A 69,422-nucleotide genomic window follows, 5' to 3' on the forward strand; every position below is an offset into this window, starting at 1 on the left:
AGATGGTGTGTGCATCTGGAGTTAAGACCAGTCTGTTGGGCTTGCCAAAATAATAATAATAATAATAATTGAACTCACAGAGACTCTCCTACCTCTGTTTCTGAGTGTTGAGGTTAAAAGTATGCATCACCATACCTGGCAGTTTTCAAAAAAAATTTATTTATTTATTTGACAGAGAAAGAGGAAGAGATAGAGAGAATGGGTGCACCAGGGCCTCCAGCCCCACTTTGGACTTTTGAGACAGAGTTTTTGCTCTGTAGCTCTGGCTGACCTGGAATGACCTTTTATATAGACCAGGCTGGCCACACATTTGTGGGAATCCCCTTCCTCTGATGACTAAGTGCTGGGATTATAGGTGTGCACCCACACAGATGATGATGATGATGATGATTTTGTGTGCATGTGTGTATGGTGTGCATGTATGTGTATGCATGTTCATGTTTGGGGGTGCACATGCATATGTGTATGCATGCATGTGAAGCCCAGATGTTGACATCAGATGTCATTCTCCATCACTCCGCACCCTATTTTTCTTTTTGTTTAATTAAGTTTTTCTTTTTTTTTTTAATTTATTTTTATTTATTTAGTAGAGACAGAGAGAGAGAGAATGGGCCCACCAGGGCCTCTAGCCACTGCAAACAAACTCCAGATGAATGCTCCACCATGTGCATCTGGCTTACGTGGGACCTGGAGAATTGAACCTGGGTCCTTAGGCTTCACAGACAAGCGCCTTAATTGCTAAGCCGTCTCTCCAGCCCAAGTTTTTCTTTTTATTTATTTATTTGAGAGAGAGAGAAAGGCAGAATGGACATGCTCGGGCCTCTAGCCACTGCAAATGAACTCCAGATGCATGTGCCACTTGGTGCCTCTGGCTTAACCTGGGTCTTGGGGAATTAAACCTGGGTCTATTGGCTTTGCAGGCAAGTTCCTTAACCAGTAAGCCATCCCTCCAGCCCCACCCTATTTCTCAAGATAGGTCTGTCCCTGAAGTTACAGTTCACAGGTTCGGCTAGACTGGCTAGCTAGGAAGCCCGGGGATCCGCCTGTCTCCCCACCACCCCCCAGCACTAGGATTGCAGACACACACCACCAGGACCAGTTTTTACACCGGCGCTGGGGAAGCAAACTCAGGGCCTAGGGTCTCATCATGCCACCAGAGCGCATGTGACAGCAAACTCAGGTCCTCTCACTTGTGGGGCAAACACTTTGTCCACCACACCAGCACTCCACCCCCTTATTATTGCGTGTGAGCAGCGTGGATGTGTGTGTGTGTGTGTGTGTGTGTGTGTGTGTGTGTCTGGACGTGTGTGGGTACATGATGTGCATACATGTAGAGGCCAGAGGTCAATATCAAGAGTGTTCCTCAACTGTTTTCCATCTTAGTCTTTGAGACAGGGTCTCTGGCAGACTTGGCTAATCTAGCTAGCTGGCAAGCCCTAGGGATCGTCCTGTCTCTGCCTCCCAGCACTGGGATTACAGGTGCCTGGTCTGGTACTGGGACTCTGAATGCAGGTCCTCAGGCTTGCACAGCGATCACTTTACTCACTGAACCATCTCTTAGCCATTATTATTATTATGTCTGCCAAGAGAACTGGCCCAGGTTGGAGGGAGAACTAACTAGAATGCCCAGACTCCCTGTATCAGGAGAGCCCTCCTGCACAGACAGATGTTAAAATTGGAGGATCTTGCATTGCCATTCTCTCTCTCTCTCTTTGAAAAATTTTTATTTTATTTATTTGAGAGAGAGAGAGGTAGAGAGAGAGGGAGGGACAGAAAGGGCACGCCAGAGCATTCAGCCACTGGAAACGAACTCCAGAAGCATGTGCCACCTTGTGCATCTAGTTTATATGGGTCCTGTGGAATTGAACCTGGGTCCTTTGGCTTTGCAGGAAAGCACCTTATCTGCTAAGCCATCCCTCTAGTCCCATTCTCTCTCCTTCTGTCTGCCTGTTTCTTAAAGAAATAAATTATGAAAAAAAGGAAAGAGGTTTCTTTAAAAAAAAAAAAGCTGGGCTAGAGAGGTATCTTAGTGGTTTAGGAACTTGCCTACAAAGCCAAGGACCCATGTTCTATTCCCCAGGACCCACATAAGCCAGATGCACAAGGTGGTATGTGCATCTGGAGTCCATTTGCAACAGCTGAAGGTCCTGACACCTATTCTCTTTCTATCTCCCCCTCTGTCTGTCTCAAATAAATAAAAATTTAAAAATTAACAAAAAATGAACTGGGGGGTCTGAAAAGATGAACAGATGGGAGGTGGGCAAAGACCTCCTCCTTAGAACGGGAGTCCCCAACCTGCGGCAGAATGACAGCTGCGCACCCCATCAAGAACGTGGCCGCCTACTTATGGATTCCGTAGACATTGGCTGCTGGTTGCTCAGCACTGGCGGCCACCCTGTGGAGCCAGGAGAGGAGCCAGTCCCTGTCTTCACGAGGCCTGTCCCACTGGACTGCCGTTCTCCAGAAGGAAGCCCTAACAGCTTTAACGATCCAGGGTAAGGAGTCTTAGCTTCGGGGCCCGCTGGAGCCCCTGAACAAGGGTTCTCCAGACCTCAACTCTGACTTCTAGGAAGTTTCCAGAACCTCACTGGTGTGGAGGGGGGAATCCCTCCTCTCCTTACAGCTCCACCCCAACCCCAGCCAGACAGGGACAAGCTTTGTCACATAGGTTTGTCACAGGCACACCACCTGGACAGGATTTGCATGAGATTTGCAAAAGTTGGACCTGAAGTCAGATTTTGTTCTCACCTCATCCACCCTGCCTCACCCAGGTGCCCAGCCGTCCATCTCCACAGCACCCCAGGGCCTCTGTTTGCCTTTCCCCTACGTAGGTCCCAAGAGCCATCCAGGGTGACACCAATGGGGGCTTCCGTTGAGCAGGCAAACCCTGGGGACTCCTAGGTGAAGTCCATCCAGCACAAAGAGGCAACTAGAGCCTGGGGACCCCGCACGGATGAGCGATCACTACCCTAGAACCCCCAAAGCAAAGGGCTTGGGGAACCCCAGGGCACTGTGACCTGCCAAGTCCCCGCCCCTCAGTCCTGTCAGACTAGTAACTGTCCTGGTCCTTTGGTGAGTGACTGAGGGTTGTCAGTTCCTCAGCCACTGTGGTGCCGTGAGCTCAGGAACAAAAGCCTTGGCCGCACCCCGCCGAGACTGGCGGAACCCTCTGGGTTGGTAAGGGAGAGCAGGGCTACAAAGCCACTGCAGGAGTGGGAGGGAAAACCATCCATCTAGGGCTGGGGAGATGGCTCAGTGGTTAAAGCAGTTGTCTGCAAAGCCTAACGACCTGGGTTCAGTTCCCCAGTACCCACGTAGAGCCAGATGCACAAAGTGGTGCATACATTTGGAGTTTGTTTGCAGTGGGTTAAGGCCCTGGAGCACCCTCTCTATCCCTCTGCCTCCCCCCCCCCTTGCAAAGAAATAAATAAAATATACATTTTTAAATAGTCACCTAACCACCAGTGGGTGCCAAAGCACTGGGCTAAGTCGCTCACTACAACAGCCCAGCTTGGCCTGAGTCCCCTGTGAGCTGGGTGCACTCGTTCCCATTCTACAGATGAGGCTGTGGAGGCTCAGGGAAGCTCAGGTTTGGGCTGGGGATATGGCTCACAGTCAGAATCCTTGCCTAGCAAGCAGGATACCCCCAGTTCCATTCCCAGCACACAAAACCTTTGCTGTACCGCCTGTGGTAATGCATGCCTTTAATCCCAGCACTCAGGAGGCAGAGGTAGGAGGAGCACTGTGAGTTTGAGGCCACCCTGGGAGTACAGAATGAGTTCCAGGTCAGCCTGGGCTAGAGTGAGACCTCAGGGATGGAGGTACAAACAAACAAACAAAAACAAACTTTGCTGCAAGGTCACACAGCTGGGCAGGGGGAGGCCATCTTCGAAACCAAGCAGCTGTTAAACCTAAGCTCTGAGATCCCATCCTGGGTCCCTTCACCCTACCCAGGACCTGGTGACCGAGTTGATCCCTCTTCAGTTCCTCATGAGCAAAACAGAGATAATGTTAATATCCTATCAGGACTTTTACACTTAAAACAAAAGTGTTAAGGGCAGGCATGGTAGCATACACTTGTGATCTCTGCACTTGGGAAGCTGAGGCAGGAGGATTGTAGTTCAAGGTGTTGATGCCAAAACCACAGCTCTTGGCCCGGGTACACCTTTTATGGAGTATGAGCCTGTAATTCCAGCACTTGGGAGGCAGAGACAGGAGGATGCAGAGGCGAGCTGCTTAGCTAGACTAGCCAAGGGTGAGCTCTGGGTTCAGTGAGAAAGCCTCTCTCAGTATATATGGTGGGAAGTGGTTGAGGAAAACACGTGAGGTCAACCTCTGCCCTCTGCACGTATGCGCACACATGAACATGCTCACACGTACCACAAACACACACTTTCACCTCAGACGGAATGAGAAATAGTTTATTGTGGCCATGTGGTGTGCACGCCTTTAATCCTAGTATTTGGGAGGCAGAGGTGGATCGCCATGAGTTTGAGACCACCCTTAGATTACATAGTGAAATCCAGGTCATCCTGGGCTAGAATGAGACCCTACCTCGAAAAACAAACAAACAAAAATAGTTTATGCTGAAGTCAAATATGAGTGACTATGCCCCAGGAACTATTTAGGTGACCACATTTTCCATGCTCCAATGTGAGAACAGCTCCACGAAGCTACTATTTTTTTATTATTTGCAAGGAGAAAGAGAGGGAATGAATGGACGTGCATGCTAGGGCTTCCAGCTGCTGCAAATAAACTCCAGATGTATGCGCCACTCTGCATCTGGCTTTACATGGTTACCGGGGAAATGAACCTGGGTTGTTAGGCTTTGCAAGTAAGCACCTTAACTGCTGAGCCATCCATCTCTCCAGGTTTCATGAAGCTTTTAGATGAGCCGAAGAAAGAAAGTCAAACCAAGACACTTTTCAAATATGTTGGTGGAAACATCCGGAAGGTTTTTTACAAAAGATCAGAGAAATCTCTGCTCTAGGCCTCAGGTGCGATCTGAAGCCATTCTTAGATGTTTGGTCTTTTGCCTTTCGAAGTAGTGTGGCTCTCGCCCAGGCTGACCTGGAAATCACTATGTAGTCTCTGGGTGGCCTCGAACTCACAGCGATCTACCTCTGCCTTTGGAGTGGTGAACCACCACGCCCGGCTATTCTTAGATTTTGAGTTGGTGGAACATAAGAGGCCTGTACATTCCAAAAGGACTTACCTAACGTCACAAGGATACCAGGCCCCACTGAGAGGAGGAACATACGTAGCTAATTAAGAAGCTGATGCAGCCTACGATAATCTGGCTCTGGACCGGCAACGTTCTGACTCCCTACACTCACTGAGTTCTCATTAGCCTCGAATGCGTCACACGGGCGTAGCTGCTTTCCAGAAACTTCAGTTCACAGAGGCCAGCCCGGGCTGCACACTGAGATCCTGTCCCCACACCCCCCCGCCAAAAAAAAAAAAATTGGGCAGGGCGTGGTGACTCACTCCTTTAATCCCAGCACTTGGGAGGCCGAGGTAGGAGGATCACCATGAGTTCAAGGGCATCCTGAAACTACGTAGTGAATTCACATGAAGGAGTGATTTTTTAATTCATTTTGTAGTCTCAGGGTGGCCTCAAACTCACAGCAATCCTCCTACCTCTGCCTCCCGAGTGCTAGGATTAAAGGCGTGCTCCACCATGCCCGGCTTCAAAAAATGTTTAAAATATATATATAAAACCACACTGGGTGTGGTAGCACATGCCTTTAATCTCAGCACTCGGGAGGCTAAGGTAGAAGGATTGCTGTGAGTTCAAGGCTACCCTGAGACTACATAGTGAATCCCAGGTCAGCCTGAACTACAGAGAAACCCTGCCTTGAAAAACCAATAAATAAATAAATAAACAAATATATTTTTGGTTTATTTTATTTATTTATTTGACAGAGAGAGAGAGAGAGAATGGGTGCACTAGGGGCTCTAGACACTGCAAACAAACTCCAGACACATGTACCACCTTGTGCATCTGGCTTATGTACGTACTGGGGAATAGAACCTAGGTCCTTTGGCTTTGCTGACAAGTGCCTTAACCACTAAGCTATCTCTCATCACTAAAAAGTATTTTTTGTTTGTTTGTTTGTTTGTTTTTGAGGTAGGATCTCACTCTGGCTCAGGCTGACCTGGAATTCACTATGGAGTCTCAGGGTGGCCTCGAACTCTTGGCAATCCTCCTACCTCTGCCTCCTGAGTGCTGGGATTAAAGGCATGTGCCACCACGCCTGGCTAAAAAATACCCTACCTTGAAAAACCCCCCAAAAAAGTATTTTTTTAAACTTTAATTTAATTTATTTCTTTGAGAGAGATAGAGAGAGAAAGAGGCAGAAAGAAGGAGAGACAGAATGGGCACGCCATGGCCTCCAGCCACTGCAAACGAACTCCAGATGTGTGTGCCCCCTTATGCATCTGGCTTATGAGGGTCCTGGGGAGTCGAACCAAGGTCCTTTGGCTTTGCAGGCAAATGTCTTAACCGCTAAGCCATCTCTCCAGCCTCAATATTTTTATTTATTTATTTGCAAGCAGAGAGAGAGAAAGAGAGAGAGAGAATTGGTGTGCCAAGGCCTCCAGCAACTGTAATTGAACCCCAGATGTGTGTGCCACCTTGTGCACATGTGCAAACTTGTGCGTTTGCATCACCTTATGCATCTGGCTTACATGGGATCTGGAGAGTTGAACATGGGTTATTAGGCTTTGCAGGCAAGCACCTTAATTGATAAACCACCTTTCCAGCCTAATATTTATTTTTATTTATTTATATATTCACAAGGACTAGGGGAGGGAGAATGAGAGAGGAAACAGGCTCACCATGGCTTCTCCCTACTGCAAACGAGCTCCAGACGCATGTACCACTTTGTGCATCTGGCTTCACACGGGTACTGGGGAACTGAAGCCCAGGCCCTCGGGCTTAGTGAGCAAGCGCCTTTAACCACTGAGTCATCTCTCCAGCCCAAGTGGTTTTTCTTTTCACCATGCAAATCTGATCAGCTGAGGCTATGGGGAAACTGTCCAGTAAGGGGGGGGTATCCCTGCCCCGAGGATAAAGTCCAGAGACCTCTCTGTTCCCAAGGCTCTGCCCCAGCCCCCCCCTACCTACCCTGGCCCCTCCATCTCCGGGGCCTCTGCTCCAGTTGTTCCCTCAGCCCCCCCCATTCTGCCCAGGCTGAGAGCTCAGGCCAGGATGGTCCTCAGCTATGCTTTCACAGGGCACATCCTTCTGGGACTGGCACATCCTTGTCACACATCAATCTATGCCCCCACTAGAGAAAACACTCCAAGAACACAGACACCCAGGAGGAAAGAAACTACTGCAGTGCAGAAAAAAAGACTGGTCTGACGTGAAAAGTGCTTATGAGGGTGGGGATGTAGCTTAGTTAGCAAAGCGCTTGCCTAGCGTGCATGAAACTGCATCCTGTAACACTCGCTCAGGAGGTGGAGGCAGGAATATCAGAAGTTCAAGGTTATTCTCCACTACACAGCAAATCAAAGCAGGCCTGTGATACATGAAACTCTGTCTCAAAAAAAGAAAAAGTGCAGGCTGATGGTTTAGCAGTTAAGGCACTTGCCTGGTGAAGCCTGAGGACCCATGTGCAACTCTCCGGGTCCCATGTAAGCCAGACGCACAAGGTGATGCAAGTGCACAAGGTGGCACATGCGCACAAGGTGCATTAGCATCTGGAGTTCGATTGCAGTGGCTGGAGGCCCTGGCATAACAATTCTCTCTCTTTCTCCCTCCTGCTCTTCCTCTCTCTCTCTCTCTCATTAAAAATCAAAAAAAAGCCGGGTATGGTGACACACACCTTTAATCCCAGCACTTGGGAGGCCAGTCAAGGTAAGAGAATCACCATGAGTTTGCGGCCACCCTGAGACTACAGAGGGAACTCCATGTCAGCCCGGACTAGAGCGAGACCCTACCTCAAAAAAAAAACCAATAAATAAATAAGAAAAAAGGTCTTATTCTCAAGAGGCATTCATTCAGTCTCAGAGCTAAGGCTTTTGAAAAAAATACTTCATTTGTTTATGAGAAAGAGGAAGACAGAATGGGCACACCAGGACCTCTAGCCACTGCAAATGAACTCTAGACATATGTGTCCCTTGCACACCTGGCTTTATGTGGGTACTGGGGAATCAAACCCGGGTCCTTAGGCTTTGTAGGCAAGTGCCTTAACCACTGAACCATCTCTTCAGCCCAGGAGTAAGGCTTTTAATGTGACATCCCAGGGTTCATGCAGGTCCACTTCTTCCCAAGGGCAGCATTGGAGGATGGGAGCTAGGATTCTCTACGTAGCACAGCGTGGGGAAGCTTACCTGGAAGACCAGGGCCTGGCCTGTGCGTGAGGCAAGCTCACCACACTCACTTGAAATTCCAGGGAGTCTGCTGTCCTGTGGGCCAGGCAGGGGAGGAGGTCACAGGGGAGGCTCATCTTGGCCCTCTGGTTCTTAGAGCCCTGGGCAGCTGTGAACATAAGAAAAACAGCTCATGAGCTGGAGAGATGGCTTGGTGGTTAAGGTGCTTCCCTGCGAAGCCTAAGGACCCAGGTTCGACTTCCCAGATTTCACGTAAGCCAGATGCACAAGGAGATGCATACGCAAGGTCTCACGTGCACACAAGGCGGCGCACGCATCTAGAGTTCAAATGCAGTGCTCTCAAAAAGAGAGAGAGAAGCTGCTTGTGGTATTGAGTTGATTCTCCTTTCCTGTTAGCCCCTTCTGGTCAGGTCCTCTTTCTACCACTCTTGCCCCTCAACCCACTACCCAGTTCAGTGGGACTCCACAGCAAAGAGGAGAGGTGCACACCAGGTCCAGTGACTGCTAAGTCCATGCCTTTTCTTTCCTCCACTTCCCTGGTGGCTCTGGTTGTTGTGTTTTGTCGGCACTAAAAGGCTTATTGTCCCAAGGTCAGCTCACTGGTGGGAGGGATGATGTCAAGTCCAAAGAACGGTGGTTAAGGGAGATAGCTTAGTCAATAAGGTGCTGAATTTTTTTTTTTTTTTTTTTTTTTTTAGGTTTTGTTTTGTTTTTTGAGGTAAGGTCTTGCTTTGGCCCAGGCTGACCTGGAATTCACTATGTAGTCTTAGGGTAGCCTCGAACTCTCAGCGATTCTCCTACCTCTGCCTCCCGAGTGCTGGGATTAAAGGCGCGTGCCACCACCGCCCCGGCTATTTTTAGTATTTTGAGGTAGGGACTTGCTCCAGCCCAGACTGATAATCGATCCTCCTTTTGGGTTCTGGGATTAAAGGCATGCACCACCATAACCTGGCTATGTGCTGAATATGATTTCTGAACCTGAGTTTGATTCCCAGAAACTATGTGAAAGCGCTGGGTGTGGTAGCATGCACCTGTCATTCCAAGAGCCGAGGAGGCAGAAAGAGGTCAATGTCTGGGGCTCCCTGGCCAAACAACTGGACCTACTTGGTGAGCTCCAGGCCAGTGAAAAATGCCTGCCCCCCCCCCAAAAAAAAAGGTGAAGAGAGCCAGGTGTGCTGAGCACACCTTTAATCCCAGCACTGGGGAGGCAGAGGTAGGAGGAAGCCAGCCTGAAACTACGCAGTGCATTCTGGGTCAGCCTGGGCTAGAGTGAGATCCCACCTCGAAAATATTTTTTTTTAATATTTATTTATTTATTTGAGAGTGACAGACACAGAGAGAAAGACAGAGGGAGAGAGTGAGAATGGCGCGCCAGGGCTTCCAGCCTCTGCAAACGAACTCCAGACGCGTGCGCCCCCTTGTGCATCTGGCTAACGTGGGAACTGGGGAACCGAGCCTCGAACCGGGGTCCTTAGGCTTCACAGGCAAGCGCTTAACCGCTAAGCCATCTCTCCAGCCCCCACCTCGAAAATCTAAGAAGAGCAGCCAGAAGATGGACAATGCCTGAGGAAGGACACCCAAGGCTGGCCCCTGACCCCCACATGCATGCGCACACGCATGCACTCCCAACACACACGAACACACACACCAAGGAACAAAGCTGGGGGGCCAGTCACAGCAGCCTGGCAGGTGCCCGTTGGTGCCCCATCTCCCACTGCTCTGTGCTCTCCCACAGCGCGCAGTGCTGTGCCCCGTGCCAAGCACCTGCCCAGCAGGAAATAGAAGGGGACTTTGCTGGAAATCTGCCTTTAATCTTGGCTTCCTGTTTTCTGCCCTAGGGGACTGCCCGGGGCTGAATTTGAAGCTCACAGCAGCTTCTCTAAACTGTCGTTTCAGAGCAAAGGGGCTGGGGGTGGGGAGGGGAAGAGGTGGAGGGAGCCCAGGCCCTCCCCAGCCAGGGAACTGTGGGAGCACAGCCTATTCCCAAAGGTGCTGGGGCTCCAGCCACCTGCCCATCTGGTCCCTTCCACCAAAATGCAGCTAGCCATCCCTCTACCCCACACCCAGCCCCTCTGAGCCTTCCTCTTTCACTGCTCTAGGGGACAGCCCCATCACCCAGGGACAACTGGTCCCTACGTCTGACCTGACAGGCACGTTTGACAGGCAGTTGCAGACTCAGCTTGTCACTTGGGTATTACTTTAGCCTGCCCTCCCAGGGTTCTTCCTCTCAGAGGCACAGTTCACACCAAAGGCCTCACTCCCCATCAGCTCCCCTCGTGGAGAGTTGTGGAGAGCTGTCAAGTACGCTCACCCACTCATTTCTCTATCTGCTGCCTTCACCAAGACCCGCGGCCATCTTTACCAACTGCACCATGCAACAACTTCCTCGGTGTGATGTCCTTTCTCTTCCTCTCTTTTTTTAATATTGAATTTAATTTATTTATTTGAGAGAGAGAGAGAGTCAGGCACAGAGAGAGTGAAGATGGGTGTTTCAGCACGTCTCTCCACTGCAAATTCCAGATGCATGTGCCACTTTGTGCATCTGCTTTACATGGGTACTGGGGAATCGAACCCATGCCGTCAAGTTTTGCAAACAAGTGCTTTTAACTGTTGAGCCATCTCTCTAGCCCTTCTTCCTTTTTCTTTTTATTTATTTATGTATTTGAGGGAGAGAGACAAAGAATGGGCATACCAGAGCCTCTAGCCATTGTAAACCAACTCCAGGCACAGGTGCCACCTTGGGCATCTGGTTTATGTGGGCACTGGAGAACCTAACCTGGGTCCTTAGACTTCGCAGGCAAGTGTCTTAACAGCTGAGTCATCACTCCAGCCCTCTTTCTCTCTTTTTCTTCCTTCCTTCCTTATTTCCTTCCTTCCTTTCTGTCTTTCCTTCCTTCTCTTTCCTTTTCCTGTCTTTTTTTAATTTGTAATTTTTTAGGTGTTTTTTTTCAAGGTAGGGTTTCACTCTAGCTCAGGCTGACCTGGAATTCACTCTGTAGTCTCAGGCTGGCCTCGAACTCTTGGCAATCCTCCTACCTCTGCCTCCCAAGTGCTGGGATTAAAGGTGTTAAAGGCGTGCACCACCATGTCTGGCTTTATTTATTTTTTGGTTTTGACTTTGAACTCTTGATCTTCCTGTCTCTACCTCCAGAGTGGTGGAATTACAGGCCTGTGTTACCACACTGAGTGATTGATTTTTTATTTTTATTTTTTTGTAAGACAGGGTCTTGCTAGGTTGCCCCAGCTGGTCTTGAATTCTCAGCAATCCTCCTGCCTCAGCCTCCTAAGTGTTGGGATTACAAGCACTCACCACAATTCCCAGTTTATGACAGTGATCAAACTCAGTGTCTGGTACATGCTCAGCAAGCATTCTACCAGACTAAGCTACATCCCAGTCCTAATTAATAATGCTATTTTTCCCTCACTGGGCTTTTGACCTTTACTGCTTAAAACCTTTCAATGGCCCCCAATTGCTAATGTAATGCAATGCAAAGTCAAAATTCATCTCTGGGGCTGGAGAGATAGCTTAGTAGTTAAGGTGCTTGCTTGCAAAGCATAAGGACCCAGATTCAATTCCCCAGTAACCGCATAAGCAAGATGCACAAGGTAGCACATGTCTGGAGTTCATTTGCAATGGCTAGAGGCCCTGTAATGCCCATTCTCTCTATAGCTATCGGCCTCTTTCTCTCTCTCAAATAAAAAAATAAAATATAAAAAAAAAATTCATCTCTGAGGCTGGGTCTGGTGGTGCACACCTTTAACCCCAGCACTCAGGAGGCAGAGGTAGGATTGCCATGAGTTCAAGGCCACCCTAAGACTACGCAGTGCATTCCAGGTCAGCCTGGGCTAGAGCAAGACTCTACATGGGGAAAAAATGCACTTCTGGTCCTTTCTCTCATCTGACTACCCCCTGCTTGCTTTCTAGTCTCATCACCTTAGCCTTCTGACTGTTCCTTGAACCTGAAGCCCTTCTGCGCCTCACAGGCCTGCCTCAACCATCCTGTCCCCTCCGCCACAACACTCTCCCCTCCGCCAACAGTGGCTCAGCTTCCTGGGGTCTGGAAAACGAGATCTCTGAAATCCATCTCCCTAGCCCTCGCCTGTCCATTGGAAGTTCATGGCCATCAGACCACAGCCACTGATCCACCTGCTTATTTATTTTCCCTCTTGGACAAGAACCCTGGTGTTCCCGCTCGTCTCTGCCAGCAGGTGCTCTGTATTTGTCGAGTGAATGAACTATGAACTTGGACGTTAACTGGCTTTGCATGATTTGGTTCAGGTTTTCATCCCCAGTGCTTGGGATTCAAAGAGGTTAAAAAATTTAATTTATTTTATTTAATTTCTTTTAATCGAGGCAGGGTCTTGCTCTAGCCCAGGCTGAGCTGGAATTCACTGTGTAGTCTCAGGGTGGCCTCGAATTCACAGCGATCCTCCTACCTCTGCCTCCCAAGTGCTGGGATTAAAGGCGTGCACCACCACGCCCAGCTAAAATACGTTTATTTATCCATTTACAAGTAGAGAGAGACAGAGAGAATGGGTAGACCAGGGCCTCGAGTCCCCCATCCCCTCCAACCCCACCCCTGCAAATAAACTCCAGACACATGTGTCCTTGTGCATCTGACTTCACGTGGGCACTGGGAAACCAAATCCACTTGCCAGGCTCCACAGACAGGTGCCCCAACTTCCAGCCTCCATTTTTTTTTTTTTTTTTTTACTTTGCTGAAAATAAGTAGAGCCAGGATTCAAATACAGATTTATTTGACTCCAAAGTTCATTCTCTGGGCGCTAGCATAGCCAGGGGGAAATTAAGTATGTTTGGGACAAAGGAAGATAAATAGGTAATAAAACAAGCAGAGAGCTGGAGACATGGCTCAGCAGTTAAGGCACTTGTCTGCAAGGCTTAAGGACCCAAGTTCAATTCCCCAGGACCCATGTAAGCCAGATGCACAAGGTAGCGCATGTGCCTGGAGTTTGTTTGCAATGGCTGGAGGCCCTGGCGTGCCCATTCTCTCTTGCTGGCTCTTTCTCTCTCTCTAATAAATAAAATTTTAAAATATTTTTAAAAACAAGCAAGAATTCAAGTACTTTTCGCACATTCGACCCACTAAGTGAGACAGGATACTCACTCTGTAGTCCCAGGATGACCTCAAAATCACAGGGATACCTACCTCTGCGGAGTGCTGACACCACACGGGTTCCAGAAGTCTTTATTTTTTTAATTTTATTTAATTTATTAATTTTTATTTTTCTTAAAAGCGGGGTTTATTTATTTTTTATTTATTTATTTACTTATTTATTTGTAAGCAGACAGAGATAGAGAGAAGAGAGACTGACAAACAGAATGGGCATGCCAGGGCCTCTAGCCACTGCAGACGAACTCCAGATGCACATGCCCCTTCTACATCTGGCTATGTGGGTCCTGGGGAATTGAACCCATGTCCTTTGGCTTTGCAGGCAAATGCCTTAACCGCTAAGCCATCTCTCCAGCCCTAGAAGTCTTTGCTTAAGAGAAAGAGAAGCAGGGAAAAAAGAGAGAGGCAGATAGAGAATGGGCACACCAGGGCCTCCAGCCACTGCAAACAAACTCCAGACGTATGCAACACCTTGTGCATCTGGCTTATGTGGGTCCTAGGGAATTGAACCTAGGTCCTTTGGCTTTGCTGGCAAGCACCTTAACCACTAAGCCATTTCTCGAGCCCTCTGGCTGAGGCAGGTTCCCCTCACCCCCACCCTACACCGTATCATTGTTCCATCTTGACTTCAGAGGAAAGAAAGCGAGGCCAGTGCGGCCAGCAACCTTCCACCCCACCCCCACCTGTTACCCCAGGCCCATTATCTTGTTGAATCTGCGCCATCTCTCATAAGGGAAGTATGCTCCCAGCCTGATCTTTACAGAAGAGGAAATTGAGCTCGGAGACCTTGGGTAATGAGCTCAAAGCTGCACAGCGAGTGTCACAGTCAAGATTTAACCCTGAGCCGAGCATGGTGGCACACATCTTTAATCCCAGCACTGGGTGGCAGAGGTAGGAGGATCGCCGTGAGTTTGAGGTCACCCTGAGACTCCATAGTGAATTCCAGGTCAGCCTGGGCCGGAGTAAGATCCTACCTTGAAGAACCAAAAAATAAAAATTAAAAAAAATGAAAGATTTAACCCTGAACTACGAACCCCAAATCCCTAGGTTTGGTTTTTTGTTTTGTTTTCTCTCCACTGATACTAACCCTATCTCTGAGATCAACAGGATGTCTCCACAGAGAGCATCCCCATAGGACTGGCTGCTTGTTGGGAAGTGGTCCTGGACATGCTTGGTCAGTGGATCAACCTGTAGATGGAGACGGGGGTGGGGCATGATATGCACAGCCCATGGCCCGGGCATTCAAAGTTCTTTGTAAAGTGTACCTCTGTCTCCTGCGGTGCATTTTATGATCTCTCATTTGTCAGCCCCTCCATACTTGTTTTGCATTCCAGGATTATGCCAGCAACCTCACTTCTGAGGTTCCCCACCAGCACCACTACCTAAACAGGTCCTTCCCTTTAATCCTAGTCCCTAGGGAGGATTTGGACACCTAGCACCTCCACAAGGGTCTCTGGTGCCCCTCCCTCACTGTGCCCCATCTCACATTTGAACACACTGCCTGTTCCCGTAGCCCGGGGACGATCCTGATACCTCATTAACCATGGTATATAATAATGGCCCATGTTTATTGAGCACGCACCGCAGTGGCTGCGTACTAAGCACTTTCAGCCTATTAACTCATTTCCTCCCCACAAGACTTTAAGAAATGGGTGTTTTGTTTTTTTCCCTTTTACCAAAAGTAGATACAATAACACTGAACGGTTAGGTAACTTGCCCAGGGCCACACAGCCTCAACTGCTTTATTGTCTCCAGGCTGAAAATAAGGTCCAAAAAAGTCCCGTAAGGTTCTTTGGGTCTCTTGGTGGCCCTGTATCTTACAGAACCCATCTCCCACCACACCCCCCTACCCACACTGCAAGCTGCAGCCTACTGAGTTATTTATAGTCCTCAGAAGCCACCAAGCTCTCTCACTCCTTGCTGCCTTCTGTGTACTGTTCCCTCTGTCTGGGCCCCAGCAACCCATGGGCCCTCCCTCCTTTCCTGCTTCCTGTGGACCTTGTACAGCTCCGATCTACTTTTGAAAAAAATTTGTATTTATTTGTATGTGTGTGTGCACACAACAGGGTCCCTTGCCTCAATCCAATGCCTGCTTTACATGGGTAGCTAGGGAACTGAACCCAGGGCAGACAAAATTTGCAAGCAAGAGCCTCTAACTGTAGAGTTCTCTCTCCAACCCCCCCCCCCCTTTAGAGGCATTCTGGCCCAGACTGACCTGAAACTCTCTATGCAGCCCAGGCTGGCCTCAAACTCATGGGAATCCTCCGACCTCAGCCTCCCAAGTGCTGGGATTAAAGATGTGCATTACTGTACCCAGCTCACTTCTACACTTTTTTTTTTCTTTTAATTTTTAGTTATTTGTTTGAGACAGGGAGGGAGAGAGAAAGAGACACAGAGAGAGAGAGAATGGGCGCACCAGGGCCTCCAGCCATTGCAAACTCCAGACACATGCGCCACCTTGTGCAGCTGGCTTATGTGGGTTGTGAGGAATTGAACCTGGGTCCTTTGGATTTGCAGGCAAGCACCTTAACTGCTAAACCATCTCTCCAGCCCACTTCTCCATATCAGTTATTTGCGATGACCCATTGGCCTAGCAGTCTTCATTCCCCCAACTGAGAAACTGATATTAAAGTAGGTCTTACAAAGTGAACTCAGATTGGGGTGTGGTGCACACCGCCTTTGATCCCAGCACTGGGAGGGTCCCTGTGAGTTCCAGGCCAGCCTGGACTACAGAGTGAATTCCAGGTCAGCGTGGGCTAAAGACCCTGCTTTCAAAAGAAGGAAAAGCCAGGTTAGGCACTCGCCTGCGAAGCCTAAGGACCCAGGTTCAATTCCCCAGTACCTATGTAAGCCAGATGCACAAAGTGGCACGTAGATCTGGAGTTCATTTGCACAGCCAATCTCTCTCTCTGAAATAAATAAATAAATAAATAAATAAATAAATAAATAAATAAATAAATAAATAAATATCAAATATTTTTATTTTAAAATACAATAGAGCTGGGCGTGGTGGCATACACTCCTTTAATCCCAGCACTCTGGAGGCAGGCAGAGGTAGGAGGATCACCGTGAGTTCGAGGCCACCCTGAGACTCCATAGTGAATTCCAGGTCAGCCTAGGCTAGAGCGAGACCCTACCTCAAAAAAAAAAGAAAAAAGAAAAAAGTGGATTGGAACAGGGCCTGTTGTACTGTCAGGACCACGAAATATTTGTGATTGAATGAATGCATGCATGCTTACTGCCGAAAAGGAGGCGAACCAAGGAGAAGGGTCTAGGCCCGGCCTCCACGCTAGCAGGGAAGCATCATCCAGAGAAGGCGGGGAGCTGGTCCCTTCCTAGCCGGTGGCCTTGTCTGGGAGGGACCTTCGCGGCGCTTTCGTACAGGCCGGCCAGTGGGGGCAGAGCGTGGCGCGGACACACCCCCCTCGCCGTTCCCTCCAGCTTCCAGCAGGGGGCGCCGCGTCGCTGGCCCACGCCCCAGCCGAGCTCCGGGCCAGGCCCCGCTCGCGCAGGCGCGCTGCAGCGGGCGGAGGATCCGGGCCGAGCTTCCTCTCTGCAGGCCTGCGAGCTTCCTCCCGGCGGGGCCCCGGGGAGCGCCCAGGTTGAGCGCCGCCGCCGCCGCCGAGCCCCGCCGTCACCAGCCCCCCCCCCACTCCGCCTCCCTCGCCGCCGCCCCCGAGCCTCGCTTCCGGGGGAGGAGGGCCCGGCGGAGAGCGATCGGGACGAGCTCCGGCCGCCGCGGCACCGTCGGGGCCGTCGGTCCGTCCGTCCCGCCTCGAGCCAGCCTCTGGCCGCCGAACCTAGAGCCCCGGGGGGAGAGGTGGAGGGTGGCCGGGGGGGGGGGCGTCCGGGGCGGCTCCCGACGGCCGGCGCGACGTTCCAAAAAATCCCACCTCGGTGGCGGGGTTCGGAAGCGGAACTCTGCCCGGGCCGCGCCGGCTACATTGTTTCCTCCCCTCCGGCTCCCTCCCGCCCCCTTCCCCCGCCTTTTCTTCCCCTCCCCGGCCCGGGCCGCGCGCGCCCGGCCCCCCGCCCGCCCGCCTGCCTGTCTGTCCGTCCGACCGTCCTTCCTCTCCCCCCCACACACACCCCCTCTCTCTGTTCGCATCCACCCCTCTTTGTACCGCGCCCCCTGGGGACCCCTGCGCCCCTCCCCTCCCGCTTGGCCACATGGACCGTCCTGCAGGCCGCTGATGCCGCCCGCGGTGAGGTGGCCCGGACCGCAGTGCCCCCACCCTCGAAAGAGAGAGGTGAGTTGTTGGGTTGCTCCGGAAGAGGTGTGTGTGTGTGTGTGTGTGTAGAGGTGTGGGGGGGTGTCCGAGTGTCCCCCACCCCCGAGACAGAAGGTCACTTGTGCAGCCTCTGTGGCCTCCCGTTGTCGCGTCCACTCCCATCCCTCCCCCACCTCCTTCCTCCACGGGTTCGAATTCTCCCGGGAGTCACTGTCAGCATCCTACTGGGAGGGAGCCACGAGGGAAGAGAAGTACTGCCGTGCAGCTTGCGACTTGTCTCAGGTCACCTGAGGTTTCCCCCACCGCCACCCCCAACACACACACACACACACACACACACACACACACACACTTCACTCCCACCCTCCCTGCGCCCCCCCCCCCCCGCCCCAAGTGTGTAGCAGCAAAGTGAGACATGGCTGGAGCCTGCAGGAAGAGGGTCAGAATGGGCTGGACGCCTGGGAGTTTGCCCTTTCCCTGCCCAGGGCCTCTCGGCATATACTCTGCCTGGCCTGCTAGGTTCTTGCGACAACCCCCCTTCCACGGTCCTGCTCTGAAGTCCTACTGGTCCTGGGCAGCCCAGGGCGAGGCCATCTCCCTAAGAGCCCTGCTAACAGCCCAGGTCTTGAGACTCTGAGCCTGTCACCCTGAGCCTCCCTAAACGCCAGGCCTAAGGCAAGCAACCTCTGACCCGTGGGTGGGGAAACTGGGCAGGGCTTCTGTGCTGGGTGGGGTTGACACTGGACATTAGCACCATGCCCCTCGCCTCTTGGCACCCTGTTCAGCCCATTTTCCCAGACTCCTCGGGGCCTAGGCCAGGTATTAGGAAGGGGTGTGTCCAGCTACTGGATCTTTGCCTGTCATCTAGCGGCTCACTTTCCTCCCCATTTTGTACACCAGAAGCTCAAAGCTACACCAAAGCCTTTGGTGGAGGCAGTTCAGCCAGTTTTCATCCCCAGCTCTACATGGCTTGACTGCTGTTGGGTGGGGGTGGAGACATGGCAGACATGGCACCCACCAGGGATGCAGTCAGCCCCCAGCCTGACCCAGAAGAGACCTTAGGGGGTGAGCACGTGTTCCTCTTGCAGAGGGCTTCCGGCCCCACTTCTGCCTAGGTTTGGGCTCAGTCAGCATTGGCCTGCCCCTGCGACTGACTGCCTCATGGTGCCTGGGCCTGGGGCCTACTTGTGGGGAGCATGGTGAGTTTGTGGGGCACTTGTGTGGTAATGCAGAGGTGGTCCTGACCCCGCCTTGCCCACTAGTTTCCCAGTTGGTTCAGGAGCAAGCCAAGTTCATCATAATGTGAGCGGGCAAGATGGGAGCCCCTGTCTCCACTGTCCGTTCCTACAGCCTTGGCATAAGAGCATCAGCAGACTGAGGACCCCCCCCACAGGGCCCATTTCAAGCTCCTTCTACCCTGGGCGTCCCCAGTGTCTTTCTTCGTGTGGCCACCACGGGCTGCAGGCAGCGGGATCCTCTTGAGCCGTGCCTGGTCCCCCTTAGAGACATGGGCAGGCTTGTTCTGCTCAGGCCCCAGCCCTTGTTTTCTCCTGTTGCTCTGACATGCATCACGAAGGGGGCCTTGATGCCTGTGCTCACATAGCCCCACACCCAGCCTGTACTTCCTGTCCAGCCTCAGGGGCTCAGGCAGGGGCTGGGCCTGACATGGCTGGATGCTTCTTAGCAACTGTGATCTGTCAGGGTGTGGCCAGGGTCCCTAGGCTTTTGCAGAAAGGAGCCCAGCTCAGGCCAGCACCTGTGTGGAGCTGTGATGGTTTTCATTTGGCCAGCTTGCACTTTCCTCCCTCCTTCCTCCCCGCCAGGGACCAGGAAAGAGCAGAAGCGGATGCCTTTCCCCTCTGCAGGAGCGTGGTCCCCAAGAGACTTAGCCATGTGGAGTCACCCACAGCAAGTGTTGGGGAGTGGACAGAATTGAGCTTCCTCTAGGCCAATACAGGCAGGGGCAGAAGCTGGGGACCATGGTGTGATTAAACTTCCCTAAGCAGACTCCCCCCCCCCCCATGTGACCTGAGGGCAGGATCACCTGAGTCTATTTTCGGGCTCTTTTGAGTGATTTCAAAGCCTCGACATATAGCCCTCAAAGAATAGGTCAGAGAAAGAGGGTGGGAAGAGATGTGGGAAATGCTCTAGACACCTAGGCCAAAGCTGGGGACAGGTGGGAACCAGGGAAGCCAGTCTGAGTTCATATGAAAAGTATGTGTGGTGGTGCACACTTTAATCCCAGCACTCGAGAGGCAGAGGCGGGAGGATCACTGTGAGTTCAAGGCCAACCTGAGAGACTGCATAGTGAACTCCAGGTCACCCTGGACTACAGCGAGACCCTACTTCAAAAAAAAAATGTTATTTACTATTTTTCTTAATTAATTTTTAAGAAGTAGTGAGGGTTCTATGTGGTGACATGTACCTGTAATCACAGCACTAAGAAGGTTCACGAGGTCAGTCCCAAGTTCAAGGCCAGTTTGTGTTCCATACTGAGCTTTGGTCTCAAAAAAAAGAAAGAAAGAAAGAAAGAAAGAAAGAAAACAAAACGAAACTGAGTAAATTTAGAAAACAACACTCACCCCCATATTTCTCTAGCAGCAAGTACTTACTGTTAGCATGTTAGAGCCGCTTTCCTGGTTCTCTTCCCTCATCACTGTTGGCATTTGAATGTGCATGCCATGACACCTTTTCCATTCAATGCTGTGTCCCTGAATATCTTCCGTGACACTACTGAGCTAGGTAACTAACTGCCTCCACGAGGCTGCACGCTATTCCCGGGAGCTCTTGTCACAACAACGTCACCCATACTGTCTCCCTGAGTATGCAGTGTTTTCCATCTGTTGCTGTTTTGGGCTGTTACTACAAGCCCCACAAGCAGCCAGGAGAGAGCAGGCAGCTTGGCATCAACCCACATGGGTTCCAGGCCTCTCCATACCACTGCCCTGCGGGTCCTGTGAGCATCCTCTGCTCAGTAGCCAGGACGGTGGTGTGGGCCTCAGAGGATGGCGGGAATAAGGAACCCAGGAGCTAGAAAGTGCCTGACACGGACCCCTCTTCTCACCCTCTGTGAGTGGAGGTTGGTGTGACTGTGTCTGCATGGGAGGAAAACCTCTGAGCTGTGGCCGGCCCCCCCGCGAGGGACTGACTTCTCACCCAGTGGTGCCTGGGGTGGAGGGAGTGGTCTTTTGCCCCAGCCCCTTTGAAACCTTCTGGCCCTGTGTTCTGGGCCACCACACTTGTGCTGTGACCTGCTGCGCCCCATTGTCCCATCACTGTGCGACTGGCTGACCCGGAGTATGAGGCTGGCTGTCAGTTGTTGTCTTGGTCATGACCCTACCCATTCCCCTTCCCAGCTTCGGAGCGAAAGAGGCTTCCTCTGTTGCCGCTGGCTTTTCCTTTGGAGACACGGTAGCCCATGCTGACCTTGAGCTAGAAATCCTCCTGCCTCAGTCTCCAGAGCATTAGGATTACTGGTATGCTTCCCCACAGCCAGCCTGCAAAGGCCGCTCCGGAGAGCCCAGCCACCTCTTGCCTCCCAGATCCCGCAAGGCTGGCCCAGCCCGCATGTCCCAGTGGAAATAGCATGGTGCCCTGACTGAGTCAGAGCTATGTAGGCCAGCCTCGACTTCCCATCTTTCCCAGTGACCAGAGAAGGGAAGAAAGGGGTGGTGATAGGGAAGATTCTAGAGCCCCCTCCTCCACTGGAGAGTTAGAAGGGAGCGGGACTGCCCGTGAGCTAGCATGCTGGCATCCTCTTCCTTGCCAGCTGCTCTCCTGGGTGGACCTCCGTGGCCTGCCTTACTGTTCCTTGTGCTGTTTCCATGCAGCTCGGGGTGACCCGGAGTACCCTCCGGGGAAGAACCCAGTCTCTGCTTGGCATTTTGAGATCAAGAGACCATCTCCCCAGGTGACCCAAGTGTGGCCCAAAATTCACCTCGACAAGGGGTCCTCCCAAAGGTGGCCCTAGTATGGCAGAGGACCAACCCTCAGAATGGGCCTTGTAGCCGCCAGACTTTGCCTCTCTGTGTCTTCCGCCTCCCTGGTCTGGGTGGAGGGGAAGTAGGCATTACAACTGCCCTCCTGTCCCATGGCTTCAGTGTGGTGAGGTCACAGGGTGGGGTCCTCCCCAAGATGCTGGCCTGGCTGGGGCAAGCCCTTTGGGTGTTTCTGAGTTTCCCCCGCCCTTGGTTAGGGACAGGATGGGTGGAGGATCAGGCCTGCTCCCTAAGCCCAACGGGGAGCACTGCCTCCCTCCTCCTCCTCTCCGGGTCCCTTCATCCAAGGGCTGGAAATAGAATCCGCTAAGTAATGATTAAAGTCAAATTCAGACCTAAAAATAAAGAGCTGGAGAAAGAAGAGCTTGTGTGCTCCCTGCATGGCTGAGGGGCTACGCTAACAGGGAGGTTGGCTCTGGGGCGCTAAGCAAGCCCTACTCCCCAAAGTCAGGAGTGCTCCAGGATCTGGGGTGTGCTCTCTTACTGGCATGGTGCAGCCTGTGGCACTCGTTTCGGTTGAGGAGTGCATGGATGGAGGCAATCCCATTGTTCCCTTGGGGAAAATTGAGGTCCAGAATGCAAAGGGGTTTGCCCTCTACTAGCTGGGACCTCGCGGAGCTCAGGTCCCAGAAGGGGCCACACGGCCCCGCCCACCTTGCGCTGGTTCAGTTTCTCTTCCTGGTTCCGAGGCGACCTGATGAGGGCCCCTCTAGTAGCATAGTAGAGCACTGTGCGGGCGCGCACCCTCCAAACCGCAGCTTCCCGCCGCCGACCCTCCCCTTCCGAGGCCTGGGACCAGCTGGAGAGCTGCTGGGCGCCCCCCATCCCCACCCCACCCTGAGCTCTGCCCCCTGTTGGAGCTCTGCTTGTGGGCGGGTGAAACCTGGGTCATCTGACCCGTACGCCCTGACTGTCGCTTTTCAGCCCTGCCCAGCCTGGCACCTGGTCCTCGCCCAGCCTCGGGCATAGCAGCCTGTACTGTGTAGGCTGCAAAGAGACGGATCTCTGTCGCTGGCCGCCAAGGAGGCTGAGCTCAGGGGCCTCACACGAAAGACTTGTGGTTCCACTTCCTGCAAGGCTGGTGGGAGCTCAGCAGCTGGGGATCTGCCTGGGTTGGAGCAGCGTGGAGGACTTCCTGGAGGGAGAGGAAGGGCCATGGAAAGCACTTGAGGAGGCTCGGTGGGATAGGACAGCCCAGGGTTTTTGGAGCATCTGCCTGGCTCAAGGGCTTCCGGCTTCTCTGGCTGCTTTCCGTCCTTCATGAGGCCGTGACGTCTCAGGTCAAAGCCAGGCTCTGCAGACAATCTGAAGGGGAGCGTAGATGTACCAGGTCCCTAGAGGGCCGAGCTGTGGGCGAGCACATCGTGGGGCCACCTGTCTGGTTCCAGCTCTGCCAGGGGAAGTTGGAGGGAAGGCCTCACCCATGTTCTAACCACTGAGCTTTAGTCCCTAGGGCAGTGGCCCTCCGTAAGCTTCCTCCCCTGTTCAGCAGGGCTCACAGCCACTTGTCTGTGGGTTTTGTTTTTGTTCTTAGGATTAAGTCACTAATGCAAGACCTCACACTCAGTTGGGTCAGCCGGCTGTCCCCTGCATGTGTTTGTTTCTGCAATCCGTCCTGTGGGGGGAGTGTGTAGACGTCCTTCAGGCTGCTGTCTGTCGCTGTGCCTTTCAGTGTCCTGGAAGTTCTCTGAAATGGAGAGATCGGACTCTGCCAGCCCAAGTTCTAGGCAGCTAGCTAGCCCATGGTCAGCCTCCATCTCCCCTCCTGTGTCAAGGCTAAAAGACTTTTGGGGTGTGGAAGAGATAGATAGATACTCCACAACTTGGAAGGGCTGTTGGAGGCTGGTGAGGGAGGCCGCATATAAATGCAGGAAAATGAAGTTGGAAAGGCCCTCGCCTGCACTAAGTGGTGGGGGACGGAGACCTGGGTTAGGGCCTTGGAGAGACCCCCCAGAGGCCCAGTGCATGTAGGTAATTAGGCTCCTGAGCGGTAATTAGGAGCCTTTCTGGGCCAGGAGTAGCCGCCTCAAGCCACGGGGTGCCCTTGGGAAGAAGCTCCCCGTCAGCCTCTTAACTCACCCCCACCACTCCCAAACCGCTAGACAGGATTTCCGGTCCCACTGAGCCCATGGGTTTCTGTAATTTTTTTTTTTTTTTAACATTTGCAGTCATTAAGCTTGCCCCTCCCCTTAGGTCAGAGGTGCTAAAGGCCGAGAGAGCCAGGGAGTGAAGGAAGGGCACCATGCCCTGGAGCCCAAGCCAGACATCTTTCAAATCCCTCCTTCGTGGAGTTTGGGCTTTCAGACCTCTTGGGGCTTCTGAGCATTGAGGTCGCTGGTGGTGGTGGTGTGTCTCTCCACCTTGCTAGGGTTAGGGGCTCCTGCCAGCCCCACTACCTGCTGTGTGGCTGGGTGACAGTGCTGTTAGCCGGAGTGCCCTCTGCAGAGCCAGGGGTGGGACTGACTCCGTTGTTGTCAAACCAGCCTAACTACTGGCTGGCTGCCTCCCTGAAGGTGCTGTGCCCTCTGCAGCAGGTGTGCCCAAGTTGGAAACTTTACCTCTGCCCCTGCCTGTATCCTGACCTGTATGCAACTTCCCCGCCCTGAGCCTTTGTCAGCCTTAATTAAATCCCTGAGCACCTCAGTTTGAAATCTTAATCTTTGCTTGTTATTGGCACCCCTCTCCCAGTTACCCGCCCTGAGGTCCTTCCAGCTACAGTTCCCCTCCTCCTCCTTGCAGGCTCTGCTGGGTGGCCCTCGCTGTCTCCCTCTCTTTAGTGTGTCTCTCTCTCTCTCTCTCTCCCCCGTGTGTGTGTGTGTGTGTGTGTGTGTGTTATTTTATTTCAAGGAAGGGTCTCCCTCTAGCCCAGGCTGACCTGGAATTCACCATGTAGTCTCAGGGTGGCCTCGAACTCATGGCGATCCTCCTACCTCTGCTGGAATTAAAGGTGTGTGCCATCATGCCCAGCTCTTTAGTCAGTTTTTTTTGTAGTGCTGGGGGTGGAACTCAGGTCTGAGGGCATGCTATGCATGTGTTCTACCATTAAGCTATCCGCCCAGTCACCCATTTTTTAAGGCATGGGCATACTCGGACACAGTTGACCACCTTGCAGTCAGGATGACAGGAGCCTGCCGTGTATTTGGTTGGGAGTCTTCAGCGCTCCAACACTGGCTGGGCAGAGAGAATTGACTAATGAGTGGGTGATCTTGGACATACCCCAACTCCTAGGGCCTCCTGGGCCTTTCCTTCTGCCCATCCTGGCCACCAAACATGGCACTGGGCATATAGGAAGGCTCTTGAAACACTGGCACAGAGAAGACAGGAGACCTTCCTGCTTCCTCCAGTGGTTGCCACACCTCCCAGAGGGTCCAGCTGGGTCCTGGGGCGGGAGCAGAGTCCCTGTGGGCCATGGCCCCAAGTCCCCCCCCCAGGCCTCTGGTACACTTCCCTTTTCAGTGGGTATTTTTAGCTGCATGTAAACAGTTACCGACGGCTCCCACGCCCCATTAAGCACTGGCGTTTCGGTGAGGAGGCAGGGTAGGAGTCTCCTGACCTATCCTGGCCCTCTGCACGTGTCTGGCTTTGGGGGTCTCCTTCATGCCCCCTCTCAGTCAGCCTGGGCTCCCAAGAAAGGCCTGCCTGAGGCTGCAGCCGCTGACCTCAGTGCTTGGGCACAATGCCCAGCCTGTTCCCAGGACCCCGGCACAAGGGATGCTGGGAGCAGCGAGCGTTCGGGGGCAGGAAGTCAGAGTGAAGCATTGGTCCTGCCACATCCCAAGCCCCTGCCCTATAGCCCTGTGGGGGTAGGGTGACAGCTGTTGTCCCTTTGGGGTTAAATATAGTCCTACCCATTATGGGACCTAGTGTGGTTCAGCCAGCCTCCTTCCCTCTTTCCTTTGTTTGCTCATTCATTCAGCACTCACTCACTGAGCAGCCGCTTTGAGCTCAGCCCGTGCTAGAGATGCCAACGGGAGTCAGAGCTCACTGTCCTGTGCAGAGCTCCCCTTCCACCCTCAACCACAGGCCACCGCCAGGGAGGTCCTTCGCTGGAGAACTGGGACATGAGAGATGTGAGGCCCTGGAGGCCAGGCCGGCTACCGTAGCTGGGGACCAAGCAAGGACCACTAGCGGAGGTGGCTTTCAGAAAGGGCTGCATTTTGACAGACCCGGTGGTTCGTGCCTGTAACCCCAGCGCTGGGCGGATGAGATGGGAGGATTACTTGAAGTTTTGGGTCTAGCTTCTGTTATTTCCCTGTGGCTTTCCAAAAATAATCTAGGCATATTTGTGTTTAGGAATGTGTTTATCTTCTTTAAAAATACAGTTTTCTAGCCAGGCATGGTGGCACATGCCTTTAATCCCAGCACCCAGGAGGCAGAGGTAGGAGGATCGCCCATGAGTCCAAGGCCACACCCCGGGACTACATAGTGAATTCCAGGTCAGCCTGGGCTAGAGTGAGACACGACCTAGAAAAAACAAAATAAAACAAAAATACAGTTTGCTAATCAGGTTTGCTGGTACATACTTGTAATCTCAGCATTCATAAGGGTGAAACAGGAGGATCTCAGGTTTGAAACCACCCTGGACAATATAGCAAGAGCCTGTCTCAAAAAAAAAAAACTATCCACAGGGACTAGGAATGGTTAATGGCACCTGCTTGCAAAGCCTGCCTGTTGAGTTCACTTGCCCTACCACCAACATAAAGCCAGAGGTGTGCTCTGTTATAGCAGCAGGAGGCCCTGACATGCCTACACACACACACACAAACACCCACCCACAACTTGTGGTATGTCTGTTTTTGTGTGGGTTTTTTTATTTTTTTTTACCACCATTGGTTTTTAGACTTTCAAATCTACCAAAAAGTAGAAATAATATATAATATACTGTAGATCCTTTGCCCAGCCAAGTTTACCTGTTTTTAGCAGCTTGCCACATTTTTTAAAAATTGTATTTGAGCCAGGCGTGGTGGCGCATGCCTTTAATCCCAGCACTCAGGAGGCAGAGGTAGGAGGATTGCCATGAGTTCGAGGCCACCTTGAGAATACAGAGTGAATTCCAGGTCAGCCTGGACTAGAGTGAAGTCCTGCCTCATAAAACCAAAGGGAAAAAAATTTTAAGTTTAAAAAAAAATTGTATTTAAGCCAGGTGTGGTGGCACACACCTTTAATCTCAGCACTTGGGAGGAAGAGGTAGGATCGCCATGAGTTTGAGGCTACCCTGAAACCACATAGTGAATTCCAGGTCAGCCTGGGCCAGAGCAAGGCGTTACCTTGAAAACTAAAAAAAATAAAAATAAGTAAATAAAAAATCGTATTTATTTGTATATGGATGTGTGTGCACACGTGCTAACATCAAGATCTCTTGCCACTGCAAACAAACTGCAGACACATGCAACACTTTCAAAAAAATATGTTTTATTTAAGCCGGGCATAGTGGTGCATGCCTTTAATCCCAGCACTCGGGAGGCAGAGGTAGGAGGATCGCCGTGAGTTTGAGGCCACCCTGAGAGTACATAGTTAATTCCAGGCCAGCCTGTACCAAAGTGAGGCCCTTCGGGAAAAAAAAAAAAGTATATAAACATATATATATATATATATATATATATATATAATTAGAGCGAGAGAGAGAATGGGCACACCAGGGCCTCTAGCCACTGCAAACGAACTCTAAGCACATGCTGCACTTTGTGCATCTGGTTTTATGTGGGTGCTGGAGAATGGAACCTGGGTCCTTAGGCATTGCAGGCAAGCACCTTAACCACGAAGCCATCTCTCCAGCCCAATCAGCACTTGTGCATCCGGCTTTTTACTGGGGAATTAAATCTGGCCAGCAGAGTTTGCAAACAAGTGCCGTTAACCATTGACTCTCCAGACCCCATATTTACTTTATCTCTGCTTTTTTCATTTTCTTCCCTTCCTCCCTCCCTTCCTCCCTTTTTGGCATTGCTGGGGTTTAAACACAGGGCCGTGGGTGTGGTAAACAAGTTGCTTTACCGGAATCTTTTATTTGGGCTAGAGAGATGGCTCAGCAGTTAAAAGTGCTTGCTTGAAAAACCTGATGGCTTGGGTTCAATTCCCCAGAACCCATGTAAAGCCAAATGCATCTAAGTGGCATATGTATCTAGAGTTTGTTACAGTGGCAGTGGGCCATGGCATAGGCATGCCCATGCCCACTCCCCCACCACACGCAAATAAATAGTGCAATTTTTACACCGGTCATGGTGGTGCACACCTTTAATCCCAGCACTCAGGAGGCAGAGGTAAGAGGATCTTCATGAGTTTAAGGCCACCTTGAGACTTCATAATGAATTCAAGGTCAGCCTGGAATAGAATGAAACCCTATCATGAAAAATTTTTTTAAAAATTTAAAAAATTTTTTTAATTTAAAAAATAATACAATTTTTGGGCTGGAGAGATGACTTAGTGGTTAAAGTACTTGCCTGCAAAGCCAAAGGACCCCAGTTCGACTCCCCAGGACCCACATAAGCTAGATGCACAAGGGGTCACATACATCTGGATTTTGTTTGCAGTGGCTGGAGGCCCTGGCACACCCATTCTCTCTCTCTCTCTCTCTCTCTCTCTACACCTGCCTATTTCTGTATATATCTCTCTCAAATAAATAAATAAAAATAAATCTTAAAATAAAAGGAATTTAAAATATTTATTTAAACTTGATCTATCCTTTATTGTTATTTTTTAATCTTTTTAATTTTTATTTATTTACTTGAGAGGGAGAATGAGGCAGAGGAAGAGAGAGAGAGAGGGCACACCAGGGCCTGTAGCCACTGTAGACAGACTCCAGATGCATGCACCACCACCTTATGCGTCTGGCTTACGTGGGTACTGGGGAATCAAACTGAGGTCCTTTGGCTTTGCAGGCAAGCACCTTAACTACTAAGCCATCTCTCCAGCCCTGCTATTCCTTAAAAAAAAATTTTTTTTTTGTTTATTTGAGAGAAAGAGAGGTAAATAGAATTGGCATGCCAGGGCCTCCAGCCACTGTTAATGAACTCCAGGCGCATACGCCATCTTGTGCATCTGGCTTAAGTGGATCCTGGGGAATTGAACCTGAATCTTTAGCTTTGTAGGCAAGCACCTTAACCACTAAGCCATCTCTCCAGTTCTATTTATGAACGAGAGAGGATGGGCGCACCAGGACCTCTAGGTGCTTGTGCCACCGTGTGCATCTGGCTTTATGTGGGCATCTGAAATCGAACCTGGGTCCTTAGGCTTCACAGGCAGGCCTCCTAACCACTGAGCAGTCTCTACATCCCACAAATATTTTCTTTAGAAAAATCTCTTGTCTATAATCATGTGCTCCTTACGCACATACAATTTTTTTTTTTTTTTGCTTGGTTTGCTTGACTGCTAGTTGCAAGCATCATATGTTTTATTCTGGAGAATTTAGTCTTTTATGATGGTGGTGGTGATGTTGGTTTGTTCGTAGAGAGGGTCACTCTGTAGCCTACGCTGACCTCGGAGTAGGCTTTTCTGTCTGTGTCTTGACGCCACTAATAGTACTGGAGTAGTCTGTGCAGCTGGATTTCATTTTAGGCTTGTGTCCAACAGAAGCAGTCCCCCTCTGCACCCCAAATCTGTCCACAAGTACCTTGAATGGAGGGAGAGAGGGTAGGGAGGAGAGCAGAGTGCAAGTGTCTGGGAACAGCAGGTAGGTAAAGGGGACAGCAAGGAACTTAGAAGCCAGCACGACTCAAAAAGCTCAAGTGACTTTCCCGAGGTCACACCGCAAGGTGATGGTGGTGCCAGGTTCAGGATGCAGAGCCCCTGGTTCCCAGGACCCATTTCTGCACTGCCTCCCTCGAGTAGCTTGATCCTAATTCCAGGTGACTCCGCAAAGGACCCTCCTCCATTCTAGCCAAGTAGCCTCTATATAGTATCAGGGTGGCCTCGAACTCACAGTGATCCTCTTACCTCTGCCTCCCGAGTGCTGGGATTAAAGGCGTGCGCCACCACGCCCGGCTCCAAGTAGCCTCTTATAGCCACTCTGGCGGCCAGCCTCAGAGCCAGCCATTTCGGCTATAAGCAAAAGCCCCTGCTGGCCACTGTGGGGACGCTGCTCAGCTGTCCTGGCCTGGTGACCAGAAGATGGTCATGGCAGGCCTCAGAGCAGCTTTGGGAGCTGTGGCCTCTCACTGATCCATTATGCAGATGAGGAAACTGGGTTCCAGCAGCTCCTCCAGCGGAGTAAAAATGGTAGGCCCTTCGCAGATCCCTGTGGCTTTCACAGCCTGCCTCTCCAGTCAGTCTGCCCAGACCACTCCTGGCCTGGCCCTTCCTCTGACCACATACATGCACCTCACGGCTGCTCCTTTCCTGACCCTGCCCACCCAAAGGGACAGCAGCTCCTACAGGCACAGTGTGTGGTGGCCTTGAGGGCACAGGCCACCAGGGGTTGGGAAGGCGTGGTTGGCCAAGCAGCTCAAGAGTTTGACTAGAGGTAGAGAACTCACTGGAGCTGTGACCTCTCAGGCAAAGCTGCCCAGCACTCTGGGTCTCACTCAGGGTCTTCATCTGTAAAATGGGGGTGATAAGAGTCCCTCTGTCTCTCAGAGTCACTAGGATTGGATGAGCTGGCACTGAGTAAGTGCTCAGAAAACAGCCTGTTATTATGTTTATTATTATCATCAAGGCAGTGGGGAGGTGGGGGTGGCAGCTGCAGGCCGGGAAGGAGTGTTTGCACACTGACAGCTGGAAGGGTGACTGGCAGCGCCCAGCCTCCACGCCCTCCTGCGGTGGCAGCCATGAGTGTTAAGTTGGGCGAGGAAGAGGAGGTGTGGGCAGATGGAGAAGCTGGCAAGGTCTTCAGGCTAGAAGGACCTGAAGGTTGGGGTCTGAGCCAACCATAGCGGTATCCCAGCTCAAGCTTGGACTGTGTGGCCTTGGGCAAGTTATTCAGTCTATTGAGCCTCAGTTTTCACATCTATAAAACAGCATAAGGAGCGCTTACCACTCTCCCATTGCAGTCCATGGGGCTCAGGGGAAGGTTTCAATGTCATGCTGGCTTAGTCACAGAACTGGGGACAGCCCCGGGGTAAGGGGAGTTCCCTAGGTTCCTAGTGCATCCCCCCGCCCCCCCCGCAAGGGCCTCAGTTCCCTGTCTAGACAAGAGTGCTGGAGGAGAAAAGACTGTGTCCTGCAGGGAAGAGGAGGCATGACCCGCTCTTCCAGGTGTGTGGTTCCTCTGCCCTCCTTGCATGGGAGGCCTGTGAGACCCAGGACGATGCAGTCACTCATCCTGAGTTGAACACTGGTCGAGCCAGGTTCAAAGCCTCGTGTGCTTAGAGCCAGGACTGCCACCCGGAAGGAGTGGTCACTTCCCCTGCTTCTGCTGGGTTCCAGGATCACGGGCTCCCTGCCCAAGCACCCCTGTCCCGTCGTCCTCAGACTCCAACTCTGGCTTCTCACATGGGCATAGAAAGCCCCCTGCCAACTTGCAAGGCCCATGCCAGGCCTACTGAAACCCTTCTCATACAGCGTGTAGATGAGGGTGCTCACAGTGGCTCATGACCCCCCCCAGTGAGCAGCCTGCCTCTTCCTTCTGCACCCCCAGTTTTCTCCCAGGCTGGTTCCCGTCTCCTGCCCAACATGCTGATCTTCTCTGGGGCACCTTTGTGTCAGCCTCTGCCCCCGCCCTTAGTGTGTCGCCCAGGCTGGCCTCTCACTGGCCAATTCTGCTTCAATTCCGAGTGCTGGCGTCACAGACGTGTGCCAGCACACCTGGTTTGTGCGGTGCCAGGGGAGGAGCCCGGGTCTTCGTACACGCTAGGGCAGCTCTCTACTCGCTGAGCCACGCCTCCAGCCTCTACCTTGTGTTTGTAATGGGTTTCTCTTTAAATTAACTCCACCTGCCTGATTGCTGGTGCATGTAAACTGGTTTCTAAAACATTTATTTATTGATTGATTGATTGATTGAGAGAGAGAGATTGACAGAGAAAAAGGCAGAGGGGGTGGGGATATAGACGCGCCAGGACCTCCTGCCACTGTAAATGAACTCCAGAAGCACGCGCCGCTTTGTGCATCTGGCTTTACATGGGTCCTGCGGAATCAAACTCAGGCTGACACTTTGCAAGCAAACCGTTAACCGCTGAGCTTTCTTTCTCTCCAGTCCATGAACTCACTTTTTTTTTTCCGTGGTGCTAGGACTTGAACCCTGGTCCATGTGAATTCTAGGCAAGTGCTCTACTTCCACCAGGGTCCCACCCCAGTTCTCAGCCTCTGCCTTTCTTTCTTTCTTTTTTTTTTTCCCAAGGTAGAGTCTCACTCTAGCCCAGGCTGACCTGGAATTCACTATGCAGTCTCAGGGTGGCCTCGAACTCACAGTGATCCTCCTACCTCTTCCTCCTGAGCACTGGGATTAAAGGCATACGCCGCCAAATCTGGCCCCACCTCTGTCTTGCTAAGCCCTTCAGTCTTCAGGGCTCAGCTCCCATGCTTCCTGCACACACACACACACACACGCACGCACGCACGCACGCACACACGCGCGCGCACACCAACAGGTATACCGAAAGGCCTTTATCGTACCAGTACACAGCTAGACTTCACCGATCCCATCAGATGGACCTAGCAACACTTATGGGAGGGTCTCTTTTCTAATGCAGTGTGACTACGGAAGGGCTTTTGGCCCTGTCTCCACCTTGGTTTCTTTACCAGAAAGGAGCAGCAGGAGGCTTGGGGAAATAGCTCAGTGGGCAAGAGCACTTGCTGTGTATGCATGCGGACCTGAGTTAAATTCCAAGCACCAGTGTAAAAAAGTTGGGTGTGAGCCAGGCGTGGTGGTGCACGCCTTTTATCCCAGCACTGGGGAGGCGGAGGTAGGAGGATCGCCGCGAGTTCGAGGCCACCCTGAGACTCCATAGTGAATTCCAGGTCAGCCTGGGCTAGAGCGAGACTCAACCTTGAAAAGCCAAAATTTAAAATAAAAAAAATGTTAGGTGTGGCTCCATGTACCTGAAAGTTCAGTCCTGAGGGGTGCAGACACAGGAGGGTAACTGAGACTGGCTCATTAGCCAGTCTAATCAGAAAATGGTCACTGGGCATGGTGACAGGTAGGAGGATCGCTGTGAGTCAGAGGCCAGCCTGAGCCTGAGACTACATAGTAAATTCCAGGTCAGCCTGGGCTAGAGTGAGCCCCTACCTCAAGAAAACCAATAAATAAATAAAAGGTACAAGCTCCAGGTTCAGTGAGACAGTCAAGGAACTAAGGTGGAAATGCAATAAAAGACGACAGCCAGCGTCTGCCTTGTGCTTGGGCACATATGCTCACGGGCACACATATCTCACACACACACAAAGGGAACAGTAACTCTTGCCCCTCCACACTCTTCCAAGGTTGGCCAAGGGCTTTGGGGCTGTGTTTGGATAGGTGCTGGCAGTAAGGCCTATGCGCAGACAGTCTCACTGTTCTGGGCCGTGGGCTTGGCTGAGAGAGTGCTTTGGGGACCCTCACCCTTATTGACGTGCACCAGTCATAAGAATATAGCCAGTGGAGCCAGGCGTGGTGGCGCATGCCTTTAATCCCAGCACTCGGGAGGCAGAGGTAGGAGGATCGCCATGAGTTCAAGGCCACCCTGAGACTACATAGTGAATTCCAGGCCAGCCTGGACTAGAGTGTAACCCTACCTCAAAAAAAAAAAAAGAATATGGTCAGTGAGCTGTTACCTAGAGACCCCTTCCACAACCGACACCCTGACGTCCTCTAACACCTCTTCCCGTCTCCCCCTCCCGCATGTCACCCTGTCAGCCCAGATCAGTTTGGCTAGACTTTGAACTTGATGCAAACGGAGTCCCTAGTGCATCTGACTGTGCCTGTCTTCTGGCCGCTGTTGCGTGGCTGCGGTGGCCGTGCTCGGTCCCCTTCGTGACTGCTTCACTCGTGGCTGCCTGAGTAGATCCCGGCCCCAGGTTCACTGCGAAGCTCGCTGCCTGAGGCACCTGCCCCTCTCCTGGTGGGATGAATGGGCCATCTTCTCCTGGGTGTGGGTGTGTTCTGAGAAGTTGGCTCAGGCATTTGGCTGTAGAGACTGGGGCAAGCTTTTGTAGAGGGGCCTGTGAGGCCTCCAGAACACAAGGGACTTTCCCCGGGCCACACCATAGCTTCCCAGCCCTTCCCCTGCTAAACTGGTGAGCTTTACCAGGCTTGGAGCTCGTGGGCAGGCAGCTGTAAGTGCTGTGACCATCTAAGCCTCCGTTGCTCTCCTTGGTCATTCTGAGGAATCTATAAGGGTGCCCAGAGACTAGTCCCGTGTTCCTCCCTGAGACTGGAGAGAACAACCTTGACTCCACACCCCGCCTCCTGGAAGCTTTGGCACCTGCACACACCCATGGGAGAAGGAGCTGATGGGATCCCACTTGTGGGAAGGGGTCATCTCTTCTTAGCTCCTCCTCCTCAGCCTTACTCTTCTCCCCACAGCTCTAATGGTACCAAGTGACAGGTTGGCCTTCCTGTAACACGGGGACGCCAGATCTTCTGAGACGATGTCGGCAATACAGGTACAAACACGGGAGGTGGGGTGTAAGGCAGTTCCATGTCCCCACCATCGCCAGGGGAAAAGGAATTGGGGCTCAAGCTAGCCTACTCCCCTTTTCCAGCTCTCTGTCCCAGCCCAAGCTCTCAGTTTAGTCGCATGAATTCATTCCATCGTCCTGTCAGACACAGCTGGAAGGGACCCAGAGTTCTTAGGAGAAGAGCACTACAGCCAGATAAGAGGCTGCTGTTGGGCTGGAGAGATGGCTTAGCGTTAAGCGCTTGCCTGTGAAGCCTAAGAACCCCGGTTCGAGGCTCGATTCCCCAGGACCCAAGTTAGCCAGATGCACAAGGGGGCGCACGTGTCTGGAGTTCGTTTGCAGTGGCTGGAGGCCCTGACATGCCCATTCTCTCTCTCTTTCTCTGTCACTTTCAAATAAATAAATAAAAATAATTAAAAAAAAAAAGAGGCTGCTGTCTCAAGGGCATGCAGGCCGAGGTGGGTAGAGAGGGCCCAGTCTGCACCCACTCACCTATTCGCTACCTTGCAGGCCGCCTGGCCATCCGGTACAGAATGTATTGCCAAGTACAACTTCCATGGCACCGCTGAGCAGGACCTTCCCTTCTGCAAAGGAGACGTGCTCACCATTGTGGCCGTCACCAAGGTACTGGGGTTTCACACCACCTCCCACCTCTTGGGATTCTTTTTGGGTTTGGCTCCCCTTACAGGGGAGAGTGAACCTGAGGCTTTATCTGAGCTACCCTCTCCCCAGGACCCCAACTGGTACAAAGCCAAGAACAAGGTGGGCCGTGAAGGTATCATCCCAGCTAACTACGTCCAGAAGCGGGAGGGCGTGAAGGCAGGCACCAAACTCAGCCTCATGCCGTGAGTTCCAGGGCTGGTCTTGGTTTGTGAGGAGGAAAAGAAATTGTCCTCCCAGAAAAGCATCGAGGAAGGCAGGGGGCCAGAGTAAGGGACCGGCGTATACTTAGGCGAGGGCTTCCTCGCCACCTCACGGTCAGGGATAGCTAAGAGGGCAAAAGGAAAAAGGGGCGGGAAGTAACTGAGGGCCTCAAGTGCCGCCTGGCTGAGGCGGTGGGGGTCACGGGAAGGTGCTGAGCAGAGGGGACCCCTCCAGAATGCAGAGCACGGGGGAGGCTGGAGGCTCCAGGGTCGGTCCCCTTGGTCCATTATGACCCCTGGCCCTGCCGCCCCTCAGCTGGTTCCATGGAAAGATCACGCGGGAGCAGGCCGAGCGGCTTCTGTACCCGCCGGAGACAGGCTTGTTCCTGGTGCGGGAGAGCACCAACTACCCCGGAGACTACACGCTGTGCGTGAGCTGCGAAGGCAAGGTGGAGCACTACCGCATCATGTACCACGCCAGCAAGCTGAGCATCGACGAGGAGGTGTACTTCGAGAATCTCATGCAGCTGGTGGAGGTGAGCGGGGAGAGCACCCACGAGACCTCCCTCCGCACACTTCCTGAATCGCCACCTAAAGACATTGGGCACAAACCCGAGACTGTGACCACCCCAGTCCTAACTCACCCAGCAGCGGGGGGAGCTGGACGTGTTGGGCAGCTTCTGTGAGCCCCTTCGGTTTCTCACCCCCTCAGCGGAGAACCTGCTGCGTGCCAGGGCTGATCTCTGCCCCACAGTGTCCCCCCCAAAGAGGGTGGCATTTTCCCATTTTGTACTTCAGGATATGAAGGTGCAGAGCAGTTTAGGTCCGGTCCCCCACCACCACCCAGCTGTACATTAGAGGTGCCAGAATTAGAATCTGAGCCTGTCTGATCCTCTTCCCTGCCACTGAGCACCCCATATCCAGGTGAGCTCGTATAAACACGAGCTCTGCGCCTTGGTGGTCAGGCCCCCTGACTCTTGTGCCCGCAGGTTCCTCAGCTTCCAAGGTCAGCTCTGGCAAGGCCACCTCTGGCGTCCAGTAGCTGCAGGTAGCGTCCCAGTGCCTCTCAGCTTACTCTCGTCTCCCTCCCGCCGCCGCTGGCTTGGCATGGACTCTGGCAAGGGAAGGCAGGGATCCTGAGTACGCCCAGCTAGTAACTGGTGTCAGGAATGGGCCAGGTTTCCACTCCCAACCTGGAGATGCTGGAGAAGCCCAGAGTGGTAGTGACAACCAGGTTTCTGGGAGCTGGGTGTGTGTCTTGGCATGGAAAGTGGGCAGACGTTCCTGCCCTCTGGGAAAGGGGGTGCCTTCCCCACACAAAGCAGTTCCAAGCCAGGTGGGCCAGCCTCTGTTGCCCTCTGGTGGTCAGACCTGAGCGGTGCATGTGAGCCCCTGAGGTAGGGCCCTGTTCATCTGGCTCTGAGCCCTGCCCTGCCCCCCCGCAGCACTACACCACAGATGCAGACGGACTGTGCACTCGCCTCATCAAACCAAAGGTCATGGAGGGCACGGTGGCAGCCCAGGACGAGTTCTACCGCAGTGAGTGCACCCTGCCCCTGGACCTCTCGCCCACCCAGGGCAGTCCAGCCTGCCTTGCCTCTGTCGTCCCCGGGGAGGGGGAGGTACCCCAGCTAGCTGCTCATTCACTGACCCTCTCTAGGTGGCTGGGCGCTAAATATGAAGGAGCTGAAACTGTTGCAGACCATCGGGAAAGGGGAGTTTGGAGGTGAGCTGGAGGAGCCCCGGAAAGGGGTTGGGGCTACAGGGAATCCAGGGACGAGCCTTCTCTTCTCCCCCCAGATGTGATGCTGGGTGATTACCGGGGGAACAGAGTGGCCGTCAAGTGCATTAAGAATGACGCCACCGCCCAGGCCTTCCTAGCCGAAGCCTCTGTCATGACGTGAGTGACGCAGGGTTGACTGGGTGGGGTGGAGGTGGCCGGGCGGACTCTGACCGACCCGTCCCGCCCTGTCCCGTCCCCTCCCAGGCAACTTCGGCACAGCAACCTGGTGCAGCTGCTGGGCGTGATTGTGGAGGAGAAGGGCGGGCTCTACATCGTCACTGAGTACATGGCTAAGGTGCGCACCTGCCCCGCTCATCTCCCACCGTGCCCCAGCTGAGCTTTCGAAGTCCTCAGTCCCAGCCTGCCATGTGTGGACTGGCTAGATGGGTCATGCCACCTCTCCGAGCCTCTTGTTTCCTCGCCTGTTTGATAACAGTGCAGACGTCCCCCCAAGACTGTAGGAGTTCAGAGATCATGAATGCTGAGCACAGAGTCCCTGGATGTCAGGCCCCGCCCTGATCCCCCATCTCCCACTCACCCCTTTCTGCCTGTCCGCAGGGGAGCCTAGTGGACTATCTGCGGTCACGGGGTCGCTCGGTGCTAGGCGGAGACTGTCTCCTCAAGTTCTCACTGTGAGTGACGTGTCAGCCCAGGGCGGGGGGGGAGGTCTTGAGGGAGACCCCCAGCTCCACCGTGGTGGGGTTCTCGATCTGAGGAACATGTGGCTAACCTGCCCCCAGAGACGTTTGTGAGGCCATGGAATATCTGGAGAGTAATAACTTCGTGCATCGGGACTTGGCTGCCCGGAATGTGTTGGTGTCTGAGGACAACGTGGCCAAGGTCAGCGACTTTGGCCTCACCAAGGAGGCCTCCAGCACCCAGGACACTGGCAAACTGCCAGTCAAGTGGACAGCACCTGAAGCCCTGAGAGAGAAGGTGGGGCAGGCCTTCCCTTGAGCAGTGGGTTCTGGGTCACCCGCCACTCACATCTCTCCTTCCTGATGCCCATTCTCCCATCCTCATGGCAGAAATTCTCCACCAAGTCTGATGTGTGGAGTTTTGGAATCCTTCTCTGGGAAATATATTCCTTTGGGCGAGTGCCTTACCCAAGAATTGTGAGTATGACTGAGGCTGAGGGTACTTGTGGCGGGGGGAGGGGGGTTGTCTCCTCAATACGGGGCCTGGAAGCCTGGGCCTGTCCTGACAGAAGTGTCCAAGCCACTTCTGGCCTGGCCGGGGCTGAGGCAGGACTGAGTGGGATTCTTAGAGAGGGGGGCTGGGTAGGGTCCTCTAGTGTGAGGCCTGCATTAACTCCACTACCCACCTGCCCGCAGCCCCTGAAGGACGTTGTCCCTCGGGTGGAGAAGGGCTATAAGATGGATGCCCCCGATGGCTGCCCCCCCGCAGTCTACGAGGTCATGAAGAACTGCTGGCACCTGGACGCTGCCACGCGGCCCACCTTCCTGCAGCTTCGAGAGCAGCTTGAGCACATCAAAACCCACGAGCTGCACCTGTGACCTCCGCCTCCGCCTCCGCCCCGGGGCCACGGCCGCAGGGACTGGGCCTGGATGCTCACGGACCTAGTGCCCCGCTGCTTGCTGGGCCTGAACTTGAACTGAGCCCCAGTGGGCTGGCGGGCCTCTTTCCTCTGACCCGCCTGTCCCTTCTGGCCCCTCTGGAGATCCTGCCTAAGCCTGGCACCTCCCCTCATGGACCTACCTATAGGGCTTGGGGTGCCCACTGGAGGGGCCAAGAAGAGATGAGGCTGAGGAGCTGGAGGCAGTGCCCCCACCACAGCCAGCCTTCCCCTGGCCTTCCATCGCTCGCCTTCTTAAGAGTTTTATTCCTTTCCTTTTTGGGGATTTTTTTTTCTGTGTGTTTATTTTTTATTATTTTTCAAGACAAGGAGAAAGAAAGTACCCAGCAAATGGGCATTTTACAAGAAGTACGAATCTTATTTTTCCTGTCCTGCCCCTGAGGGTGGGGGGAGGACCGGCCCCTCTCTAGGGACCCATCACCCCAGCCTGTTCCCCATCCCATGTTCCGTGTCCCGTGTCGCCTCGGTCGCCCGTGTTTGCGCTTGACCATGTTGCACTGTTTGCATGCGCCCGAGGCAGGCATCTGTCGGGGGCTCCTATTTCATGTGCTGCGGCCGCCGCTCACCCACCGCCTTGTGAGATGGAATTGTAATAAACCGCTCCATGAGGACACCGCCACCAGGCCTTGGCGCTTCCTCCGCCGAGCCTGCCTGTCTGCCTAGTCCGTCCTCCCATGCCATCTTGTCCATCCCCCTGTCTCTGTGAGTGGGCTGGGGGAGCATGGCCAGGAGATGTAGCCGCCTTTGTGTCTATTGCACGAGCGAGTGTCCTGTGTCTGCCCGGGGGAGTACTCAGCCACCCGCCCCTCGCTGCCACCTTGGCCTGGCGCTGGGGCCATCCTGAGATCTGAAGCCCATCTTGGGGATGCTGTCTAGGGGTTCCAGCTGCCTCTTCTGCTATATAGTCCAAGCCTGCAGCATAAGGAGTGCTAGAGCCCAGGCCTGGCCAGCTGGGAAGGGGCCCCCTGGCAGAAGCCTAGATAAACGTGCCGCAGAAGATGCTGGCCTGGAGGGTGATGGGGAAGGGTGGGTGCTTGTCCAAGCCTGTGTTGATCTCACATCTCACCTCACATGTGACAGCTTTGCCCGTCCCCAGCCCCGCTGTGTGTTAAGCCCTGTACCATAGTAGACTTTACCGAAGGGGAGGGCGTCCGCCCCATGGGATGCACAGGAGAGTGAGGACCGGCCCTGGACCTTTCTCTCCTTGGGTTGTCCAGGGGCACCAGAACCCTGGCGGAGGAGGAGCGAGGATTCATTCCTGAGACACATGGGAAGGTCCTCTTGTCCTATCATGACCCTGGCTGTCCTCTTCCAACCCGTAGTGACAGACTGGGGCGGTTCTGGCTTGAAGCATGTCTTATGTCTGTCCCTACCCCACTGTGTTCTAGCCTCCTCCCAGAGTAACAGCGACTGTCTACCAGCCGCTCTGTGCACGCAGGCCAGACTCCCGTTTCTGAGCGTAGACCGTTCATCAACGAATAACCCAATACCTGCCCTGTGCAGGCTATGCTGGACAGGTTAGGCAGGGAGCAACCCGACCCTGTGGAGCTTAGGACAGAGGAGATAACCAGAGCCAGTGATCAGCTGATGGTGCTGTAAAGGGAACTCCTAACACGGGAATCTTGTCTGTAGATCAAGGAGCACTTCCTGGAAGAAGCAGGAATGAGCCACAGCTTAGGTGGGGTTAGGGCCCCAGGAAGAAGAGGCTCCATACTGGGGGGGGGGGGGGGGTTATGACTGAAGAGGGTGCTTGCTGAGGCTAAAGTGAGAGGAGGACTCTTATCAAACTAAGAGCTGTGGGAAGCCAGGCGTGGTGGTGCACGCTTTTGATCACAGCAGAGGTAGGAGGATTGGCACGAGTTCAAGGCCACCCTGAAACTACGTGGTGAATTCCAGGTCAAGCTGGGCTACAGCAAGACCCAACCTTGGGGAAAAAAAAGGGGGGTGCAGGGCTGTGGGAAACCAATGAAGGTTTGGAACAGGGGAGTGGCATGTCAGATAATGCAGTTGTACAACCACCACCCCGAGTCTGAGTGAAATAAGAGTTTAAGGAGAGCGGCTGGTGGGAACTAGAAAGATGTAAAGAGTAATAATGTCAGAGGCACTTGGAGGTGGGGTCACTGTGAGGGTGCAGGGAGGAGTCCTGCAGCCCCAGCAGGTGGGTGTCAGATCAGCAGTAGTCACAGGTTGTGTTGGCACACTCAGTTGTAAGTGTGCGGTTGAAATTGCCAAGAGGTAGCCGGGAGTGGTGGCGCATGCCTTTAATTCCAGCACTCAGGAGGCAAGAGGTAGGAGGATCACCACGAGCTCGAGGCCACCTGAAACGATATAGTGAATTGCTGCAGGTCAGCCTAGGCTAGAATGAGACCCTGCCTGAGGTGGGAAGTTATTGGAATCCAGGCCAGAGAAGAAAAATTGAGAATTGTCAGCAGATGGATTGAATTGAAACCCTAGACATGAATGAAGCCTGCCTGTGAGAACACAGTGAAAGGGGGAAGGACCGGCTCTTGAGCTCCTGCCGTTGTAAAGATCATGAAGAGATTCACATATTTACAAACCTGGCCTGGCCTTCATAAGGCAGGAGGATCTTGAGTTCAGGGTTCAAGGCTAGCCTGGGTTACATAGTGAGAGATCTCAAAAAAAAAAAAGTTGGGAGGGAGAGATGGCTTAGCAGTTAAGGCACTTGCCTGCGAAGCCTAAGGATCCATGTTCGACTCCCCCGGATCCCACGTAAGCCAGAGGCACAAGATGGCACATACGTGCAAGGTGGCACATGTGTCTGGAGTTCGATTAAAGTGGCCGGAGGCCCTGGCATGCCAATTATGTCTTACTCTTGCTTTCACTGTTATAAAAAAAAAAATACCTTTAATTCCAGCACTCAGGAGACAGGTAGGAGGATCGCCATGAGTTTGAGGCCACCCTGAGACTACCTAGCGAATTCCAGGTCAGCCTGGGCTAGAGTGAGATCCTACCTCAAAGAAAAAGCAAAAAAAGTTAACCACACAAGGTGAGGTGCAGATGGTCAGCCTGAGAATGGGAAGCAGGAGAGGGTGGTATTACAGAGGCCTAAGAGGGATTGGAGGGGGATAGAGCTGCCAGGGTCCCTGCCTCCCCAGAAAACAAGTGGAGACTGAGTGGACCCATGGTTTTAATCCAGGGGAGGTTGGCAATTCTGGTTGGCTGGGCTAATTTTAGATTGCAATACCTGGAGGAGGGCACTGGCAACCAAGAAAGTTGGCTGTTTTTGCGAAATGTAGCAGTGATGCAGAGGGCGAGATACTGGGAATAAGTGGGAGGTTTACTTTCTTGTTTGTTTCAAGGCAGGATCTTGCTCTAGCCCAGGCTGACCTGGAATTCACTATGTAGTCTCAGGGTGGCCTCGAACTCATGGCAATCCTCTTACCTCTGCCTCCTGAGTGCTGGGATTACAGGTGTATGCCACCATGCCCAGCTTCTTTTTTCAAATTTTGAATTATTTATGAGAGAAAGGATGAATGGGTATGCCAGAGCCTCCAGCCACTGCATGTGAACTCCAGATGCATGTGCATCTGGGTTACATGGGTACTGGGGAATCGAACCCAGGTCCTTAGATTTCGTAGGCAAGCGTCTTAACCGCTAAGCCATCTCTCCAGACTGGAGGTTTATTATTTTTATTTCTATTTATTTGAGAGCGACAGAGAGAGAAAGAGTGAGAGAGAGAGAGAATGGGAGCACCAGGGCTTTCAGCCACGGCAAACGAACTCCAGACGTGTGCGCCCCCGTGTGCATCTGGCTAACGTGGGTCCTGGGGAATTGAGCCTCAAACCAGGGTCCTTAGGCTTCACTGGTGAGCACTTAACCGCTAAGCCATCTCTCCAGCCCAGGTTTATTATTTTTGTAATTCTTTTCTTTACATCTTTTTAAAAAGTATTTTTATTTGTTTATTTCAGATATATATATAGAGAGAATGGCCTCCAAGCCACTGCAAACAAACTCCAGATGCATGTGCCACCTTGGGCATCTGGCTTATGTGGGCCCTGGGGAATTGAGCCCGGGTCCTTTGGCTTTGCAGGGAAGCACCTTAACCGCTAAGCCATCCCTCCAGCCCTATTTTTGTAAATTTCTTATGAGAGAAAGAATTAGCACGCCAGGGCCTCTAACCACTGCACTCAAACTCCAGACACATGCGCACTTTGTGATCTTGTGCATCTGGCTTATGTGGGTCCTGGGGAGTTGAACCTGGGTCCTTAGGCTTTGCAGGGTTTTATTTTTTTCATTTATTTATTTGGTTTTTCGAGGTAGGGTTTCACTGTAGCTCAGGCTGACCTGGAATTCACTATGTAGTCTCAGGGTGGCCTCGAACTCAACGATCCTCCTACCTCTGCCTCCCAAGTGCTGGGATTAAAGGTGTGCGCCACCACACCCCGCTTGGGAGGTTTACTTTTAAGAGGACAGAGGCTTGAGCAGTTTTCACTGCCCAAGGGGAGAACATTGACACTCAGGCTTGTCCAAATCTTGAGGGGGAAGCAGAAACCAACAAGAGGAAGGTATGTTTGAAACGGGTGGTGAAGCCTTCCTTGGAGCAAGAGGTGGGGAGTCCAGAGCATAGGGAGTTGGTCACTGAAACTGCAGAGAAGAAAAAGACACAATGGTGTCCTGATGAATGTTTAATAACCAATTTGAAGCTGGGCATGCACACCTGTAATCCTAATACTTGGGAGATGGAGACTGGAGGATCAGGAGTTTGAGGCCATCCTCAGCCACATAGTGAATTTGATATGAGCCCAGCCTACATGAGCTCCAATCTCAAAACACAAACAAATTAAAATACATATTTAAAAGATGAGGGTGATTTATAGCTCTTGCTGATTTCTAAAGGGTAAATAATGTCTGGCCCATTTCAGACTACCATTCTGAAGGCAGAGTGGGTAGGGATTTTATTTTTATTTATTCGAGACAGTGAAGGGGGGGAGTGAGAATGGGTGTGTCAGGCCTCTAGCCACTGCAAATGAACTCCAGACACATATGCCACCATGTGCATCTGATTTACATGGGACCTGGAGAATCGAACTGGGGCATCCCAGGCATGCGCCTCAATAACTAAGCCATCTCTCCAGCTCTGGGTAGGGATTTTAACCATCAGCTTTCATTAGCCAGCCCCGGCCAACTAGGGTTCAGAAGCCTGCAGCATGGAGGAGCAAGCCCAGCTGATGGGCCCCTGAGGCCCAAGTAGCTAGGCAATCCAGTCTCTTCTACCTGAGGCCTGTACATCCCTTCACTTCTCTCCTATTCTGCCTCTAGTCTCCATATCTTCTGTATTCTCCCCTCCCATTCCCTCCTCTTCTTTCCCCTCTCCTTTCTGTTTCTAATATATATATATATATATATATATATATATATATATATATATATATAAATTTTTTTTTTTGAGAGAAACAGGTAGATAGAGGGAGAGATAATGGGTGCACCAGGACCTCCAGTCACTGCAGACGAACTCGACACATGCACCAGCTAGTACATCTGGCTTATGTGGGTCCTAGGGAATCGAGCCTGGGTCCTTTGGCTTTGCAGGCAAGTGCCTTAACTGCTAAGCCATCTCTCCAGCCCCAGTTTTTACTTTTTGAAAAAAAAATTTTTTTCAGTGTGAGACAATGCTGGGAGCTAAACCCAAGACCTCATAAATGCTAGACAAGTGCTCTACCACTGAGCTATGTACCCTCCCAGACCAATTTGCACTTCTTAATGAATTCTCTATGTCACTGAGGACCTTCCTCCTGAATGCTGAGACTACAGGTTTGCAGGTACTCACTAGGACCCCTGGTTTATGTGTTGTTGGAGTAAACCCAGGGCTTCGTACGGGGTAGACAGGCGCTCTTCCAACTGAGCCGCATCCCCATCTGAATCAGTGATTTTTTTAAAACATTTTTATTTATTTATTTGTAGGCAGAGAAAGGGAAAGAGAGAAAGACAGAATAGGCACGCCAGAGCCTCCAGCCACTGTAGATGAACTAAATTGCACTTTGTGCAACTGGCTTTACATGGGTACTGGAAAATTGAACATAGACTGACAGGCTTTGCAAGGACGTGCTTTTAACTGCTGAGCCATCTCCCCAGCTTTCTCCTATTTATATAATCCAAGACACCCCGCCCATGAAATGGTGCCACCCGCATTTAGGGTGGCCTTTCCTACTTCATTGAACCTAATCTAGAAACTCCCCCATAGACAAGTGTAGAAATTTACTTCCATGGTCTTTGTAAATCACATGAAGCTGACAAGACTAACCATCACACCAGCCCCAGTTTTAGCTTTTTATTTCTCCTTGTCTCTCCCCTTACCCAGCCAAGTCTGCACTGGACTGATGGCTCATTGTAGATGAGCAAGGCATAGCTCTTGGGTGGGGGTGGTGGGGCTGGAGAGATGGCTTGGCAGTTAGCCTCATGCCAGCAAAGCCAAAGGACCCAGGTTCAATTCCCTAGGACCCATGTAAGCCAGATGCAGAAAGTGGCACATGCATCTGGAGTTTGCAGTGGCTGGATGACCTGGAGCACCCATTCTCTCTCTCCCTCTCTGCCTCTTTCTCTCTCTCTCAAATAAATAAATAAAGATAAAATATTGCCAGGCATGATGGTGCATGCCTTTAATCCCAGAACTGGGGAGGCAAAGGGAGGAGGATCACCTTGAGTTCAAGGCCACCCTGAGACTACATAGTGAATTCCAGGTCAGCCTGAGCTAGAGTGAGACCCTACCTCAAAAAAAAAAAAAACTTTTTTTTTTTTTTCTGGTTTTTCGAGGTAGGGTCTCGCTCTAGCCCAGGCTGACCTGGAATTCACTATGTAATCCCAGAGTGGCCTCAAACTCACGGCAATCCTCCTACCTCCGCCTCCTGAGTGCTGGGACTTTAACAACATTTTTAAGAACTGGGGAGATGTTATAGTAGATCCGGGGCTACCCTGAGTGCCTGAGTTTGGTCCCCAGACCCTACACAAAGAGCCGGAAGCCGCAGTAGGTCTCTGTAATTCAAACATGCTCATGGTGAAAGAGGAGTCAGAGGCACAAGCAGGAGAACTTTCCAGAAGTTTTTAGCAATCGCACACGGTAGAACAAGACTGTTTTCCTCCACCCTGCATGTGCTCATGCTCACACGTACATCATGCAAACATGAATTATTTTATAAGGAACACTTTTTAAAAATATTTTTATTTTTCTGGCTTTTCGAGGAAGGGTCTCACTCCAGTCCAGGCTGACCTGGAATTCACTATGGAGTCTCAGGGTGCCCTCGAACTCACGGTGATCCTCCTGCCTCTGCCTCCCGAGTGCTGGGATTAAAGGCGTGCACCACCACGCCCGGCTCAAAGTATTTATATTTTTATTTTGGTTTTCTGAGGTAGGGTCTCACGATAGCCCAGGCTGACCTGGAATTCATATGTACCCTCAGGGTAGCCTTGAACTCACAGCGATCCTCCTACCTCTGCCTCCTGAGTGCTGGGATTAAAGGCGTGCGCCACCACGCCCGGCTTCTATTTATTAATATGAAAGCAGAGAGAGAGAATGAGAATGGGTGCACCCAGGGTCTCTTGCCTCTGCAAATAAACTCCAAAAGCATGCATCACCCTGGGTATCTGGTTTTACATGGGTACTAGAAAATCAAATCCAGGCCATCTGACTTTCAAACAAGCACCTTAAACTGCTGAGCCATCTCTCTAGCCCAAGAAATATTTTTAATTTATTTTTGATTTTTTATTTGAGAGAACACCAGGGCCTCTACCCACTGCAAACAAACTCCAGAGACATGCATAACCGCGTGCATCCGTCTTTATGTGGGTACTGGAGAATTGAACCTGGCTTCTTAGGCTTTGCAGGCAAGCACCTCAACCACTGAGCCATCTCTTCAGCCCTGACATTTTTAAATTTTAAAGAGTTAAACAAAAAAGTAGGCTGGATCAGGCGTGGTGATGCATGCCTTTAATCCCATCAGTTGGGAGGGAGGCAGAGGTAGGAGGATTGATGTGATTTTGAGGTCAACCTGGACTAGAGTGAGATCCTACCTCAAAAAAAAAAAAAAAAAGTAGGTTGGGGGGATGGAAAGCTGGCTTAGCAGTTACGGCACTTGCCTGCACCGCCAAAGGACCCAGGTTCCTTTCCCCAGAACCCATGTAAACCAGATGCACAAGGTTCACATAGTCTGGAGGCTCTGATGCACCCATTCCCTCTCTCCTTTCTCTCTCTCTCTCTGCTTCTTCCTCTCCCAAATAAATAAATAATAAAATAATTTTTTAAAAAAGTAGGTTGGGGGCTGGAGAGATGGCTTAGCGGTTAAGCGCTTGCCTGTGAAGCCTAAGGACCCCGGTTCGAGGCTCGGTTCCCCAGGTCCCACGTTAGCCAGATGCACAAGGGGGCGCACGCGTCTGGAGTTCGTTTGCAGAGGCTGGAAGCCCTGGCGCGCCCATTCTCTCTCTCTCCCTCTATCTGTCTTTCTCTCTGTGTCTGTCACTCTCAAATAAATAAATAAATAAATATTAAAAAAAAAAAAGTAGGTTGGGCTGTAGCTCAGAGGTAGAGCTTATGTTCAACACACAAAAGTTCCTGGGTTGGATCCCTAATACCACAAACATATAAAAAGTAGTAGAGAGGAGCCCAGCATGGTGACGCACACCTTTAATCACTCAGGAGGCAGAGGTATGAGGATCTCCATGAGCTCAAGGCCACCCTGAGACTACATAGTGAATTCCAGGTCAGCCTGAGCTACAGTGAGATCCTACCTCAAACGCCCTCCCCGCCACCCCCCCGGCAAAAAAAGGAGAGGAAATGGAGCTGGGATGCAGCTCAGCTGTAGAGTGCTTGCCTAGCATTCATGAAGCCCTGGAGTTGTCCCCAGCACTGCATAAACCAGGCCTGGTGCATGCCTGTAATCCCAGCACTTGGGAGGTGGAGGCAGGAGGATCGACTATGTAGTGAATTCATGGACAGCCTGGGCTACACGAGACCCTGTCTCAAAACGAAAAGAAAGTTAAGAGGGCTAGGAGACAGCTTGCCACGCAGCTCTGAGGACAGCCGGGAACTGCGGCAGGCTTCTGTAAACCCACAGCTCCTACAGCAAGAAGGGAGAGACGGGGGCTGGGGAAGATGGCCCAGGGGTTAAGGCATTTACCTGCAAAGCCTAGCAACCAGGGTTTGATTCCCCAGTACCCACATAAAACCAGATGCACAAGTGGCACATGCATCTGGAGTTCCTTTGCAGTGGCTGGAGATCCTGGTGTGCCCATCCTCTCTGCCTCCCTCTTCGCTAGATCTCTCCCTCTCTCTCTCTCTCTCTGTTTGCAAATAAATAAAAATATTTTTATTTTTTGTTTATTTTTATTTATTTGAGAGTGACAGAGAAAGAAAGAAAGAGGCAGATAGAGAGAGAGAGAAAATGGGCACACCAGGGCCTCTAGCCACTGCAAACGAACTCCAGACATGTGCGCCCCCTTGTGCATCTGGCTAATGTGAGTCCTGGGGAATCGAACCTCGAACCAGGGTTCTTAGGCTTCACAGGCAAGCGCTTAACTGCTAAGCCATCTCTCCAGCCCATATAAAATTTTTTTTAATTTATTTATTTGAGAGCGACAGACACAGAGAGAAAGACAGATAGAGGGAGAGAGAGAGAATGGGCGCGCCAGGGCTTCCAGCCTCTGCAAATGAACTCCAGACGTGTGCGCCCCCTTGTGCATCTGGCTAACATGGGACCTGGGGAACCGAGCCTTGAACCAGGATCCTTAGGCTTCATAGGCAAGCGCTTAACCACTAAGCCATATCTCCAGCTCTAAAAATATTTTTAAAATGAGTAAACCAGGTAGCTCCTGCCTTTAATCCCAGCACTTGGGAGGCAGAGATAGGAGGATCACCGTGAGTTCAAGGCCACCCTGAGATTACATAGTGAAGTCCAGGATAGCTAGGGCTAGAGTAAGACCCTACCTTGAAAAACAAAAACAAAAAAGAAGAAAAGAAGGGAGAAAAGCCCGGCATGGTAGTGCACAGCTTTAATCCCAGCACTTGGGAAGCAGAGGTAGGAGTATCACCATGAGTTCAGGACCACTCTGAGACTACATAGTGAATTCCAGGTCGGCCTGGGCTAGAGTGAAACCCTGCTTTGAAAAAATTTTAAAAAGCGTGGTGGTGGGGGGGTCGAAGATAAAGAATGTCCTGGAAGCTGGCAAACAGAGTGCTGAACCACGGTAAGAGACCCTCCCTCAAAAATGAAGTGGAATGGGCTGGAGAGATGGCTTAGCAGATAAGCTAAGCACCAAAGTTCAATTCCCCAGGACCCACATAAAGCCAGATGCACAAGGTGGTGCATGTGTCTGGACTTTGTTTGCAGTGGCTAGAGGCCCTGGCATGCCTATCCTCTCTCTCTCTCTCTCTCTCTCTCTGCCTTTTCCTCTCTCAAATAAATAAGTAAAATATTTTTTAAAAAATGACCAAATGAGCCGGGCGTGGTGGCGTACACCTTTAATCCCAGCACTCGGGAGGTAGAGGTAGAAGGATTGCCGTGAGTTCGAGGCCACCCTGAGACTCCATAGTGAATTCCAGGTCAGCCTGGGCTAGAGTGAGCCCCTACCTCCAAAAAAACAAAAACTGACCAAATGAAACAGCCGGGTGTGGTGGCACATGCCTTTAATCCCAGCACTTGGGAGGCAGAGGTAGGAGGATCGCCGTGAGTTTAAGGCCATCCTGAGACTACACAGTGAATTCCAGGTCAGCCTGAGCTAGAGTGAGACACTTCCTTGGAAAACAAAAACAAAACAAAACAAAAAGACCAAATGACCAAAAACTGAGGTGGAAGGCGAGAATCAACCAGAAAAGTTGTCCTCTGACCCCACACAAGCACTGTGGCACATGCGCACACAGACACACACAAAGTTAGAGTATAATGAACCCACATTCTTACCATCTTCCTTCAACGTGGGTGAGTTCAAGGTCAGTCCTGTGGTATCTGTACCACTTCTCCCCAGGCTCTGAAATATTTTGGAGCAAATCCCAGACGTTACATGAATTCATCCATAAAACTTTAGTGTGTTTCTTCCAAAGACAAAAGGCTTAAAAACCATAACCACAATACCATATCACTCCTAAAATTTTAATTATAGTTCCTCAATATATTCAAGTACCCATTGTTCAAATGTTCCCGGTTGTCTCACTTGTTTCCAGTTGGATTGAAATTAAGCTCCAAATAAGATTTATTTTATTTATTCTCTCTCTGTTTTGTTTGTGGGGTGTTCTTTTCCTTTCCTTTTTTTTCGAGTTAGGGTCTCGCTCTAGCCCAGACTGACTTGGAACTCACTATGTAGTCTCAGGGTGGCCTTGAACTCACAGCAATCCTCCTACCTCTGCCTCCCGAGTGCTGGGATGAAAGATGTGTGCCACCATGCCTGGCTCTGTAGGGTTTTCTTTTGTGTGTGAGAGAGAGACAAAGTCTCACTGTGTAGCTCAGGATGGTCCAAGTCTGGTGCAGACTGGCTCTGAACTTGCAGCAATCCTCTTACCTCGGCCTCCCACCTGCAGGAATTACAGGTGTGAGCTGCCAGAACTAGCCAAATCTTGCATTTATTTGTTTTGTCTGTCTGTTCTCTTCTTCATTTGTTTATTGGTTGATTGAGACAGGGTCTTGCTATTTTGTCCTGGCCAGGTTGGGTCTAGCTATGTGTTAACCCGGCGGACCTCAACTCACAGCAGTCCTCCTGCCTCAGCCTTCTGAGTGATTAGATGTCAGGCATTCAAGGACACCAGGGTGCTGGCAAGATGAACTGTTGAGTATACAAGTGAGCAGAGTGTCACAGATGAGTGCAAAGGAGGCAAGGCTGGGGAGAGAGGTGGGGTGGATGGCCGCAGTGAGATGTCCATGTGCCGTTAAGAGGCAGAATGGGCTGGAGAGATGGCTTAGCAGTTAAGGCACTCGCCTGTGAAGGCTAAAGACCCATGTTCAAGTCTCCAGATCCCATGTAAGCTAGACACACAAAAGTGAGGCAAGCACAAGGTCTCACATGCCCACTAGGTGGCACAAGCGTATGGAGTTTGATGGCAGTGGCTGAGGCCCTGGTGCCCCAATTCTCTCTCTCAAAAAAAAAAAAAAAAGCCGGCGTGGTGGCACACACCTTTAACCCCAGTGCTTGGGAGGCAGAGGCAGAGGGATTGCTGTGAGTTCAAGGCCACCCTGAGAATACAGAATGAATTCCAGGTCAGCCAGGGGCTAGAGTGAGACCCTACCTCAAAAAAAAAAAAAAAAAAGGCAGAGGGCTGGAGAAATGGCTTAATGGTTAAGGTGTTTGCCTGAGAAGCCAAAGGACCCAGGTTTGGTTCCCCAGGACCCCCGTAAGCCAGATGTATAAGGGGGCACATGTGTCTGGAGTTTGTTTGCAGTGGCTGGAGGCTCTTGTGTGCCCATTCTCTCTTCCTGTCTCTCTTCTCTCTATCTCACTCTCTCTCGCTGCTTGCAAATAAACAAATAATTTTTTTAAAAAAAGATGCAAAATGCAGAGGGATGTCCTCCCAGCAGGGGGGAGAGGCTAGGGCTGCTGTCTGTGCCCGAGCAGCCCAGCCACCAGCTGCTGGAGGTGACAGACCAAGAACATGGCTGAAGCCCAGGAGCAGGGGCAGAGCTCAGGTTGGCCCAGGGCCCAGAGGCCAGACACCTCTTCAGGGAGGAGATGAGAGACAGGGTGGAGCAGGAGATGAGGTCTGAAAAGAACAGGATATGTACATGTGTTGGGGAAGGGGGGTGGGGACAGAGCCAAAAACCAGTCCTGGGAGTCTCGTCAGGTCCCCAGTATCACCTTGCCTGGCCCAGGCCCCGAAGCCCCTCCCTAGCCTGGCAGCCACGATCCAACCCTGGCACCGGTGGTCACAGCTCCTTCACAATGCTCTGGGCTCCGGGTCCATCTCGCTCACTCAGCCTTCTCCTCCTGCTCCTGGCCTCCCACAGGGCTGAAGGGGGCCCTCCTCCTCTCCGCAGGTTTGAGTACAAGCTCAGCTTCAAGGGAGCAAGGCTGGCGCTGCCTGGGGCTGGAATACCTTTCTGGAGTCTCCATGGAGGTGAGGGGCAGAGGTGCTTGGGTTGTCTCAGAGTGCTGCCAGGGCTGCCAATTGGGTCCACGGTGCCCGCCTCGGTGCGGGGGGCATGGGGGGATCCGTCAGTCCGCTCCCAGGCTCATCTCTTGCGTTAGTCACCACAACTACACTCTATTCAGCCATCTCCATTTCTCTTCTGTCCCTCCTCTGTCCCAGGGCTTCTCTCTTCCCTTGCATTTGTTTGCACAGCTCACCCCTTCCTCTGCCTCCTAAATCTGTGAACACGCGCACGCACGCTATGTTCAGACACAGAAACAAGGCACCTTGAACCAGCGCCTCTTGCTGGCTCCCTCCCGTGGGCTGTGCTTGTCTGTGAACACCAGGGCAGGGACGGTCACGTCCAGCCCTTCCCTGTCTGTGTCTCGGAGGGGGAAGTGGGCATGACAGCGCCTTGACCCACGGGTCATTGTCCAGGGTCTTCAAAGCCCACCCCTACGGTCTGTTTTCTGATCACTCTTGCTCACAAAAGAGTCTGAACCACACAATAGGCTGCCGCTTAATTGGGCGCAAGCAGAGTTAGGGTGGGACATGAAATGAGTCTAGGAATGTGGCTTATTTCCAAAATGTGGGATGAGGCTTGCCAAGCCATGAATTTGGTTCAGTCTCCTTGCTGGCAAAACAGACAGAAAGATTATAAGTTATATATTTCTGTTTGAGATGTAAGTTTTCAGAAATCGCATGAGGCCTGATAAGCCCTCCAGGAGGATAGGTGCGGTCAGCAAGCCCTCCTTCACAGAGGCCCAGCAGGTGAACGAAGGAGTGGACCAGCTCTTAGAGCACGCTGGGCGTTGTCCCAGGGCCAACAAGTACCAGGGCCATTAAGCAAGACCCTGTCTCAGCTGCTCTGGGCCTTGCTACATATGGAGTGTCACAGAGCATGTGGGGGAGCAGAGGGACATCTTAAGATGTAGCCTATTCATTCATTCGTTCTATATTTATTTACTTATTCTATTTTGTTGTTGTTGTTTGTTTTCCAAGGTAGGGTCTTGCTCTCACCCAGGCTGATCTAGAATTCACTGTGTAGTCTCAGGGTGGCCTCGAACTCACGGTGATCTTCTTACCTCTGCCACTCAAGTGCTGGGATTAAGGCGTGCGCCACCCCACCCAGCTTATTTATTTTTTAAATAATTTTATTTATTTACTTACAAGCAAAGAGAGGTAGAAGAGAGAGAGAGAATGGGTAAGTCAGGGCCTCCAGATGCAGGTGCCACTTTGTGCATCTGGCTCTACGTGGGTACTGGGGCATTGAACTCAGGTCATTGGGCTCTGCAGGTCTAAGAACCTTAACCACTGAGCAATCTCTCCAGCCCTTATTTATTTATTTATGAGCCAGAAGGAGGCAGACAGAGAATGCCTGTGGCAGGGCCTCTTGCCACTGCAAATGAACTCAGGATACATGTGCCACATAGTGCATCTGGCTTTATGTGGGGACTGGGGAATCGAACCCAGGCCACTGGGCTTTGCAAGCAAGTACCTTTAACCATTGAGCCATCTCCCCAGACCTCATCCTTTCTTTTATTACAGTGCTCCTCTGTGCCCAGCACAGATCCCTAGGGCTGAGTCAGGTTCCCAGCCTGCAGTGAGTTTCAGACACTCCACAGGGGTTGGATGCATAAACATAGTATAGTAGGTTGATAAGCCTTGCCTCCTATAAATCTTTCAGGGCTGGGTATGGTGGTACATGCCTATGATGCTGGCACTCAGGAATCTGAGGCAGGGGGATTGAGAGCTTGAGGCCAGCCTGGACTACATAGCAAAAAGCTATCTTAATCTTAAAAAAAAAAAAAAAAAAGCCAGGCGTGGTGGTACATGCCTTTAATCCCAGCACTGGGGAGGCAGAGGTAGGAGGATCACCATGAGTTCAAGGCTACCCTGAAAATACATAGTGAATTCCAGGTCAGCCTGGGCCAGAGTGAGACCCTACCTCAACCCCCCCGCCCCCCAAAAAGTTGTGTGACCAAAAAAAATAAATAAATAAAGTTGGGCTGGAGAAATGGGCTAGCGGTTAAGGCGCTTGCCTACAAAGCCAAAGGGCCCAAGTTCAATTCCCAGGACCCACGTAAGCTGGATACACAAGGGACACATGCATCTGGAGCTTGTCTGCAGTGGCTAAAGGCCCTGGCATGCCCATTCTCTGTCTCTCTTCTCCCTCTCTCTCTCTCTCTTTGCTTACAATTAACTAACTAACTAAATAAAAAATACTTATTTAAAGAAATGTTGGTGCCGGGTATGGTGGTGCACGCCTTTAATCCCAGCACTTGGGAGGCAGAGGTAGGAGGATCACCATCAGTTCAGGGCCACCCTGAGACTACATAGTGAATTCCAGGTCAGCCTGGGCTAGAGGGAGACCCTGCCTCAAAAAACTGAAAGAAAAAAACAAATTAATTAAAAAAAAAAAAAGGCCAGTCTGTTGGACTTGTTGGTCTGGGGCTGTAGCTCAGTCGGTAGAGTGCTTGTGTAGCATAAAGCCCTGGGTTCGAGCCCCCAGCAGTGTATCAAGTGGGCATGGGATGCATGCCGGTAATCCAAGTGCCAGAGGTGAAGACAGGAGCTCAAGCCATTCTAGGTTATATAGTGAGTGCCAAGGCCAACCCGGGCTACACGAGACCCTGGGGGAGGGGCTTCCCGTGGTGTCAGCTTCCAGGGCTCCTGGAACGTGGGGCCCTGCAGCGTCCTCACCCCACCACTGGCCTTTACAGAGCAAACAGGCCGGATTACCAGCCTCCAGGAAAGTCATGGCAGGGTCTGGGCCCTGGGCCAGGTTCCAGGCTGGCAGAACAGAGTGAGGACCCAGTGGAAGGGGGGCCTGTGATTCCCCCAGAGCCTGAAACATCTGTCTCGGTTTCAGTCCTTGTCCCCCCCACACCCACTACATAGAGTTCCTTCCCACCCACCAGCACCCTCATAATCCTTCACCCTGTACTCTCCTCGCCCTGTGGCCTTCAGTCCCTCTGCCTCATGTCTTCCTCACCCGGGCCAGCCCCAGGTCCCTCTGTTCCCCCTTTTGGCCACACTGGGATGTCCTCCAAGCCTTGGTCATGAGTCTCCAATGGTTGGTGTTGCAGTCCGGTTCGCATTGCTGGTAGAAATCACCCAACCAAGAGCAACTTCTGGGAAAAAGAGATTTATTTTGGCTTACAGGCTCAAGGGGAAGCGCCACGATGGCAGGGGAAAACGATGGCATGAGCAGAGGTGGACATCACCCCCTGGCCAACATAAAGTGGATCACAGCAACAGGAGGGTGTGCCAAACACTGGCAAGGGGAAACTGGCTTTAATACCCATAAGCCCGCCTCCAACAATACACACCCTCCAGGAGGCATTAATTCCCAAATATCCATCAGCTGGGAACCTAGCATTCACAACACCTATGTTTATGGGGGACACCTGAATCAAACCACCACAGTTGGTCTCTCTCAGGCGCAAATTCTCTCCTGAGAGCTGTGGCCGCAGATTTCTTCTTTTGCATTTCAGAACTGAATTCTGATCCACAGAATTCCTTAGCCCTTCCCGGTGCGTTTGTCTCAGTTTCCCTATCTGCCGAGTAGATTTCTGGCGAGGCTGACATGAGAAGTCAGTGGATGCTGCCCCCATGGCAGGTCTTAGTGTCGTTTCCTCTCCCTTAAGGGAGCCAACTTTGGTCCATGAGACAGAGAGATCGGTGGGAAGGGGGGAAGATCCAATGGACCATGAGCTGCTCTGCTCCACCCAGATGCCATCCCAGGCCTGGAGGAGGTGCAGCTGGTGCCGTCCATGAGGAACCGCAGAGGTGCTGTATGGAGCAAGGTCCCTGTCCCCTTCCCTGCGTGGGAGGTGGAGGTGCAGATGAGGGTGACTGGACCAGGTCGCCGGGGAGCCCAGGGCATGGTGAGTGGTCCTCACTCAAGTCTGTCAGAGGAGCCCTGATGGGCCCCCGGGTGCCAATGCTCCCCAAAGACCACTGAGCTGAGGGGCTGGGCACCTGCAGGCTGTGTGGTACACCCGGAACAGCGGCCGTGTCGGCCCCGTGCTGGAGGGGCCGGCCTCATGGGACGGCGTTGGGATCTTCTTCAACTCCTCAGCCCAGGATGGCCAGGCAAGCAGCAGCCTCCTACCCTCCCCCAGCTGACCGTGCCCTCGCCCTCCTCCCTGGACCAGACACTCAAGTTCAAGGTGATTGCCACCTTCCATGCAGAACAGCCCTGTCGTTCGTGTGCTGGCCAGCAACGGACACGACTCCCAGGAGCCGTTTGGGTAAGTGCCTGTGAGGACCCAGCACACCCCCGTTCCTGGGCTGGAGGGCTCAGTGGTCACTCCCCTGGACTACTGTCCAAGAAAGCCCATCCCTCCCGGAGCTACTGCCCCTGTTGGCCTCACTCTGAGCCCAAGCTGCCTCCTGCGACCTTTACACCTGTGCCTCAGGGCCAGAGAGTCCCTGCCTCTCTGGGGAGTAGCCCTACGGGTTCTCAAGTCGTTCGAGAATGACCCAGGCTGGGACTGCGCTGAGGGCTGGTAACCGTGGGTTGTAGCCGGGCGCGGTGGCGCATGCCTTTAATCCCAGCACTCGGGAGGCAGAGCTAGGAGGATCGCCGCGAGTTCGAGGCCGCCCTGAGAGTACGTGGTAAGCGTGGGTTGTTACAAGCTGAGGACGCTGAGGCCTAGAGAGGTGAATTGACCTGCCAAGGTCACACAGCAATGCCTGAAGAGAGTCCACGCCCTTCCTTGGCAATAGAGGCAAGTTGTCCCTTTCTCCCAGATGACGTGGCCTCTCTCTGTGGTCTTCTGTCCTTCCGCCTCTCCGTGGCTGGGCCGGTTTGTCAATGTGTCTCAGCAAACATCCCTCAGCCATTACAATTAGGATAATTGCTGACATTTATGGAGCTGGGCTCACTGCATGGCAGGCACGGAGCCCGGGCACTTGATGTTCATTGTCTCGTGAACTCTCGTAACACTGTTATGAGATAGTTGCAATTATTATGCTCATTTTAAAGACTGCAACACTTGGGCTTGGGAAGGGTGAGGGAACTTGCCCAAGGTCACATCGCCAAGCGCTGGCTGCTCGGGATGGGGTTTCTCCGGCTCTGTGCCGCCTCCCTCACGGCTGAGGGCGACAGCAACAGATGCCACGGTGTGAGATGCCCACTGTCTGAGTGTCCTTTGGGCCACAAGAACTCAGGCTCAAACCTCTGCTTCTGATTTCTTGGGCTTTCTGTGCCACCCTAACGGAAGGCAGGCAAGACAGCTTGTCTTTGGTTTTCAGGCTGCGTCTCATGCTGCCACACTTTGAGCTCTGGAGGGAGAGGAAAGGGACAAGCTGCCCTTAGAGGCATGGGAGCACTTGGAATTTGGGGGAAGGACAGGGCAAGAGGGGCAGTGAGCTGAGGGAGTGAATTGGGGGGGGTGGTAAAAGTTGGGAAACCAAAATAAGTAACTAAATAAAAAGCCAGGCATGATAGCACATGTGTCTAATCCCAGCACTCGGAAGGCAGAGGTAGGAGGATGGCTATGAGTTCAAGGCCAGCCTGGGACTGCAGAGAAATCCAGGTTAGCCTGGGCTACAGTGACACCCTACCTCAAAAAAAAAAAAAAAAAAGTTAGGAAACCATGGTTGGTCAGGCCTCTGTCACTCTGGGAAAGAGCCACAGAGAGGCCTCTGGCTCCTGTGAACTCCAAGTCCCAACACTCTACCAGGCAGCAAATTTTCCGATTCCTTTTCTTTCCAAAGAAGCAAATTACAGCAAATGACACTCCAACACTCAGGAGGCAGAGGTAGGAGGATCTCCATGAGTTCAAGGCTGCTCTGAGACTACATAGTGAATTCCAGGTCAGCCTGGACCAGAGAGAGACCCTACCCCAAAAAGAGAGAGAGAGAGAGAGAGAGAGAGAGAGAGAGAGAGAGAGAGAGAGAGAGAGAGAGTGAGTCTCCAGCTAGACAACAGAGACATTCCCAGGCCAGCTCACCCAGTGCGGATGGGGGTGGCACCACAGGTCTGGACAGAGTGGCTTCTAGGACTGTCCCCCTGGGCCAGGTCTTGGGTCCTATGTGGCCTAGGAGCATCCCAAGTGTCCACAGGGATAGAAGCAGTCAGCTGCTGGGCTCCTGCCACTGGGACTTTCGGAACCGGCCGTACCCTTTCCGAGCACGGATCATCTACTGGGGACAGCGGCTGCGTGTGAGTCACCCTGCCGCTTTCGTGGGGCCTCTGGTGGGGACACAAGGCTGCCATGTGGAGTCCTCAGGACCCCAACAGTTCTGTACATGGGCTTCCTGGCATGCACACACCAGTCCTGTGGGAGCCCTGGCACCTCCAGGTCAACACCTACATAGGGTCTCCCACCCATCACAAAATCCTAATGCCACCAGAACATGTCCACAAGCCTCACATGAGACCCACATGCAGGTCGCCTTCATGCCATTTTTATCTCAAGCCCTGCAGCTCTGCCCTCCTTTAGGACCAGGGAGCCAGTGAGTCAGACGGGGGACAGTCCCCCTGCTGAGGCAGGAGCTCACTCCCGCCGTGTCTCTCAGGTGTTCTTGAGTGATGGCCTTACTCCCAGTGACCCTGACACGCTCTGTATTGATGTGGGACCCCTGATTTTGGCCCCTGGAGGTTTCTTTGGGGTCTCGGCAGCCACCAGCAGCCTGGCAGGTAAGGATCACACCGAGCAGGTAAGAGAACAGGGCAGCGTTTGATGGCACATCCTTGGCACAGCTTCTAACCAGCTGTTGCAGTCAGGCTCCCATTGCCGGCAGAAATCACCAGGCCAAGAGCAGCTTTTGGGGGGGAGAAAGGGGGTTTATTTTGGCTTACAGATTCAAGGGGAAGCTCCATGATGGCAGGAAAATGATGGCATGAGCAGAGGGTGGACATCACCCCCTGGCAAACATCAGGCAGACAACAGGAACAGGAGAGTGTGCCAAACACTGTCAAGGGGAAACTGGCTATAACACCCATAAGCCCACCCCCCAACAATACACCACCTCCAGGAGACATTAATTCCCAAAGCTCCATCGGCTGGGAACCCAGCATTCAGAACACCTAAGTTTACGGGGATACCTGGATCAAACCACCAGACAATCCTTGGTTTGAGGTGACCATATCCTCACCATATGGCCTGAGCAAGTCAGACATCCTCTCTGGGCTTCTTGCTCAGGAGGTCACATCAGCCATGCAGCCGTGCAGGGTTATTGAAAGTCTCATGTGGGTGTCTGGGAGTGTAGCTCAGTTGGTAGAGCGCTTAACTGGCACACACAAAGCCCTGGGTTCAATTCCCCAGTGCCACATAAAACAGTGTGGTGGTACAGCCCCAGCACTAAAGAGGTGGCGGTCATCCTTGGCTACATAGCAAGTTTGAAGCTAGCCTGGGCTTCATAAAAAGAAAGAATCCAGGCATGCTGGCACTCATCTTTAACCCCAGTCCTTGGGAGGCAGAGTTAGGAGGATCACCATGAATTTGAGTCCAGCACAAGACTACATATTGAATTCCAGGTCAGCTTGGGCTAGAGGTGAGTCCTTACCTCAAAAAACAAAAACCAGGGCTAGAGAGATTGCTTAGTGGTTAAGGCACCTGCCTGCGAAGCCTAAGTATCTATATTCAACTCTCCAGATCCCACGTAAGCCAGACGCACAAAGGTGAGGCAAGCGCAAGGTTGCACATGGCCACTAGGTGGCGCAAGCGCCTGGAGTGGCTGAAACCCTGGTGTGCCAATTCTCTCTCTTCCTCTGTCTCGCTCTCTAAAATAAATTTAAAAAGAAAAAAAAAAAAAAAAGAAAGGAGGGGCAGCACATGGCTCAGCAGTTAAGGTGCTTGCTTGCAAAGTCTGACAATCCAAGTTCAGTTCCCGGGAACCCTCGTAAAACCAGATGCACAGAGTGGTACATACACCTACAGTTTGTTTTCAGCGGCAAGAGGCTCTGTCATGCCCATTCACTCTCTCTTCCCTTGCAAATAAATAAAAAAAAGTTTTAAAAAAATAAAGAAGAAGCTGGGTGTGGTGGCGCACGCCTTTAATCCCAGCACTCGGGAGGCAGAGGTAGGAGGATCACTGTGAGTTCGAGGCCACCCTGAGACTCCATAGTGAATTCCAGGTCAGCCTGGGGTGGAGTGAGACCCTACCTCGAAAAACCAAAACAATAAATAAATAATAATAATAATAAAAATAAAATAAAGAAGAAGAACTGGTCAGGCATGGTAGCACATGACTTTAATCCCAGCAGTTGGGAAGCAGAGGTAGGAGGATCACTGGGAGTTTGAGGCCACCCTGAGACTACAGTTAATTCTAGGTCATCCTAGGCCAGAGTGAAACCCTACCTCAAAAAACCAAAAAAAAAAAAAAGAAGAAGGAGAAGAAGAAGAGGAAGAGAAAGAAGAAAGGGAGGGGGAAAGAGGAGGGAGAAGAAATAAAGAAAAGAAAAAAGAGCCAGGTGTGGTGGCACATGCCTTTAATCTCAGCACTCAGGAGGCAGAGGTAGGAGGGATCGTCATGAGTTCGAGACCACCCCTGAGACTACATAGTGAATTCCAGGTCAGCCTGGACCAGAGTGATACCCTACCTCAAAAAAAAAAAAAAAACCAGGAAGGAAGGAGGGGCAAAAGAGCAAAAAAGTAAAGAAAATCTTAAATGAGATGAAACATAAGAAGACTTTATTCCGCTGACAGCCCCATAAATGACCCTTGCTGGACGCTGTGAGGCAGGTGGAAAGGACATTGAGAAGTACAGCAGAGGCGTGGATACAGTGAGAGCCCACGGAGGGTCTCCTAGCTGGAAGGCAGGTGCAACCAGTGTAGACTCCTTGAAGGTCAGAATTTGGACTTTAGGGCTGAAGAGATGGCTTAACAACAATAGGCGCTAGCTTACAAAGCCTAAGGACCTAGGTTCGATTCTCCAGGTCCCATGGAAGCCAGATGCACAAGGTGGCACTTGCATCTGGAGTTTGTTTGCAGTGGCTGGAGCTTCTGGCATACCCATTTTCTCTCTCTCAAATAAAAATAATTTGGTCTTTAGACTGGGTGCCGGAGAGCCATGGAAGGTTTCTGAGAGAGCGGTGGGACCAGAGCCACGCTGGGGAAGCAGCCCTTGTGTGCTTGCTGAGCCCTGCAGACCTGCCGTGTCGCATGGGCTCTGCATGGCTCAAGCCCTTGGAAATTTCAAGTCTTCAAGTTTCCGGCTCACGGGGAAGCAGTGGTGGGGGAGGGCTCTGACTAACTGTGTGTGGTTCAACGGTCATAGATCACACACCTTTGTCTGCCCTTCACACCTTTTCTTTTTTTACACAAGTTTTAAAATTTAAAAAAATATATTTTTTTGTTCATTTTTTATTTATTTATTTGAGAGTGACAGACACAGAGAGAAAGACAGATAGAGGGAGAGAGAGAGAATGGGCGTGCCAGGGCTTCCAGCCTCTGCAAACGAACTCCAGACGCGTGCGCCCCCTTGTGCATCTGGCTAATGTGGGACCTGGGGAACCGAGCCTGGAACCGGGGTCCTTAGGCTTCACAGGCAAGCGCTTAACCACTAAGCCATCTCTCCAGCCCAAAATTTTTATTTATTTACTAGTCAGGAAGAGAGGGAGAAGGACAGAGAGAGAATGGGCATGCATGCCAGGGCTTCTGCCCACTGCAAACGAACTCCAGATTCATGTGCCCCCCTCCCTTGTGCATCTGGCTTACATGGGTTCTGGGGAGTCGAAGTTGGGTCCTTTGGCTGTGCAGGCAAGCGCCTTAACGGCTAAGCCATCCCTCCAGCCCCCTTCACACCTTTTCTATGAAGCAAAAGGTCAGATTCATTGAGGTCTCTTGCCCACCCCTGGTGGAACCTGGCAGTGAGGCTAGAGCAACGGGTGTCCTGATGGAAGGAAGGAGGGCGCTAACCTCCCTTCACTTTGCCCCTCTTCCAGATAATCATGACGTCCTGTCCTTCCTGACCTTCAGTCTGAGGGAACCAAATCCAGAGGTGATGGCAGCCCTCACCACTTTGGGAGTCAGTCCAGGGACCCTGCACTCCTCAGATGCCTCCACCCACATCAGGACACCCTCAGACCTCCCGCTTCAGCCCTCAGTCCCACCTGCCCTCTGAACTCTGCTCCGGGCCAGACTCTCTCCTTTAGCCATGTTGGGGGCGGGTGGAAGGAGTGGAGAGGTGAGGTCTAAACCAGCCAAGGGTCCCGGGAAGGCTGACTGGCACAGATGAGCTTGAAGAAACAATGTGTCCAAAGGTCCAAAGTCACAGTAGGGAGGGAGGGACATAGAAATTGGTAATGGAGCTGGGCATGGTGGCGCACACCTTTAATCCCAGCACTTGGGAGGCAGAGGTAGGAAGATCACTATGAGTTCGAGGCCACCCTGAGACTACAGAGCGTATTCCAGGTCAGCCTGGGCTAGAGTGAGACCTTACCTCAAAACACCAAAAAAAGAAAGAAATTGGTAAATGGATGCAGGGTGGGGTGCAGGACTGTATCACTGCCCAAGTAGATGTCCCTAGAGTCATACTGCTTGGCTGCTTGTCACTGTAGAAGAATGACAGAAATAGACTGGGTTCCCCGGGGGACCTGGCGGGGAAAGGCTTGCCCTTGACCTTTGGTCTTCGTCCTCCAGTCTGCTCCCCAGCCCTTCCTGGAGAGAGAACAGCTCCGCTTGGCCAGAGAGCTGGAAGGGCTTCAGGCAAAGCTGGGCCTGGGCACCCAAAAGGACGTCGTTCCACAGCCAAATCCCAAAGACCAGGAGCAAGGTAGCAGCCCAGGGAGAGGCCAGATGGACTGTGGTCCATTTGAGTGACACAGGACACTCTGTCCTTAAAACCAGACGTCCACTAACCAGCCTCCAGCCATTGCAAACGAACTCCAGATGCACGCATCATCCTGTGCATCTGGCTCCAGATGGGCACTGGGGAATCGAACCCAGGTCCCTGGGCTTTGCAGGCAGGCACCTCAACCGCTGAGCCATCTCTCCAGCCCTGACATGCCTTTAATCCCAGGAGGCCAGTCCTAAGCAGAACCTGGGCCAGGTGTTCTGTTTTATCCCCAGCTAGACACATTTTCACACCTTCAAATGCCCCACCCCAAGACAGGCTATGCTGCTCCTGACGCTGCCCCAGCCTTGCTCGTGTCCGCAGGACAATGGCCCTTCAACCTGGAGGAGACACTAGGAAGGCAGAGCCTAATTCTGCAAGCCCTCCAGGCTCTCTCCAGGCAGCTGGCCCGGGCTGAGAAGCAATGGAAGGAGCAGCTGGAGTCCCAAGGCCAGATCAGACCTGAAGAAAGCTGGGTGAGTGACCCTGGGGGCGCTCCATGCTCCACCTGTGGGCCTCCGAGAACTGTGATACAGTCTGGAGCTAGCCTCCCCCACCGCCTGGAGCTAGAAGAGTGCAGGGTAAAAAGGCTGTGCAGGTCACATGGGGCCAGGTGCTATGCGGGAAGGCATCTCTGGGAAATGTCACATGGCTGCGCTGGGAAGAGGAGATGTCAGGTATCTGGAATCAGGTCTATAGACAAGTGACAGAAATAGACTAGGTGCTAAATTTGCATGTAGCTACACATGTGATTTGCATACAGCTTGCTTAATGCTCACTTGCACCAGAATCCTCATTTCAGCTCCATTGCCATCCTGGCTCCTTCCCCAGGGAGTCATGCCTCAGGACAGACTGATCCTTGGGGCCTAAGAACTAAATCCAACCAGGGTGTTAGCTAGTGAGTGGGCTGAGAGGGCCAGCCGCTCATACAGGCTTTCCTGGGCTCTGACAGCTCGAGGTTTTAATCTTTTGTTCTCAGGCCAGAGCAGCTTAGCTGGGCTGTTTGGAGTGGGACAGAGGGGAGGCGGCCCAGGCTCTAGGACCAGGCTTCTCTGGTTCTATGTCCAGGCCCTGAACTCCTCCATTTACCTCCAAGAGGGTCTGCTGCCTTTCCCAGCCACTCTGGAGGACCATGTGTTGGGTGTCAACCACTGCTGGCCTTCAGTTTGGATCACGTCTTAGAAGAAAGTTACAGAACAGGCTCGGCCTCTCCAAGGGGCATGGGACCACTTTTTGTTGCTGTTGATTTTGTTTTTTAAGGTAGGGTCTTGTTCTAGCCCAGGCTAGCCTGGAATTCACTATGGAGTCTCAGGGTGGCCTCAAACTCACAGTGATCCTCCTACCTCTGCCTCCCGAGTGCTGGGATTAAAGGCATGTGCCACCACGCCCAACAGGGTCACTTTTAAAAAGAATAGCATGGGGACTTCCCATTAAGATGGGGGCATAGGAACCACGCCAAAGCAGCCTAGGGGAGAAAAAGCCAAAAACAAAGAAGGAGGAGAAGGAGAAGAAGAAGAGGAGGAGGAGCAAGGGCTGGAGAGATGGCTTAGTGGTTAAGGCACATGCTTGCGAAGCCTAAGGATCCAGGTTCAATTCTCCAGGTCCCACATAAGCCAGATGCACACGGTGGCGCATGCATCTAGAGTTCATTAACAGTGCTGGAAGCCCTGGCGCACCCTTTCTCACGCTCTCTCTGTCTCTAATAAATAAATAAATCTTAAAAAAATAAAAAGACCAGCAAGCAGAGTGTGGTGGCACACACCTTTAATCCCAGCATTCAGGAGGCAGAGGTAGGAGAATCGCTGTGAGTTCAAGGCCACGCTGACACCATATAGTGAATTCCAGGTCAGCCTGAACTAAAGTGAGACCCTACCTCGAAAACCCAAAATAAATAAATAAAATAAAAATAGAAAAAGAAAAAGAAGAGTAAGGTGGAGCGATGTCTCAGTGGTTAAATGCACTCTCTCTTTACTTAACAAATAAAAATATATTTTAAAATATTTTATTTATTTGAGAGAGAGAGAGAGACAGAGAAAGAAAGCAGCAGACTATGGACAGCCAGGGCCTCCTGCCACTGCAAACAAACTCCAGATGCATGTACCACTTTGTGCACCTGGCTTTACATGGGTACTGGGAAATCAAACCTGGGCCAGTAGGCTTTAACCACTTAGCCATATCTCCAACCCCAATAAAAATATTTTTATTAAAAAAAAGAAAAGAGATTTTGAGAAAGCCAAGTGGGTCCCTATTGGGGGGAAACAGGCACTCTTGGGTTTGGGAATAGAGGACTCCAGAGACTCAGATGGCTAGGAGCCAGTGACCTCAATGGGTCCAAAAGGAGGAAAACTGTGGTCAACTAGTAGGGCCACTGGAAAGAAGGGTGTGTAGTATTCTTGGCTCAGGTGGGCCCCGAGGAGAGGGACACCGTGCCTTGGGCCCTAAACAAAAGCCAGCCCTCCTGCAGGACCCTGCCAAGGTCAGCACCCTGTTGTTCGGACAGCGGACTCTGCTCCAGGCCCTGCAAGAGCCGAGGTAAGAGACCTGGTAAGGGACAGGGCCTGGCAGAGGAAACAGTACCTCCTCTGCTACCTTCCTCTGCCTGAAGTTCCTTCCCGAGCCCCCTTCATTCCTTCCTGCATATCTGAGCCCCCAGGTCCCAGTTCAGAAATGCAAAGGGCTCAGAGTAGAGTGAGGAATACTAGGTTGAGCCAAATGTAATTGAAGCACGTTTTGAAAGTCCTAGTTCAAAAATATCTCCTGGAGCTGGGTGTGGTGGTGCATGCCTTTAATCCCAGCACTCGGGAGGCAGAGGTAGGAGGATCACTGAGAGTTTGAGGCCACCCTGAGACTACATAGTAAATTCCAGGTCAGCCTGGGCTACAGCAATACCCTACCTCGAAAAAAAAACTATTTATTTATGTATTTATTCACACACAAACAAAAGAGAGAAGAGAGACAAAGAGAAAGGGGGGCAGAAAGAGAAAGAGAGAATGGGCACACCAGGGCCTCCAGCCACTGCAAACAAACTCCAGATGCATGTGCCACTTTGTGAATCTGGCTTTATGTGGGTCCTGGAGAATGGAACCTGCATTCTTTGGCTTTGCAGGCAAGCTCCTTAACCATTAACCCATCTCTCCAGCCCCCAAGATCACTTTTTTTTTTTCAAGGCAGGGTCTCACTCTAGCTCAGGCTGACCTGGAATTCACTGTGTAGTCTCAGGGTGGCCTTGAACTCATGATGGTCCTCCTACCTCTGCCTCCTGAGTGCTGGTATTAAAGGTGTGTACACCACGCCTGGCCCCAAGATCACATTTTTAAATACTTTTACTTATTTATTTGAGGGGGAGAGAGAAAGAAAGACACAGAGTATAGGTGCACCAGGCCCTCTTGTCACTGCAAATGAACTTCAGATGCATGCACCACATCGTACATCTGCTTCACATGGGTACTGGGGAATTGAACCTGGGCTGGTAGTTTTGCATGCAAACACCTTTAACCACTGAGCCAAATCCCAACTCTTGAAAGGAGTATAACCAAGATGAGACTGGAGGAGTCAGTATCTGAGAGTCATTTTGCCTACCTCCTCCAGTCTCCCAGAATCTCACTCAAGAACATTCAGGTGTCTGGTACTCCCTGTATATCCCTGGGTGCCAGGAGAGCCCCCATGTACCATGACACCATGGCGCTGTGGCTGCATACCCCCTCCCCCATTTAGATGCCTGGAGGCAGTGAGAAGAGTCAGGGAACCTGAGGTGGAGATAGTTTTGGGGAGACCCTTGTCTGTGCTGAAGCTGTCACAGGATCTGGAGAGAAGGTTTGGGGGAATAAAATAAAAACAGCTGCCAAGAAGAGACTGTGACACCTGGTGTGGTGGTGTGTGCTTTAAATATCCCAGCACTCAGAAGACAGATGTAGGAGTATCACCATGAGTTCGAGGCCACCCTGAGACTACATAGTGAATTCCAGGTCAGCCTGGGCAAGAGTGAGACCCTGCCTAAAAAAAAAAGGGGGGGGAACTCTTTGAAAGGTGTTTGTTCCCCACCCATGTGCTATCCCTGGGGATTTGGGGAAATTGTCAAGTGATTTGGGTAAAGGATATGTCCCTTAGTTTCCATCCCCCACCCCCACCCCCAGGGATACAGCTGCCCGCATGGCCTCCAGAGCCCAGGTCTTCTACCTGCCTGTGGGTACCGAGCATCATTTCCATGAACTGGAACGGATCTTGAGCCTCCTGCAGAAGGATCTTAAGGGTCTGATGGTGAGGAAGAAGTAGTGGGGAACCTGAAGAGCCCATCCCTGAGGTCTGGGCTCTGCTACCCTTCTCCCAACACTTCTGAAGCCCCAGGGAGCCTCTCCCAGGGCACCTAGCAGGCATAGCCATGGACATAATATCTTCTCTACACCCTCCTTTTCTGTGGAAGATCTCACTGCCACCTGGTGACCCCTTGGCCCAACCCCATCAACGACTAGAGGGTGGGCTCTGTCTGAGATCACTCTGATTCAGGTGGGTTTCTGTTCCTCTTTGCTCTCCCTTACACTCACTCTATCTTCTGTGCTCTCTCTTGCTCTCTCTCTTTCATCTTTCCAGCCTTTGGCCACAGATGATCCCAGGCCCCACATCTTCCCAGCTGTTCCCACAGATGGAGTCCTGGATGCTGGGGTGGGGAGGCAGCTTTCTCTAGATGACAGCTTAGTTGTCTCAAGACTGCAGGAGATAAACAGGGAATGTGCACAATACAGATTCTCAGTCCCTTCCCTCCTGGCTTAGAAGGTGAGCCAGAAACTCATACTTTTTCCTTCCAGAAAGCGGCAGCCAAAGCCCCCCGCCCACCTGGCTGGCACCCGGGGGCCTCTGCATGCCTGAGGCCTGGCGTCTTCCTATTCTTCCTCCTCATCCAGACTGTAGGCTTGCTGTACTACTTGAACTTCAGGTGGGCCTTCCCCTGAGCAGGACTCCCATACCACCTGCGCTGTTTGCCTCTGGCATACAGCCCTTCAGCTTGAGAGAGGGAGACCCTGCAATGCAGAGGGGAGCTATCCAGAGGGCTAGGAGAACAACACAGACCAGGATATGTTCTTTCAACTGGCACCAACCACCTACTCAGACCTTAGCCTCATCTGGGCTTCTAGAGTGAGAAACTGACATGTAACTGATAGCCATACTTTATATGGGCAGGGCTACGATTGCAGGAATCTCTGGGATGTGTAGAAGTGTGGGAGGATCAAAGGATCCAGCTTGAGGAATCAGGCCATCGACCTGGAAGGGCCATCTGATTTGGCTTATCAAAGTGGCTAGGAGTTCTTCAGCCTGACAGGATAGGTAAGGGCACTGGCGCACAGGGAGCAGCATCAGAAAAGGCATGAGTATTGGCCAGCATGGTGGTGCACACCTTTAATCCCAGCACTTGGGAGGCAGAGGGTAGGAAGATCCCCGTGAGTTCGAGGCCACCCTGAGACTACAGAGTGAATTCCAAGTCAGCCTGGACCCTTTCTTTCTCTCTCTTTCTTTCTTTCTTTCTTTCTTTCCTTCCTTCCTTCCTTCCTTCCTTCCTTCCTTCCTTCCTTCCTTCCTTCCTTCCTTCTTTCTTTCTTTCTTTCTTTCTTTCTTTCTTTCTTTCTTTCTTTCCTTTGAGGTAGCGTCTCGCTCTAGCACAGGATGACCTGGAACTCACTATGTAGTCTCAGGATGGCCTCGAACTCGAACTCATGGTGATCCTCCTACCTCTGCCTCCCAAGTGCTGGGATTAAAGGTGTGCGCCATCACGCCTGGCTCTTTCTTTTTCTCGTTTTGTTTTATTTTGTGTTTTCAAAGTAGGGTCTTGCTCTAGCCCAGGCTGACCTCGTACTCACTCTGTAGTCCCAGTCTGTTCTCAAACTCACAGCAATCCTTCTACCTCCTATCTCAGCCTCCTGAGATCCGCTGCTGGGATTAAAGGCATTATCCACCATGCCTGGGGCTTCCTTATATGTTAATAAATAAATTTAAAAAATAAAATTGGGGGGTTTGGAGAGATGGCTTAGAGGTTAAGGCATGCCTGCAAAGCCAAAGGATCCCAGTTCGATTCCCCAGTACCCATGTAAGCCAGATGCACAAGGGGGCACATGCATCTGGAGTTCATTTGCAGTGGCTGGAAGCCCTAGCATGCCCATTTTCTTTCTCTCTCTCTCTCTCTCTCTCTCTCTCTCTCTTTCTCTCTCTCTTTCTCCCACTCACTCTGCCTCTTTCCCTCTCTCAAAAATAAATAAATAAAAATATTTTAAAAATAGAATAAAATGAAATTGGGGCTGGGGAGATGGCTCAGCAGTTAAGGGCACTTACTTGCAAAGCATGCCAGCCAGAAGCATGCATCTTGCAGCAGCAAGAGACCCTGGTGTGCCTACATGTACACACACACACACACATGCAAATAAATAAATACAAATTTTTTAAGTAATTAAAGCTGAGCGTGGTAGCACACGTCTTTAATCCCAGCACTTGGGAGGCAGAGGTAGGAGGATCGCCATGAGTTCAAGGCCACCCTGAGACTACATAGTGAATTCCAGGTCAGCCTGGGCTAGAGTGAGACCCTACCTCATAAAACCAAATAATAATAATAAAATAAAAATTAAAAATAATAGTAAGAACATAAAAAGGTAACAATTTATAAAGGGCAAAACCAATTTATAAAGTTGGGTGATGAAGCCCTGATGGTGCCTTTAATCCCAGCACTTAGAGGCTGATAGGAGGGGGATTTTGAGGTCTGGGCCAGCCTGGGCTACATAGTGAGACCTTGTGTGCAAAGATGGGGACACAAGGGAGAAATGAGTGCGATGGTGACACTGAGCCACCCAGATTTTTTTTTTTTTTTTTTTGAGGTAGGGTCTCACTCTAGCCCAGGCCGACCTGGAATTCACTGTGTAGTCTCAGGGTGGCCTCGAACTCATGGCAATCCTCCTACCTCTGCCTCCCACGTGCCGGGATTAAAGGCGTGTGCCACCACACCTGGCATCACCCAGATTCTTAAGTGCCACGGGGAAATGTGAAGTTTACATGGTGTGTCAAGAGAGCACTAAAAAGTCCTGGAGTAGGCGAGGCTGTGGGAGAGTAACTTCTGGGAGGCAA

The 69,422-nt window shown here is 51.9% G+C and overlaps 2 protein-coding genes across 2 annotated transcripts in view; both read left to right on the forward strand.

Annotated features, from left to right (window-relative positions):
• The first annotated feature begins 17,507 nt into the window (after positions 1–17,507).
• On the forward strand, positions 17,508–39,089 carry Csk (C-terminal Src kinase). Its single transcript, XM_004672843.2, has 13 exons — positions 17,508–17,722; positions 34,133–34,212; positions 34,738–34,851; positions 34,960–35,072; positions 35,407–35,626; positions 36,536–36,629; positions 36,751–36,816; positions 36,891–36,990; positions 37,078–37,168; positions 37,432–37,505; positions 37,614–37,809; positions 37,902–37,988; positions 38,208–39,089. The coding sequence occupies exons 2-13, from the start codon at positions 34,198–34,200 to the stop codon at positions 38,388–38,390; spliced, it is 1,353 nt and encodes a 450-aa protein (XP_004672900.1). The 5' UTR covers positions 17,508–17,722; positions 34,133–34,197; the 3' UTR covers positions 38,391–39,089.
• Positions 39,090–51,343: 12,254 nt separating this feature from the next.
• Positions 51,344–69,422, forward strand: part of Lman1l (lectin, mannose binding 1 like) — an 18,253-nt gene continuing 174 nt past the window's right edge. The window contains exons 1-12 of the mRNA XM_004672849.2: positions 51,344–51,518; positions 55,266–55,420; positions 55,521–55,628; positions 55,728–55,786; positions 57,606–57,705; positions 58,062–58,182; positions 61,432–61,487; positions 62,129–62,261; positions 62,646–62,797; positions 64,786–64,853; positions 66,455–66,578; positions 67,124–67,251. Of these exons, the coding sequence (XP_004672906.2) occupies positions 51,344–51,518; positions 55,266–55,420; positions 55,521–55,628; positions 55,728–55,786; positions 57,606–57,705; positions 58,062–58,182; positions 61,432–61,487; positions 62,129–62,261; positions 62,646–62,797; positions 64,786–64,853; positions 66,455–66,578; positions 67,124–67,251 (1,379 nt within the window). The remainder of the gene's footprint in view (positions 51,519–55,265; positions 55,421–55,520; positions 55,629–55,727; positions 55,787–57,605; positions 57,706–58,061; positions 58,183–61,431; positions 61,488–62,128; positions 62,262–62,645; positions 62,798–64,785; positions 64,854–66,454; positions 66,579–67,123; positions 67,252–69,422) is intronic.

Source organism: Jaculus jaculus, chromosome 10, assembly GCF_020740685.1.
Source record: "Jaculus jaculus isolate mJacJac1 chromosome 10, mJacJac1.mat.Y.cur, whole genome shotgun sequence".
NCBI classification, from domain to species: Eukaryota; Metazoa; Chordata; class Mammalia; order Rodentia; family Dipodidae; genus Jaculus; species Jaculus jaculus.

Coding starts and splice junctions, on each gene's coding strand:
- Csk (XM_004672843.2), top strand. Junction 35,073..35,406: donor ACCAAACTCAGCCTCATGCC/GTGAGTTCCAGG, acceptor GCCGCCCCTCAG/CTGGTTCCATGGAAAGATCA. Junction 37,506..37,613: donor TGTCTCCTCAAGTTCTCACT/GTGAGTGACGTG, acceptor ACCTGCCCCCAG/AGACGTTTGTGAGGCCATGG.